General features: G+C 42.4%; 1 protein-coding gene across 2 annotated transcripts; it reads left to right on the top strand.

Annotated features, from left to right (window-relative positions):
* The first annotated feature begins 17316 nt into the window (after positions 1 to 17316).
* LOC117474872 (zinc finger protein 239-like) lies at positions 17317 to 42768 on the top strand. 2 transcript variants are annotated; one of them, XM_034120890.1, is made up of 4 exons: positions 17339 to 17407; positions 31912 to 31937; positions 34254 to 34325; positions 40076 to 42768. In XM_034120890.1, the coding sequence occupies exons 3-4, from the start codon at positions 34308 to 34310 to the stop codon at positions 41183 to 41185; spliced, it is 1128 nt and encodes a 375-aa protein (XP_033976781.1). In that variant the 5' UTR covers positions 17339 to 17407; positions 31912 to 31937; positions 34254 to 34307; the 3' UTR covers positions 41186 to 42768. The 2 variants fall into 2 exon arrangements, with proteins under 2 accessions (XP_033976780.1, XP_033976781.1); XM_034120889.1 differs by lacking the exon at positions 31912 to 31937 and having other exon boundaries at positions 17317 to 17407.
* Positions 42769 to 60188: the final 17420 nt, after the last annotated feature.

The raw sequence follows: 60188 nt of genomic DNA, 5'->3' as shown, positions 1-60188 counted from the left end.
CGTATCTACGTCAATGCAGTCTTATTAGATTATTATATCAGCTATAAGCTTTATCAAAAAGGAAGGTCGTAAGCGTACCAATAAAACGGATAGGCTATCGGCCGCCTGATACACAAACCTGAAGCCGAATTCCACAAAACTGGATCTTGATAAGAGAAGGCTAGAAGGCCAGAGAGAAGGAGTGAGTTTTAAGTGTCGATTTAAAAATCCCTAGGGTCTGGGCCGACCTCACATGGAGGGGCAAAGTATTCCAGAGCCTGGGGCCCGCTGCTGCGAATGCTCGGTGCCCTCGGGTTTTAAGCCTGGTCTTAGGCACTATCAACAGCAGCTGGTCAGCAGACCTTAAGGCTCTGGCTGGGGTGTAGCGATGGAGGAGTATATAGGCCGGAGCCAGCCCATTTAGGGCTTTAAAAACAAATAAAAGGAGTTTAAAATCTATTCTGAACCGAACTGGAAGCCAGTGCAATGAGGCCAGAATTGGGGTGATGTGGTCACGCTTTTTATGGCCAGTGAGAAAACGTGCAGCTGCGTTCTGAACTAGCTGCAGGCGTCTAATTGATGCCTGGTCCATACCCACATACAAAGCATTGCAGTAATCCAGTCTCGAGGTTACAAAGGCGTTAATAACCCTTTCTAGGTCTTTAAAAGATAAAAACGACTTGGTCTTAGCCAACAGTCGTATTTAAAAAAAGCAGGATTTGACTACGGTGCTGACCTGCTTATCAAATTTAAAAGCGCTATTGAAGGTCACTCCAAGGTTCATAACAGAGGAGAGGATGTTTTTATTGAGGGAGCCCAGAATATCAACCGGGGAGACTAGAGGTTGGGGTCCAAAAAAGATTACCTCTGTCTTGCTCTCATTGAGGGTGAGGACATTTTGGCTCAGCCAGGATTTAATCTCTGTTAAGCAGTCCATCAACTGCTGTAGTGAGTTGGCATTTTGATTGAGAGGCAGATAGATCTGTACATCATCAGCGTAACAATGGAAGGGGATATTATGTTTTGTGAGAATTGGACCTAGGGGCAGTATGTACAGTAGAAAAAGGATGGGGCCCAGGATCGAGCCTTGGGGAACCCCACAGGTAAGAGGGGCTTTGGCAGAGGAGAAAGCACCTAGCTGCACTGAGAAGCTACGGTCTGTCAGGTAGGACCTGAACCATGCAAGGGCAGAGCCTGTGATGCCTGCGGACAATTCAAGCCGTGACAACAGGATGCTATGGTCCACAGTGTCAAAGGCAGCAGTCAGGCCTAACAGCATCAGGACAGCTGGGCTACCTGAGTCGGCGGCTAGGAGCAGATAATTAAAAACTCTTAAAAGGGCTGTTTCAGTGCTGTGCAAACTTTTCGTGGATTCCATGCGTGGTTAAGAACGACTGCAGCTGGGCGTAGACTACTCGCTCCAGGGCTTTAGATAAAAAAGGTAGCTGTGGGATGGGCCTAAAATTAGCGAGAATGGACTGACTCTGGGGTGTACCTGACCAAACCTGACTTGACAACCAGACAGTGTGAGTGTGAATGTATGCCGGCATGTGATCAGTGTAACTGCATGATTCTAAAACAACAACTAACCAAGCATGTTTTTGGACTAACACATTATTTTGGAGCTCCAAGGGAAACGAGAGGTTTCCTAAAAATTCCACAAAAATGGAAAACTGCACATGTGACCCGTTTCTAATCTACTTGATGATATTTTGCTCCCACAAGAGTTGGCGGTTTGCAAATGTAAAACTCATACTAAAATCTGAAGATTCTGTTTCTTTTAGGACTAAAAGATGGAGTGTAAACACTTCTTTTCACTGGAGTGTTTACTGTGGAAAAATAATAATAATGGATGTAAAATTGTAATTAATGTTCGCTATGTCCCTAACCAACATTTACCTGAAAGTTTTTTTCCCTCCCCATTACAGGGTTGTGTTACACACAGTGGCGAACCGTGTCTATCTCAACTGGACCTTCTGTAGACACACACACCCCCCGCCGCCGCCCCCTGGCGTTATATTGTCCGTCTTTTCACTGAATTGTCGTCTTGAAAAGGGTACTCACAACAATTCCGCAACAACTTAATCTTCACCTGTTGCACTTGCCCTTTCAACGTTAAAAACAATAAAACGGCATGAATTGCTTCGTCGCATTCATCTAGATCCTCTGTCTCGAGCCAGTTAACTACCGGGCCTTCTAGAGGACCCTGGAACCGAGGGAAACTCTGAAAGAATACGCCCATTGGCTACAAATCAATATATGATTGGTTGATCAAACTGTCAGTCCAAATGTACGCTCTCATTCAGTGCAACGGCCAGGGCATTCTATCAAGGATATAGAATACCTTGTTGAAGGATATTCTACCCAGAGACCCAGAACAAGATCTGATTGGTTGCTTTCTTTTCTAACACAAAACCACTGAAATGCGTAGTGCAAGGCCCGAGAAGGACAAACAAATCAACTTAACACTGTAATATTACAGATCAACAACACAGATACGATTCTCATTTATTAATTTTATATATATTTTATTACATTTTATTTATATAATTAAATCGATTTTTTGTTTGTTTTATCTGAGTGTTCCAGGGTATTCTCTGAATACCTTGAAGGCCCTGACGATTCGCCACTGGTTACACATGAGTTAATGTGTAAAAAGGGGGGAGTGTGTATAATGTATAATATCAACATGGCTGTCAAATTCACAACTTACATTTTTCTTTTAGGGATTGAAAGAAACCTTCCGCCCCAACTCGGATGTTCAAACTGAGCATTGAATGATAGTTTTAGAATGAACCTGCTCCATATCTGGGGATAAGATACTGTTTGATGAATGTTGACATGTTTCTAAAATATTGATTGAATTATAACAGGTAACGCAGATGCAGAAGCAGTGGCCAAGGGGCTACTGTGAGAGATGTAATTCCAGAATAGAATACCGAAGAAGTTGACCTGTGATAATGAAACAATTTTGTAATATTTTAACAGATATTAGAGTACCTGAGGTTTGAAATGTAGAAAGAACATATTACAGTTAAGTTATGCTAAAACATAGTAATGTAATGAGACAGAATTTAATTTAGACAACATCTTGTAACTACCCTGGTAAATAATTAGAAGTAAAAGCCATAGACTTTATTGTTTAGGTCATTATGGGGATATAAATGAACACAAGACTATTTTCACAAGGACATTTGATGACAGTATGTTGGAATTCTGTATTCATTTTTTCAGCTTGATAATAGACAGGTAGAAGCAGTATTGCCAGGTGCAATTGATGGGATTTCTGCACACGAGCCAGGCAGAGAATGACGTACCTTACAGGACAGATACACCCAGGAAATCATTCACTCTGACAGTATCATGACTTTAGTTGTTTTTGAATCCATAACATTAGTGTGTGTCTTTACCACAAACAGGAATAGTTCCTTGTTATGTTTAGATTTTAAAAATATTACAAGGATTTTATTTAGGAATAACACAGATGCTCATCAGACATTTCCGAGCTATTGAAATATGTTATTAGTTCACCTAAAATATGTTTTATTTTGTTTGTAACATTGGCACAGGCCAAGTATTAAGATTCAGATATCAGCAGGTTCTGAATTATTATTCCTCTTTTTCACAACCAACAAGAATGTGGATGGGGAGAACTATATCTACTAGAACCAGCAGAGATTCATAAATTACACCAGAGACACATTAAAAAGATGACACGAACAGTTAGATAAAAACAGACCGATAGAATGGCGCTAGACATTAGTTTAAAAAGGGGGTGTATGCAAAAGCTGAAGAGGATAAGATTGTTTAAATAAAGAGTAATATTTAGCCATTTTCAGATAGTTTAATCCTTCTTATATTTTGTGAAAGAACAAGTGCCTTTACACCAGATACAGTATGAAGATGATTTATGATGTGAAAGGAGGGAGTTAGACGTTTTCCATACCAAGCTAAAAATACACTGTATTTAATTTAAATCTGTTTTATTCTAAAAACCGAATGTTCACACAGGACTTCCGGTTTTCCGCTAAGTAAATCTCGTCATTTCCGGTTAGCATTAGCATGTGGTGAATGCTACGTTTTGAAACAGTGAATTGAAGGTGAAATGATATGTGATGTAGTATCCTAAACACACTGTATTTAACACTCATTTATTGACGCTGCAAAACGTTTATTAGGGAATGTTTAAATAACCACAGACATCAGAATGATGTAATTTAGCAGCAGAAAACGGCAGGATTTGCATTGGACACGCCCCCGTCGACGCCGGCCAATAGAAGAAGACTACAGTTGCAGGGTTCTTACACCTTTTCCAAAGTCAAATTCAAGCACTTTTCAAGCATTTTCAAGGTGCATTTTCAAGCTTTTCAAGCGTCTTACAGCTGTTGTAAATTACATATTTATATACACATACTTATACTTAAATGATTATTTCCCTACCTCACATTAAATCAGATGTTCTTTATGCTATAAACAACCAAATGTGTGTTTCATAATAGCATTCTACACGAGGATGATAAATTAAAGAAAAGAAACCTAGTTTAATATTTCAAAATGAGTGACCCATATGTACGTAGACTGGGCATCCCATATAACCTGGCTGAGCCAATATAAAACAATCAGCCAAATAACTTTTCAATACATTATTGATTACTATTTTTGAGGTACTTTTAGGTTGGCAGTAAACATAAGTCAGAGGTAAATGGTGTACTTTTACTCCACTACATGTATTTAATACCTTTAGTTACAGATGTGGATGAATGATGTGAAATATAATCAAGTGTTAATCAGACTTTAGTTCCACCTGGAGTAAATTCACAAGCTACCCTGCAGTATACAAAGTCATTCAAACTAGCTGCACCTTTACCAGCTTTGATAACACTTTAATGATCAATCATTATAAAACATATCATATATAATTATTAGGGATGCTCCGATCGCCAATTTTGGGGCCGATAGCCGGAATCAGTATCGGCCGGTACCGATCGCTGATCCGATCGAGTGGGCGCGGCCTATGGGGATCTTCCATTTAAAGTGATGTTTAAAACTCAGTTAATAGGGCTCATTCACTGGCGCTTCCACAAACAACAACCAACATAATTATTACATTCAAATGAAGTACATTATTCAAGTTTACATTAACTTGGGATAATAACACGGGAGAAATGAGCGGAAGCGCTCTCTTTTCCTCTCTCCCCCCTCTCCCTCTCTCTCTCTCCTGACAGCCCGTCAGTATCTCCTGCAGCTCACTGATCCAGTAATGAGTGACCCGTCAGTGAAGAATAAATATATTTATAACTAGTTTAGCTTGTTCCAGAGGTAGATAAAATAGCTAAGTGTGTTAGGTCTAACTCTTAATGTGTGTTCTGCTCCGCTCACCGGTCCGTCACAGCGGGTGGAGCTGCAGGATTTCTGCTTCACACACGTTGCATACCGCTATTTTATTGTCATTTTCAGACACTTAAAATACTGCCAGACTAGTGAAGCCATTTTGGCGAGCTTGTTTTGCCGCGCACAGAGAAAAGTGTCATGTATTTTACATGCAACGATAGCCTAATCTAAAATGCTCTACCACGGCGTACCTTTCGTGTGGTGTGTGGCTCGTCAGCGCAGACTCTCGCATCGTTATTTTTGCACACTTTGCAGGAGGCTACTCTTGGGCTTCGCTTGACCCTCGTCTTAGCCATGGCTTGTATTTGTCTTCTGCTAGCCAACGCTCGTTGAAACGGCAACCTCCTGGCATACTGTCATCTATCACTCTCATCAGAATGCCCAGGTCACACACGTAACAAAAACACTTGCCGGTCACGTGCATTGCGCGGGAAGCCCGAAGCGGAGCTGTTTTATGTAAAAGTGAAGCAATTAAGCGCGCTCCGACTTCTTTATTTTCTTTTAATCTAAAAAGCGAAGTAAAGCATTTACAATTGCAAGCACTTTATCCCAAATTCAAGCACCATTCCCAAAATTCAAGCACTTTTCAAACCTTGAAAACACCTCGTACAATTTCAAGCATTTTCAAGGATTTCCAGCACCCGTACGAACCCTGCAGTTGATAACCCGTGATGGACAGGAAGAATCAACCTCTTCCTTCACCTCGGCTGACCCAACGCACACGCGACAGGCAACAGCTGAATGGGGAGAGCGCCTCCACTCGCACATTTCATTGTATATCACCGCATCATTTGTTTAATTAAATGCTGTTAACTTTTATAAGCTTCCCTTGACTCTTTTCAGTTTATCCTGCTCTCAGGGCTAAAGAAATCCTAACACTTCACGTGTCCTTTTGTTTGGTTTGCGGTGTCACTGGTGATTTAGTTTTGGACCCTTCCTCCCCTTTTCGTTTACTGTCGCCGTGGTAAGTGTTGGAGCAGAACACCTATTGTGGTGGCTGATAGCCACCCCTTCTGCTACGCGCCGTTCGTTGGATGAGGCTGATCTCTATTTAATAAAGAAAGGAATTGAAAACACCGGAATCAAAAGTTATAACAATTATCTGAGTTTACTCTTGTGGGAAACAAAACACGTATACAAGTTATACAGAGTACTCCGGACTTCAGGCTTGTGATGCGGTTTACAGGTAGACAGACCAGCCTTCAGGAAACGAGAAGTACGGACTTCAGGTTTGGGATGCGGTTTACACGTCTCTAGACCAGCCTTCAACAAACCAGAAGTATTTTTACATACAAAAACAACAGTATTTATATCCATATTTTGGGGCGTCAATCTTATCTCTGCACCGGTATTCACTCCCTTATTTTCCCATGGCGTCTTTCACATAAACTGTTACTCTCAGACAATTAAACATTGTATACAGATATAATGAGCCCAGAAAGAACACACTGATACCCAGAAAGAACCTTGAAAAGAACATGTGTGAGCGCTCTGGTGAAAAGGAGCTGTGTGTGTGTGAAACAGGATCTCTGTGTCAGTGAGTTGTAAGTGAGAAGACATTATATATGGGATTACTTAAAACAGTTCAAACAATACATGTTCACTTCAATACAGTTTAGAATCATATCTTTTTACTTCATAAGTCACAGCCCTGCCCCTTTGTGCCATAGTGTGCCTTTTACCGTTTGTATTACCTTGGTTGTTTTTATAAATTGATATTTTATAAATAAAGTATATAACGTTGTGTAAACACTTAACCTCTTAACCTGTTACGCACCGCCCCCCCGGTACCGGACGGATAAACGCGTCATTTGCAGGAAACAACGTCTAAGGAATCTTAATATTTAATAAACTATGAATGTTTTATATCCATGTAACGGGAAGAAACTCAGCGAACTGATCTTTTTTAAAAAAAAATTAAAAAAAACACAATGCTAACACTCAGCCTCTGAATTAGCCACGAGCGAAAAAATGCTAGCCTATCACTGCACCTAAACTCACTCATAACTCCCTTATTACTTATCCTAGATGCACAGCCAACCCATCGATTAGCATCGCCTGGAGACACAGAATCTGGGGGTGCCCACCTCAACACTCAGTGATAAACATTTGCGACGCTATAAACGAAAACGTACATCAAAACATGTGGCGCTAGGTAGCTACAAACGCTAACATGGCTTACCTTGGTCAAAACTGGTCTTCAATGGCATTAAAACGATAAAAAACGATGCTGCAGTTAATCCATAGTTTAGTCCAATGTGTCTGTGTCCTCTTTGAAATGATTTCTGATAATCCATAAGCAATAAAACTGCTTTTTCGTTTCCAGATGTCAGAGCGAGAGATCGCTTCACTCTGGTGCAAACCTGCATGCGCGAAGCCCCCACCGTTTGTTTTCACAACGAGTGTGTGTGGGGACATCCCCCTTCGATTCTATTGGCTCTAACGGTCAGAAAGAATTTTTGGACGGACACTATAATTTGCAGTTTTTTACTATGTAAAATCTGAATTTTCTTTAAAATAAAAAACATCTATATTGATTCTGACTTTTCTACATCCAACTCACAGGTTTATCATTACTTTGAGAAAAAAGATTATTAATGTAACCCTTTTAGAAGGGAAGATATGGTCATTTGTTCTGGGAATGTCATTTTCGAGCCTGAGACCTGAAAAACAGGCTCAGAGCTTAACAGGTTAAGGATGACGGTCCCCCCAGTGGACCCCCCCCCCCCACCGTTTTTTTTCGAGACTATGTCTCAGGCAGTGGCGGCTGGTGGAAAATATTTTAGGTGGGGCTGTGGAAATGGTGATCAAACAATACTAGGGGGCATTTTTTTGAGAAAAGACCCCCTAAATTATGACTTCTGGTGATGTTAGAGGGGAGGGGGAGGACAATTTGAGGCTTAAAAATATGAGAAGACTGATCAATACCTCCATAACTTCAGTGTAGTTAGCTATGAATCTTCCAAAACTTCCAAACACCTTGTCCTGGACATAGTTTCTACAGCATAAACTGTGCTAACAAGCTGAGATTCCACAGATTCTAGAAATATAAGTATCATCACTGAGCGATCAGAACTCGCGACAGGGGAAGCAAATACAGACATCACACGACATAGCTTTAGGTAGCAAAACACGGAGATATGCTCACCTTTTGCAGAATAACAATTCTGATCAAAAACGAGAAAAACGCAGCTGAAGGTTAATCCAATGTGTCTGTCACTTTGAAAAAATGATCCATGATCCGTCTGGGCGCTCTGCAAAGCGCCCAGACGAGAGAGGGTAATACACGGGCAAGGCCAGGCAGGAAACATGTGACTTATCAGTAACTTTAGACATCGTAACACAATTTTAAACAAGATTTTATTGTAGATTATACATTTTACTGATACCAATTATATAATATTTACCTTGTTTATTAAAAATAAAAATAAAAAATGTATTTTTTAAATATATATTTTTTTATTTTTTTTATTTTTAATGTGGGAAGAGGGGGGGCGGCGCCCCTAGCGCCCCTATGGGCCGGCCGCCACTGGTCTCAGGGCTTCTTAACATTTATGAAACTATTAATGTGTAGCACCAGATTAACGGGAAGAATCTCAGCTAACTGAAGATATGAACTATTTTTACCAAAACAAAACACAAGGGTAATACCAAGCCTCTGAATTAGCACTAAGCGAAAAAATGCTAACGCACTTAGCACAGAACTCAAGATAAAGATACCCTTATTACTTATCGTAACTGCACATACAATATATCCGATTAAAGCTGAGACTCCACAGATTATATAGGTATAGTATCATCACTGAGCGATCCGAACTCGCGACAGGGGAAGCAAACACAGACATCACAACACGTACCTTTACGGAGCTTTTACGGGAGATCGTCTCACCGTAGCTGTCAATCTGATCAAAAGACGTGTTCAATGGCATTAAAACGAGAAAAAACGCGGCTGAATCGGTTGATCCATAGGTTAATAATGTATCTGTCGCTTTGAAAAAATTATTTATAATCCATAATTCCATTTTTATGTAAAAATCGGAGAGAAAAAGTTAGCTGCTAATGGTAGCCAACAGAGTGTATGCAGCTTCCGGTTTTGGCCACGCGTCACTCTCACTCCTTATTTGTCAATGTGTTGGTGTGTGTAGAACTTTTCCTCGATTCCATTGGCTCTAGCGGTTATAAAGAGATTTCATTCATTCAAAATCGACCAAGGGGGGCCAGAGATATGGAAAATCCACCCAAGTGACTCCAGAAGTGTTTTTTTCTTTGCTAAATCTCTCTAAAAAGGTCAAATTTCACTTGTTTTGCATCAATCTTGATACAGAGTACTTATTATATGTTGTACTTTGGATTCCTAAAGCTTTTAGTCTACTAACCCATCATCCAAGGGTAGTTTTCCCTATAAGTAAAAAATAATTTTTGGACGGACACTATAATTTACAGTTTTTTACTATGTTCAATTTGAATTTTCTTTAAAATAAAAAACATCTATATTGATTCTGACTCTTCTACATCCAACTCACAGGTTTATCATTGCTTTGAGAAAAAAGATTATTAATTTACCCCTTTTAGAAGTGAAGATATAGTCATTTGTTCTGGGAATGTCATTTTCGAGCCTGAGGCCTGAAAAACAGGCTCGGGGCTCAACTGGTTAAAGGCAATGTGAGTGTCCATTCCCATTGGATAACGGAGAATTTTACACCCGGAAGTAAGTATTCTCCTTACTGTCGATTTATTTTACAGTGATATCTGCACTACTCATCAACTCAAAAACACCAGATTATACCTGTTTATTACACAACAGTAATTGGTTTAAATTGTATACAATGCTTTTGTGTTTTCCCCTTCGATTCTGAGAAACAAATAGTTTTACCGGAGTTTTGGATGGCCGAAGACACTACACTACCCATAATCCTCAGCTATCGTTTGGGACAACACCAGTCCCTTTGCTTGACAAACCCTGTGATTAGTCCTCAAGCTCTGTGATTGGATGTTGGAGTGGCAGTGTGCCAAGGTTACGCCACGCGTCAAACAGCACTTTGAAATGGAATGAAGCCCAACAACGGCACACTATCCAAAACATGATTCAAACTAGTCCACCCCCACCCCCTAGAACTACACATGCTGGCTATTTGTGTGCTTCGTAACATGTTCTATGGCGCGTCTCTACCGGGAATTGTGGTTTTAAAAGACGTTTTCGTATTTTATCATAATTAGAAGTTGCCAGTATTAAACTGTGTACACCCCTAGAGGTTTAGGGGATGGGAAACACAACTGGCTGGGTCTGCTCCGCTCCAGGTTGCCCTCATTTACCGCCCACCTAAAGCTTCCACTACCTTCCTGTCTGAGCTACTCACCTCTCTCTGCTCGGTGATTTTAACATCCACGTGGACTCCAGTAACTGCATATTCGCTGCTGAATTCCTCTCACTTTTGGACTGCTTCAGCATCAAGCAACATGTCCAGGGCCCCACCCACATCAAAGGCCACACGCTGGATCTGGTGTGCTCTACCGGCTCTCTGCCCCCCGACCTACAGCGCCTCGACCTGGCTGTATCTGACCATCACGCCATCCTCTTCACTGTTCCGGTCTCCCTGCCCAGGCAGCATCCTAAACGCACCATTATGTTTAGGAACATCAAGACTGTGAGTGCGCCGGCCCTATCCGACCTGATAGCTACCCACATGGCCTCGGGTCCCTCCGACTCCACCGTGGACGGCCTGGTAGCCCACTACAACACTGCCCTATCCCTCAGTCTCAACTCTCTCGCCCCCATTAAAACCCGGACTGTTTCTTTCACCCGCCCTGCCCCCTGGTTCACCACCGAACTCCGCCGTTTGAAGTCCTCTGGTCGCCAGCTGGAGAGGCTCTCCAAAAAAACTGGCTCCTGGTATAGTCCCCACCAGCTTCAAAATTGCCTCAGTCACCCCCATACTCAAAAAACCTGGCCTGGACCCCGACGACCTCCAGAACCACCGGCCGATCTCCAACCTTCCCTTCCTAAGCAAAACTCTGGAAAGAGTGGTCGCCGGCCAACTCCATCTGTACATGTCCAACCATGAGCTCTATGAGCCCTTCCAATCCGGCTTCAGACAGCAATACAGCACTGAGACTGCCCTCATCAAGATCACCAACGATCTCCTCATTGCTGCTGACTCTGGCCGCCTCAGCATCCTCATCCTCCTGGACCTCTCTGCAGCGTTTGACACCATCTCTCACAACATCCTCCTCACCCGCCTTTCAGACCTCCTAGGTGTCACTGGCACAGCGCTGTCCTGGTTCACATCCTACCTCCATAATAGGAAACAGTTTGTCTCCATCAGTGGCTCAAACTCACCCCCGGCCCCAGTCCACCACGGTGTACCCCAGGGCTCTGTGCTTGGCCCCCTCCTGTTCACCATTTACATGCTCCCCCTCGGCCAGATCATCCGACATCATGGACTCAATTTCCACTGTTACGCTGATGATACCCAACTGTATCTCAGCACCACTCCATCCTCCCAGCTCCCCCCTCAGTCCCTCATCAACTGCCTGCATGACATCAAAACATGGATGTCTTCCAACTACCTTAAGCTGAACAGCAATAAAACAGAGCTCATGGTTGTGGCACCCAAGGCCCTGCTCCAGAAGGTTGGTGACTTCATCCTCGAGGTCGACGGCTGCTCCATCTCCCCAGCTCCTGAAGCCTGCAAGCTGGGTGTCATCCTTGACTCCACCCTTTCCTTCCATTCCCACGTCAAATCTGTGACCAAATCGGCCTTTTTCCACCTGAGGAACATTGCCAGACTCCGACCGTCACTCTCGGAGTCGGTTGCCGAAACCCTAGTGCATGCATTTGTCACCACCCGCTTGAACTACTGCAATGGTGTCCTGTTCGGGGTTCCCAAAAAAAACCTGGACAGGCTCCAGTATGTCCAAAACTGTGCTGCTAGGGTACTCACACACACAAAGCCGTGGCAGCACATCACTCCCACCCTCATCCACCTACACTGGTTGCCGGTCAAGTCCTCTATATCCTACAAAGTACTCCTCCTTACCTACAAGTCCCTCCATGCCCTTGCCCCCCAGTACCTATCGGACATCCTTCACCCACATGCCCCACCCCGGAACCTGCGGTCCTCAGACTCTGGCCTGCTTACCACCCCCCGCACCAAACTGCGAACCTTCGGGGACAGAGCCTACAGTGTGGCAGTCCCCACCCTCTGGAATGCTCTCCCTGCGGAGATTCGCAACATCCCCACACTCGACGCCTTCAAAAGGGCCCTCAAGTCCCATCTGTTTGCCAAGGCTTTCGGCCCCTAATCGATCTGTTGTTTTGTCTGTCTGACTTTTGTTTTGTTATGTTTGTTTTTGCCCTATTACTTGTAAAGCGACCTTGGGTCCCTTGAAAGGCGCTATATAAATGCAAGCTATTATTATTATTATTATTATTATTATTATTGGTGTTATCATATTTAAAAAATATCATTTATAAATGGGTGAAAATAGCTTGTGTCCATAATGGACAGCATTCATATACACACATGACACACATGACAGCTCAGGTCAGAAGAGTTTTATTAACAGCTGGTCTTATGTCTGTGACCCCTCCTGTTGTTAATTGATAAGCCTTGAAACATGCACTTGTCAAGGTTCAGAGGCAAATTTTGCAAATATGGCAGTAGCCATCGATCATCTTAAGATAAGATAAGATAAGATATACTTTATTGATCCCAATTTGGGAAATGCTTTTGTTACAGCAGCATGTAAAATGTTTATATAACATTAGAAAGACTGATTCTTATTATTACATTATAAGCATATTGTGCTCATTTATGTGGCTGTGACTTTGGAATAAATTGATGTATTTAGCTTGCAATACAGAGTAGCAAGGTCAGGTGCAGGCAGTGAAAGAATACAAAGAGTTATTCATAAACAGGACATCGCTCCGGCCTTGAGTTGGGCCACAGCTAGGAAGCAGTATTATGAAGATTCCACTATATCTGCAGAAAGCTTCAGAAAAAACTAATTACATATGATGGCGCGTAGTAGGGAGGGACTTCCACAGGCCGGCCGAATGCTGATTGGAGGATCGTGTTGCCAAGAGACTTTTTTCTAAGTCTGCGCACCTACCAAAGAGAAGCAAGTCTAAACCATGGTATCTCTTCAGCTAGTCTTGACCAATCATAAATGTACGGGCAACGCCCTGTATAATCAAAATGTATGCACGCACAAGGTTCGAGGCTCTTGTCCGAAAATAGACTGACAGATTACAGCTTGGCTGCCTGTGATTTCTATGACGTGACGGAGTCCTTGGCCAAGTGAATCTTTTGCTCTCTCATAATAAATAGTTAAACTTAGAAGTCGTCTGTCTTTCCTGGAATTTTGAACACAACAAAAACATGCAATTTATTGTTACTTTGTAATTCTACTCCAACACAATTCAGAGGTTAACCTGGTATTTTTACTCCACTACATTTATTTTAGTTACTTTACAGATTTGGAATAATGATGTGAAATGTATACAACCCTTAAAGGTCACCTATCATGCTATTTTTAGGCAATAGCATAGGTCTCAGATATATAAAAAAATATAAAAAACATGTCTATGAAGTGTTTTGGTCAACAAAAAAAAACAGATCACCCATTCTAGCCATGCCTCACATCCCTCTATTTCTCTTCCTGTTCCAAAAGTGCTGATTCTGGGTATAAACAGGTCTCTCTTGAGAATGAGACCCTGTGTCTCAATGAGATTTTCACCTCTATAAATAAAGGCTAAATAAAAAAATAAAGCTTAAAGGTCCACAGCAACGACAACATGAAACACCCTTTAATTTACTGCAACGAGATGTCGGGAAACCCCCTCAAGGGGGCCCCATGCATAGCGCGCGGTAAGAAACTGCTTCTTCATTTCAGTTTCGATGCTCCGCTCCGCTTCGGGGGGGGGACGACGACTTTACTGACATTGATCCGGACCAGTGACCTTAGGCGCGTTCACACCGGAGTACTTTTACCCTTACTTTTCCCGTTTAGTTCCGTTAGTGCCTAGAATTTTGCGTTCACACCAAAAAGAGTACTCTGTTCCGAGAACTTTTACCCCCATCTTTAGTGCCTGCTAGGTGGTACTATCCTGGGGAGAAAAAAGTACCAATTTCGATTGGCTGGGCGAATTGCAAACCACCCCCCGTAAAACTCTGATAAGTTTTGTAAAGCCGCCATTGTATTTGCTGGCATTAGCATTATTAGCATTAGCATTACCCCAGCGCACCAACGGAGAGAGAATAACTTATGGCAACACAAAAAAAGACATGGGTGCGGTGGAGTGATGAGGAGGTGTCGGCGTTCTGGCGATTTACTCCGGGGACTTCCGGCCCGGGACTTCGGGTGGCAGTATACGCCGTGAAGTTGTTTGCGGCCTGCCAGTAAACCCAAAGCAGAAGAAGAAGAAGTGACGTCAGCGGCTTCATTTGCGTAATCTTCCCTCAGGTGTGAACGCGATCTGTACTTAGTTCCATGGGGGTACTAAGTGCTGGGCACTAAGTACGGCAAAGTACTTGGTGTGAAAGCGGCTCTTGTATAAAATTCACAAGTGGACCTTTAATAAAAAAGTTTGAGTTCCCCTGCTATAAAGCATATTCATTACTCGTTATTCTCTAATCGTTCGTTAAAAACTGTATATAATGGCTATTTTGCACATCCCTTTCAAGATTATAAGATTTTCAAAGGTTTATTGACATATCATATACACAACTACGGTGTAGTTATGCAATGAATGAAAAACTTGGGTCACAGGTTCCTCAACAGTGTATTACAAAACATCTATCTTAACCTAAAGTATTATTTAATGTTTTAATAAAGGTTAATTAGTTTGTCTGTTTTGCACATGCTCCTATTAATATCTTTGTACATCCGGCACTAAACTGTTTTGTTCTAGATATCATTTACAGTAACTTCTTGATATTTTCTATTCTATATTTCTATCATTGACCTTCTACTTTCCCCCTATTTTTATGTACTCTTAATATTTAAATGTTTTCATCAAATATAACACATTCAACAAAACATGCAGCAGACCTTAGGCAAGGCAAGTTTATTTATATAGCACCTTTCAACACAAGGCAATTCAAAGTGCTTTACAAAAATGAAAGACATTAAAGGTAGGGTAGGTAATTCACTTCAGAAACACTTTTTGGAGATGGAATGCTCTTAACATCCCGATAGCAATGAATAAATTAAATACTTTCACTGTCATGAAGAATATTGAGGGTGGTGACGAGGATGGTTGGTTCAATGATTAAACAGTCAATGCAGTGGATTTGAAGATGAGCACATCAGGCAGGAGATCCAGATCATTTTTTAAATTGTTATTAGTTGTTTGTTGATTCCTTGTTTGTCTTGATTATAGTATGGTTGATCTGGTAGAAAGGCACAACACATCTTAGTTAATTAAAACATAATATTCATACTTCAAATTGTATTAGAGCAAAGCAGTTATGTGTTTACATAATTATACTTAATGTAGAAATAAAGTAATCACATGCAATTGAAACTGTACAGAAAATAGGGAGATAAACTACTCAAGCTGCTATGAAAAGGGAAGGAAAAAGTACTGATTATTTACTCAAACAAACAATTGGTTCTGAAGAGTTGCATGAGGCCAGCCAGCTTCTCTGTTCATGGGGAGGGATTTGCTGGCTCCGCCCCTCCAGGGTGGCAGGAGGAAGAGGCAGGTAGGGGGAGGTTGGAGTGGGAGAGGGATTTTCCACAGTAAAATATAACATTATTTATGTGGCTCTGATTGACAGCAACAACTTTTGAGTCTTCTTTTAAGGTTTGCATTATTGCCCAGTTAAAAAGATTTGTTAGAAAATATATCACATTTTTAGGGGTTATATTACTTTGATGAGGAAATTATAATAGTTACATAGCGTACTCATAACATTTTGTACAGGGTTATTAGTAATTAGTATTCTATTAATTATCAAAGGGAGGCCTAACCTTCCAAACACTGTAGAAGTAAACTGAAACATGCCTAGCCTACTTTACATTCTAAAGCCGCTTGCTCAAGAGTTTGTGCATTAGCTGTCATTTGGTAACATTCTTTGGGACCAAAAGGAGAACAAAAACAAGCATAAAAACCAACACAGTACTATTGTTGAGTTGTCCATTGTATTTCCTGCTATTGTCAGTAGGTGACAGTATTTAGCTGGATTCCTCTGGGGACCTATGTCAAAGTCAACTTCATTGTTAATTTCTCTGTGTGTGATAAAAACGAGGAGATCAAAATGCCGTTTCTCACTGTCCCAAAGAATAAATATATATACATATACACACCTGAACACCTACTTATATATATATATATATATACTGTATATATATTGACATACTCATACAGATATATAGACACATAAAGTATATACATATTCACACATTAAGAAGTATAAAAAAAAAGGCACAACAGTAAATATATAAAAATATGCTAAATATTTTTATATATTTACTGTTGTGGCATAGACGTAGACGAGGAGTTAAAGGAAACAAGCATGCTGATAAACTAACGAAAGAAGCAGTGCAAAATAAAACATTACCAGTTCCACTTGAACTGTGGCGTTAAAGGAAATGTGGAACATATATTGCATTGCAACATTTATATAAAGGAGAAAACCAGGGCTGATTCAAATAATTATCAATATTTAAATCATGGATGTATACGTCAGGGTTAGCTGATGAAAGAGTTAGCTGTTGAAAAGCCAAGCTTTACTTTGGAGAATCTGCAGGAGATCATCAGACAAAGTACTCAGCCTGTTCAAAATGTTCTTAAGAGCAACCCGATTTATAGAGACAATTTAGTGTTCTTATTTTGAATCGTTTTTTTCTTGCCATTCTTCTGATCCACACTCCAGTCCAGTAGGTGGTGGTAATGCGCCTATTCGTTTGTTGCCAGCCACCAACAAACCTCATACAAGAAGAAGAAGAAGACGACGAAGAAGAAAAATAGAAAAAAGATGAAGATATTTGCGTGGCAGCATTAGCAGAGGAGAGGCTGGAGGAGGAGCAGGTACAGTGGATCTGTGTGTGTGTGTGTGTGTGTGTGTGTGTGTGTGTGTGTGTGTGTGTGTGTGTGTGTGTGTGTGTGTGTGTGTGTGTGTGTGTGTGTGTGTGTGTGTGTGTGTGTGTGTGTGTGTGTGTGTGTGTGTGTGTGTGTGTGTGTGCAGAGGCGCGGGAAGGTATTTTGAGTGGGGGTGCTGAGGTGCTGTCCGATGTGCTAATTACGCACCAACGGGGGAGGGGGGCCACACACACACACACACACACACACACACACACACACACACACACACACACACACACACACACAGTGGCATAACAATGGACTCCAGTGAACACTATTACGGGCACTATAGAGCACGCAAAAAAGCGCAAGCACACACACACACACACACTACAAAGATGTAAAATATTATTTTACCAACAATGCAGAATTTATTGGCTACATATTACCAGTGCTTGAATTGGAATAAATAAGGTGCCAGTACTCTAAATCAGCAACTGTTTCAAGTCAATTTATTTATACAGCCCAAAAACAAGAATTTGGCTCAAAGTCATAGTATATCCTAATGCTGGTGGGTTTGTCTCTTTACTGTATATTTTAGAAAGGCTCACTGTACTTAAACAAAATGACTCAGGGTGCATTTGAGATTAGAGGTGGTGCAGGGGTAAAGTGCTATTTTTATAAGTAGGGAGTGGATCTAACTCAAGATTTTTTTTAAATATTGAAGTTAAAAGCATCAATCTGGTGCACTTTGAGAGCAAAATTAAGAGATCTATGGATACATCTCTCAACATCCATATGAAACAGAACTGTAAACAGATTTACTTTTTCTTTATGGATATTTTACAAATCACTCCCCTTTTAAACTCTATCCTTGTTTTACTGTCATATAGTATTTCATTTTTAGTGAGTTACTCAGATGAGTACCAGGAGACAGCGTTTGGTACTCTGGTACAATTGTGGTGAAGGCATCTGAGTTAGATGTATTTGAACCGAAATGTCTACAGGCATAGCAGAAGATGGCATCTTTTTTACAGGAAATTCCAGCCAATCTCTTTTTTTAAACCATGAGCTGCAAAATGAGCGCCTTACCCCACTGTACAGGCGAAATGGGAACTTGTTTAAATATACCTGGGCAGGCTCTGTTTTGCCGAGGTCCTCTGTCACTTGCGGGCCGCCGAGGGGTGGCGGTGTTTGGGGCGACGAAGACTGCTGCTCCGGGGGCGAGGCGGTCAAAGCGGCGGCGGCACCTCATGACGCATCTACTGAGTACTGAGTACCGCCGTACCGGCACCGTGCCGGAGAAGTAACGGTACCAGATGGGTAAAACTCAGAAGTCCCGGTGAGTCCGGCCCAATTCAAGCACTGCATATTACACAGATTATGCACGGCTGCAGCAGCTATAACCATAAAATAATAATAAAAATACCACAAACATGATATTGATCAGTGGCGGCTGGTGGAAAATATTTTAGGTGGGGCTGTGGAAATGGTGACTAAGGGGGTCCAGGGGGATGTTCCCCTGGTAACATTTTTTGAGAAAAGACCCCTTAAATTATTACTTCTGGTGATGTTAGAGGGGGGGGAAAGGACAAATTGAGGCTTAAAAATATGAGAAGACTGATCAATACCTCCATAATCTTCAGTGTGGTTAGCTATGAATCTTCCAAAACTTCCAAACACCTTGTCCTGGACATAGTTTCTACAGCATAAACTGTGCAACAGTACAGTAGGCCCACACAAACTGCAGAACACTGGACTTTGGGAACACTCAAAATTACTTAAAATGATTTAATTCCCATTTAACCTGTTAAGGGGCTTTTTTCCCCCGTTTTTTTCTCACGAAACTGTGTCTCAGAGCTTCTTAAAATGTAATAAACTATTCATGTGTCCTACTCATTTAACGGGAAGAAACTCAGGTAACTGATGCTATGAACCATGTTTACCGAAACAAAACACAAGTCTCACAAGAAGCCTCTAAATGAGCCCTGAGCGAAAAAATGCTAACGCACTCTAGGTATAAATCAATCGATATACTTATCGGATATGCACAAACAAGTTTAGCTAACAAGCTGAGATTCCACAGATTCTAGAAATATAAGTATCATCACTGAGCGATCAGAACTCGCGACAGGGGAAGCAAATACAGACATCACACGACGTAGCTTTAGGTAGCAAAACATGGAGATATGCTCACCTTTTGCTGTTATTCTGATCAAAAACGAAAAACGCGGTTGAAGGTTAATCCATAGGTTAATCCAATGTGTCTGTCACTTTGAAAAAATTATTGATAATCCATAATTCCATTTTTATGTCAAAAACTGAGTTTTCATAATAGCTGCTAATGATAGCTTCCAGAGTGTATGACAGCTTCCTGTTTTGTCTCCTTGGATACGAGTCCAAACAACTCACAGACTGCACCGGGCGCCGACGTAGGCGCCCCTGTGACCATCAGATTTGACGACGCTGATTGGCTGAAATTATGTTTCGGCGGCATAGTTTAAAGATAGCAACAGTTGGCTTCTGCTGCACTTGCTGCACTCTCGTCTGGGCGCTGTGCATAGCGCCCAGACGAGAGAGGGTAATGACACACGGGCAAGGCCAGGCAGGAAACATGTAACTTATCAGTAACTTTAGACATCGTAACACAATTTTAAACGAGATTTTATTGTAGATTATACATTTTACTGATACCAATTATATAATATTTACCTTGTTTATTAAAAATAAAAATAAAAATAAAAAAAAGATTTTTTAACCTCTTACGCACCGGGAAGAAACTCAGCTAACTGATCTTTTTTATTTATTTTTTCCAAAAAAAAACACAATGCTAACACTCAGCCTCTGAATTAGCCACGAGCGAAAAAATACTAACCTATCACTGTACCTAAACTCACTCATAACTCCCTTATTACTTATCCTAGATGCACATCCAACATATCGATTATGATCGTAAGGAGACACATAATCGATGGGTGCCCACCTCAACACTCCATGACAACAACTTTCGACTCTTTAAACGAAAACGTACATCAAAACATGTGGCGCTAGGTAGCTACAAACGCTAACATGGTTTACCTGTGTCATAGTCTGGTCAAAACTGGTCTTCAATGGCATTAAAACGATAAAAAACGATGCTGCAGTTAATCCATAGGTTAATCCAATGTGTCTGTGTCCTCTTTGAAATGATTTCTGATAATCCATAAGCAATAAAACTGCTTTTTTGTTTCCAGATGTTAGAGCGAGAGATTGCTTCACTCTGATGCAATCCTGCATGCGCGAAGCCCCCTCCTTTTTGTTTCACAATGAATGTGTGTGGGGGACTCCCCCTTCGATTCTATTGGCTCTAACGGTCAGAAAGAGGTGTCAACCATCAAAATCGAACAAGGGGGGCCAGAGATATGGAAAATCCACCCAAATGACCCCAGAAGTGGTTTCTTTTTGCTAAATCTCTCTTAAAAAGGTCAAATGTCACTTGTTTTGTATCAATCTTGATACAGGGTACTTATTATATGTTGTACTTTGGATTCCTAAAGCTTTTAGTCTACCATCCCATCATTCAAGGGTGGTTTTCACTATAAGTAGGCGGAGGTAAGAATTTTTGTTTGTTTGTTTGTTTGTTTGTTTGTTTGTTGCTGTGTGGCTCTGATCAGCAGTCTGTCTCGGGGTCTTGCCGCTGGCTGTGCTGCTTCACCTTCAACGCTGCGCCACATGCTGACGTAGATGTGATGTAGCGTTAGCTACAGTGGCAGTAGCTTCAGGCTCAGTTGCCAGTGCCACTGCTTAACCTGTTAAGCCCTGAACCTGTTTTTCAGGTTTCAGGCTCGAAAATGACATTCCCAGAACAAATGACTATATCTGCACTTCTAAAAGGGGTAAATTAATTATTTATTTTCTCAAAGCAATGATACACCTGTGAGTTGGATGTAGAAAAGTCAGAATCAATATAGATGTTTTTATTTTAAAGTAAATTCAGATTGAACATAGTAAAACAAATTAAATTATAGTTTCCGTCCAAAAGAAAACCCATTACTTATAGTGAAAACCACCCTTGAATGATGGGATAGTAGACAAAAAGCTTTAGGAATCCAAACTATAACATATAATAAGTACCCTGTATCAAGATTGATGCAAAACAAGTGACATTCAACCTTTTTAGAGAGGTTTAGAAAAATAAACCCACCTCTGGGGTCATTTGGGTGTATTTGCCATAACTCTGGCACCCATCGGTCGATTTTGGTGATTGACACCTCTTTTGAACCGTTAGAGCCAATAGAATCGAGGGGAGGTTCCTAAATCCATCTAAACATTACCATTGGTCAATGAGAGTGATGCGCAGCCAGCTTGCCCAAAACCGGAAGCTGGGTTACAGCTCACATACAGATGTAGCACTCTAGAAAGGACTCCAGCCAACAGCTTCCTGCCAAAGACCCAAGGGATCCCAGCGGCTGGGAATGTTAAGCCCTCCCACTATTTTCCAAGAGGGCGTTGCCAGATTTTCAATTTCAGGATTTAACCATGAGATGGCGCTTCATTCACAAATACAGAAAGACAAGTTTCATGGACTTTCAGTACTTCAGTTGTGTTTTGAAGAGCATTTGAACACATCAATATTTTAGATCAAATAAAGTATATCTAATCTTGTAATTCAATAATATATAGTCTTTATATATTAAATAATCATAATAATAATGTAAATGTTTACACTTCTTTATTTTTTCTGCTCATTCTTTTACCTTTACAATCCTTTACTTTAATATGCAGTATATTTTTTGTAAAACATTTTTTGGTGTTTGCTTCCTCCTGCTCCCTTTCGGACACATACTGTATGATTTATTATTATTATTAATATGAAGATATTATTAAGATACGATAAGATGTTACTTTATTGATTGAACATTTTAGTTTAGAGTTCTCTGCTGTCCCACGGTAATTGAGAAGGCTCACATTCCGACCATTATTTAAAACAATAGGCGCTTTCACACCGTCTACAGTTTGATTTGCATAGAGGGAGCTGTGGCTGAATGGCCGGCGATTAGGTGTGGCGCATTTATCATTAGGTGATCAGAGCTGCCTGCCTGCCGTCAGATTTCATTTAAAAAACAGGTCTGATTTTCAGGGCAGTATAGGCAAATGCTAAGGGCGCATCAACCTTGAATAACCGAAAATTGAAAAAAAAAAAAAAAGTTAGTAATTAAAAAAATATTTTTTATTTCATAACAACACAATTTCCTGATTTTGGATCAACAAAGTACATCTTATTATCTTATACTAACATAACTACGCCTATATTGCGTATAGCGCCCATAAACTATGGCGCAACCCCCCCCCAAAATCAAGTTGAACTGCCCCAGCCCCAGTAAAAACCAGAGGTTTATGTGAAATAGTTATTTTTTTGAAATGATGGTTTTAGTGTGCAATTATAGGTTTTCATTTTGTATTTTTGTTAATGAAAAATAAATCAAACTCCCAAAAAACATATACAGCTTTTATTAACATTGGACTTTACTGTGAAAGCGGCCGCGGGGGGGAGAGATTTAGAGAGCTCTCTCCTGAAAGACTGAGAGGCTCTGATAACCTCAGCTCAGTGAGGTAAAGGCACACCTTTATATAATCATTATAGTTATAAAAAAATAAGAGAAAAGATTTTCATCTATTCTCTTATAGCAGGGGTTCCCAACCCCCGGTCCGCGGACCGGTACCGGGCCGCGGAGGTGTTACTGCCGGGCCGCGAAATAGCTGTGAGTTTATCGTAATATTTGCAGAATTATAAATATATAAAAATATTTTATCATAATATTTTTTCAAAAAGTGTTTAATTTTCGCACCTATGCCACCAGTCATATTATTTCATCCAGTAGCTAGTTAATCTTTCACCAGAAAACCGTTGAAAATGGCTTTTATGATGTTCCGAGGGATTCGGCGGCTCAGGTCTCAGCCTCTTGTGCACACGAGCATGTTACCGGTGCGCCAAGTAGGAAGAGGAGCGCACAGGAGACAACCGTTTGATTGCAGACTGTTATGTTTATGTGGGGAAATGGTGGTGCATACATTATTTGAGATATATTTCAAACTCGGACTTCATTTTAAGGACATGTCGGCCAGGGGTGTAGAGCTATTTGTTTAAGCACCGGATTGGCAAAACAGGAGAGTAAACCAGTCTGCCTTGATCTATGAATGAATGTCCGGGACTCTCACGATCTTCTGCCCGCAGCTGTTTTATAGAAGGAAACCCTCCTTCATGAAATGGCTGCAGCATCAGGAGGCAGCGGGACGTATACTCGGTAAAGAGCTGTGCCTTTTTACGCACCGCCTTCGCTGTGTTTAACTTAATCAGAACAGTTTAAGAGTGACTGCAGGCTGCTACGTGTTAACCACACACACATCTACACACATCGAACTGCCCGATTACTCCCCCTTTTATTAGTTTTATGAAGGAGATGTCCAGTCAGTCACCAAGGCGCATGATGTGTGTGTATGTGTGTGTATGTGCTCTGCTCAGCTCAGCTCTGTGTGTTCGGTGTGTTTGTGTCTGTCCGACACCGGCATATATGCGGCTGTTCCCAACATAAATTAGTTTAATCTTAATCTCGATGTAGTGCTAAATGCTGTCGGGAGTGCACCGGAACGAACGACACTATCATAATATCTTCTGAAAACAAATGCCAGTGACACACACACACACACACACACACACACACACACACACACACACACACACACACACACACACACACACATCCGTAAATCATACAAACAAAACGTTGATTTATCTGTTTTCCCGTTTTGGTTTAAAAACTGAATAACGTCGGTTTTTTGGTTTTCCGAAAAACCAAAAAACAACACCGGTTCTTTTTTAAACTTTGTTAATATGTTTTGGATGCATATTGTTATAGTATTTGTTCAGGCTGTTACATACAATTAGCCTCTGTTAATTGTGACTGTTAATCTGTGAGTAAATATTAAAATCAGTTAAAATTGACAACCGGTCCGCGATTTTTTTTTAATGTATCTACCGGTCCTTGGCACAATAAAGGTTGGGAACCCCTGTCTTATAGTATAAAATACTATATGACAGTAAAAAAAAGTTGTTATTAACCTGTTAATAACAACTTTAACCGGGGCACTGCCGCAACATCTGGCAGGAAACAGTGTCTGAGGGCATGTTCATTTAATAAACTATGAATGTTTTATATCCATGTAACAGGAAGAAACTCATCTAACTGATCTTTTTTTTTTTTTTTCAAAAGAAAACCCGCAATGCTAACACTGAGCCTCTGAATTAGCAACGAGCGAAAAATGCTAACAGATTACTGCACCGAAAATCACTCACAAAACCTTATTATTTATCTTTTCTCCACATCCATGACATCGATTCACATCGTGAGGTGACACAGAATCGATGGGTACCCTCATTATCACTGAATTATACGAATTTGCGACGTTATAAACAAAAACAGACATCAAAACAGGTGACGCTAGGTAGCTAAAAATGCTAACATTCTTACCTTGGCTCTGTAGTCTCTCCAAAGTGGTCTTCAATGGCATTAAAACGATAAAAACGCTGCTGAAGTTAATCCATAGGTTAATCCAATGTGTCTGTGTCTCTTTGAAATGATTTCTGATAATCCATGAGCAATAAGACGGATAATCCATGCTATTCCGTTTCTAGATGTCAGAGCTAGAATGTAGCTTCACTCTAATGCAAAATTACATAAGCAAAGCCCCCACCTTTTTGTTTCACAATGAGTGTGTGTGGGGGACTCCCCCTTCGATTCTATTGGCTCTAACGGTCAGAAAGAGGTGTCAACCATCACAATCAACCAATGGGTTCCAGAGATATGAAAAAAAAAACATTTCCACCCAAATCACCTCAGAGGTGGAGTGTTTTTGGCTAAACCTCTCTAAAAAGGTCAAATGTCATTTGTTCTGGGAATGTCATTTTCGAGCCTGAGACCTGAAAAACAGGCTCAGGGCTTAACAGGTTAATAAACAAGAATACAGTTTAAAAGGGGAGTGATTTGTAAAATATCCATAAAGAAAAAGTAAATCTGTTTACAGTTCTGTTTCATATGGGTGTTGAGAGATGTATCCATAGATCTCTTCATGTTGCTCTCAAAGTGCACCAGATTGATGCTTTTAACTTCAATATTAAAAAAGAAAATCTTCCCGGGGGAGCATGCGGTCGTTTTGTCACACTGAGGAGTAACTTCTGCACAGCTGCTGTACAGCATCTGCTTACAAAGTGCAATAAAAGATGGCAATACAGCACCCTGGGTCCACTGATGACATGTTTTCTATTAAATGTTGTTGACCTGGCATGACCAATGAAGAAATTCTGATTTGGTACAATACACCTATTTATCCACATATTGGTGTTTATGAGGAAAATGAATATGCAAATAGAATTACTATCATTCTAGTTTTCTTCCAAAGTTGCTATGATTGAGTCAAATGAGGTTGAAAAAGATACCTGAAACTAATGGGTGAATGATTCCCCATGATTCTGATTAGCTCCAGAAATGTATTTGGGTTTTTCCTTGGCCCTTACTAGACCCTTTCAACAAGTTTCATGAAATAGGATCCAATATATTTTCTGGAAACCTTCTGTCCAACAGCTAAACAAAAAACTAACCAAAACAAAGTTACAACCTAATTGGCGGAGGTGGAAATTAAGCATCTTTCTCTCAAAGTTGCAGTAGATGAATGAAAAAACCCACAGAGCAAGCCTGAAAATCGACGACTTCAGAATCACACTTGAGTGAAGATAATAAAATATAAATAATAAATATGTTTATAAGCATTCAGTCAATAAAACATTTGTAAGAACATATTTTGACAAGTAATTAATCTCATTAAAATATCTAATGTTAGTAACTATTAAAGAAACAATGGGGACAATTTTGTTTTAATGTAGTTTTACCATTGTAACTGCTGTGCAGACATACTGATAAAATAGGGCTTCTATAATTACCTTAAATAAACTCACTAAGAGGAAGTAAAGTCCCCTGGTTTGTGACAAGATGTGAAGTCAACAGAGGGTATTTCTTTTCAAATGCATATAGCCTATGCCACCCATTTACATGTACACCGCTCTTCCCGTGAAGAATTTGAATTTGAATAGACTTAGTTTGGTCACTCATTTTTAATCACACACGTCTCCCCGTCCTGAAAATAATAAAACACTTCACTGAACATAAAAACATAAAAGTCAACTGAGTGTCACTTGCAATGACAGTGTTGTGTTTTTATTTTATGAACCTTTTACCTTAAAAATGGTTGTTGAATATATAAATATTATTATGAATATGGATAAATACTAGGCTATTTATTAGAAACGTTAGTCCTTAACATCTATCACATCACCATTCTAAATAAGTAATTAGATACCTTACCATTACTGCGCTCATAAAGAATGATAAGAATAAGAATAATGCGTATTGAACTGGTTTCATTAATTAGTGAGTTTATTTAAGGTAATTAGAAAATAAGTTATATAATTATAAGTGCTTTCATGTCAATTCGGCGAACATATGATTTTTGTACAGTAGTTGTGGACTAAACAACATTATTTTGTTAAAACAGCCAGGTCGTGACTCACAAAAAAAAAGTGTTACTTTACTAACTGTAAGCTTGTCACTCAGAGTAACCTACAGTTAACTTAGGCTGGTGCCCCACGGGAACGCATACGGCAAAACGCATAGGATTAACGCAAACGCAATCGCCAAAAAGCTTCCGTCCACACGCAATATACACCGGATAGTGTCTGTTCACAAGAGACAGCTCCGTTTAGATCCAACCGCTGGAAAAGCTGCAGTACATATGCCGAGCCTGTACGTGGCGCTGTTCCTCCACAAAAGCAGCAACTTCCTCCACAAAAGCAGCAAAGAAGCATGGTTGTCATGGCTGCACTTCTGTTTATTCTCCGCGGTGGGGGCCGAGGGAACCGGGCAGAGTTTTTCGTCGGTCAACGTGTGTTAAAGTTTAAATCTTCCGGACAAAATTATGAAAGTGCCGGTCAAAGGTCTTCTTTGTTATTTATTGAGCTTTAAAACAAATGAATAACGACTCTATATAATAATAATAAAATACACGGAGCCTCTCTTTTTCCTCCCTCTCTTCTGACAGGGTCAGTGTCTGTCTCATGCAGCAGCTGATCCAGTAATGAGTGACCCGACAGTACAAATAAACATATTTATAACTAGTTTATAGGGATGCTCCGATCGCCAATTTTGGGGGCGATCGCCGGAATCAATATCGGTCCGATCCGATCGAGTGGGCGGGGCCTAAATGGAAGATTTAAACATCACTTTAAATCTTCCATTTAAAGTGATGTTTAAAACTCAGTTAATGGGGCTCATTCACTGGAGCTTCCACAAACAACAATCAACTTAATTATTACATTCAAATTATGTATATTATTCAAGTTTACATTCACTTTGGATAATACCACGGGAGAAATGAGCGGAAGCGCTCTCTTTTACTCTCTCTCCCTCTCTCTCTCCCCCTCTCTCTCCCTCTCCCTCTCCTGACAGCCCGTCAGTATCGTCTCATGCAGCTCGCTGATCCAGTAATGTGTGAGGCCGACAGTGAAGAATAAACATATTTATAATTATAACTAGTTTAGCTTGTTCCAGAGGTAGATAAAATAGCTAAGTGTGTTAGGTCTAACTCTTGTGTGTTTCGCTCCGCTCACCGGTCCGTCACAGCGGGTGGAGCTGCAGGATTTCTGCTTCACACACACGTTGCATACCGCTATTTTACTGTCTTTTTCGGACACCTTAAAATAATGCCAGACCGGTGAAGCCATTTTGGCGAGCTTGTTTTGCCGTGTACAGAGAAAAGTGTCATGTATTTTACGTCATGCGATCGGCCCTCGCGATCGGCATGTTTAGAGAGCACCGATCGATCGGTAGAGAGTGAGTATCGGCAGATCTCGATCGGTGACCGATCGATCGGAGCATCCCTACTAGTTTAGGTAGTTTGAGAGGTCATTAAAATAGCTAAGGGTGATGATCTGACTTGAAGTGTGTGTTTTGCTCCCGCTGCATCACAGCGGAGGAGCTGCGTGTCTCCGTCCTGTCAGATTAGACTTCACTCACGTTTATGTCCATATTGAGATAAAGGTAAATAATCTGAATTCAGTGTGCAGTTTACTTTGACGCGGGGGTGAGCAGCAGAGGTGGGGGGAGGCAGGGCTATTGTGTCATCATTATCACAAAATGATCGTATAGAGGCGATCACACGGAGCCGTTGGACCCCCCAGAGCGCTCCGTTCCCAGATCTATCCACCTTTGGACCCGTTGTCGTTTGCGGGGTCCATTTCTATCGTTTCGTTACGGCCTTGTGTGGCAAAAAGGGCTATACGCAAGAGAAATATGCGGATACCAGTGGCGTCGCCTGGCCTGGGCATCCGGGGCTTTAGCCCCGAATGTTTTTTCTGTAGCCCTGGACAATTCTCCCTCAATAATATAATACATTAACCGTGCTTTACGTGAACCTCATCATGACACGAGAGGACAGCAGCACTGTAATTTCCCGTGTTCAGTGAATGCAACAGAGGCATGACACCAGACCAATCAGAGAGTTGCATAGAAATAAACGTGTGCTTGTGTCATTCAAGCTCGGCTCTGTGTGGCAATAGCGCATTTAGTGTGATAGAGAGAGAGGGAGAGAGGGGGAGGGAGGGACCGGTGCCAGCATGGACCGGTGCCAGCATGGACCGGTGCTGTTAGCATCTGGTTAGCTAGCTGCACTAACGGACATAAGGAGCTGTTTGTTCCACAACAAGCTGGAGGAGAGTCCTCTCCTCTCAGACTGAGAGACTCAGGTGAGCTAAAGGACTCTCTGAGGGTTTAGATAGTTCACTTTAGTCTAAGTTATCTCAGTGGGTCTCAAACGGTTTGGTCACAAATTATTCAAAAGATTATTTCCGCGGCACACCTTCATATGATCATTATAGTTATACAAAAAATAAGAGAATAAATGAAAAACAGTTATGAAATACTATATGGCAGTAAAACAAGAATAGAGTTTAAAAGGGGAGTGATTAGTAAAATATCCATAAAGAAAAAGTACATCTGTTTACAGTTCTGCTTCATATGGGTGTTGAGAGAGGTATCCATAGATCTCTCCATGTTGCTCTCAAAGTGCACCAGATTGATGCATTTAACTTCAATATTTAAAAAAAAATCTTCCCGGGGGAACATCCCCCCGGACCCCCCTAGAGGAGGTGAGGTCCGCCCCCCACTCATAAAAAATATCACTTTACCCCTGCCTATATGCCGTGAGCTGATTATCGAGCCTTCATTGTAACAGTCGCGGGTGTACTGTGTGTGTGCGTGTGGGGAGTGCTGCAGTAAAAAATGCCACTGTAGTGCCGCCGCCACTGTGGGCTAAGCCCTGAATGTTTTCAGGTCCAGGCGACGCCCCTGGCGGATACAACCCGTTTTCGTTCCCGTGGGGCTTGGGCCTTAGCTGCTGGAGAAGAAAGATCAGGGGGGGGGAGAGAGCTGTGGCTGATGGGCCATTAGGTGTGTAAACACACAGCTGAGAGCTGCCGTTTCATTCAGACTGTTTAAAAAACGGTAACAACGGACTATTTTTCTTAGCGGATGCATGTCAATTTAAATCAATACATACAACTATTTTTTAAATCAATAAAAACATTTTCTAAATCCATAAAAGCATTTCAATTAATATTGGGAGTCATGTCGTTACTTTGTTGAGAATGTGGCCATGTAATAAGCGGGATAATGTGCAGCGACTTGGTCATTATGGGGAAAATAACACCCTTCATCTGCCTGACGAGGCTCCATTAAAATATAAATATTTTTTGTGAATTACTGAGTTTAGGCACGTTAATAACGTTTTAATGAAGTTGAATACAGTATATTCATATTTGTCAGTGCTTTCATGTCAATTCGGCGAACATAAACATAAATGATCGTGGTGAAGATGATGATTAAATTAGGATTACAAATCGAGAGCCGGGCTGCATTTCCTCCCGTTCGTTTCCTGATGTTTTTTGTACAGTAGTTGTGGACTAAACAACATTATTTTGTTAAATAAAAACATGGTGATGTTTTGTAAATGATTACATGTCTCTTATTTAGCACAGAGTATGATCCTATCCGTGACATATAGATCTTAACAAAGATCCGCTATACAATAGTACCAGACATACATCTACCGTACTGTATCAGACTTTATTTCACATGAGCTCCAGTGTGGAACCCCACTGCACCCCCTGGTGGATCAATGATCATTTGCAGCTGGCTTCATTATAATTACATTTATTTATCAAGGGGGCGGGCAATATTCACATTAATTTGTAACACACACGTAAGGGTAAAAGACAAACATGTTTAACAAATGTAATGCAAATGTAATGCAATTAATAAGCTTAAAGGTGGGGTAGGTCATTTTGGAGAAACCAGCTCGAGTGCGCTAGAATTTGAAAATACACAGCCGGAACAAATCTGCCACTTCCTTACAGAGCCCCTCCTCCAACACACACAAACGGGCACATGACCAATGAGGGCACGAGATAAGTTTGTGTACAGATGGAAAGCTGACAGGCAGGTAGGCCATCCAGTTATTTTAGCCGGGCCGGCTAAAATGATTGATCGTGCTTTTTACAGTACTACGGCTTCCACAGATGACATTTTTTTATGAATTTTTTGTCAAAGCACTTAAGATATTCATTGCTATCGGGATAGGCTCTGACGTCACTGTCGAGACGGCAGTGTCCGACTCCGCCTACTATGGGCTTCTCAGCAACTCTGCAGAAACCTATGGGTGGTGTCACGGACACTATGTCCATTTATATATACAGTCTATGATGGAGACTAATGCAATAAACATGTAATGGAAGCACTCGCTGCAGAATCTCCATCCATCCTTCGTTCTAAGCCCTAAACGTGGCATTATCAGTAAGTCAAGTTATTAATAACTATCTTAGCTACAGGTGTTTTATATGATTTGTGGTAATATAATTTTGTAGTTAGGATAATTATTATTTTTGTAAGAACTTGACCACTTGTTATTGTGTTATAGTTTGTTGCTTAATGCTGTGTAATTGTGCATTGCATATTTACCTGCAATAACCTGCTCTTGTAATAAGTACATTTATTTTGTAAATGTTAAGAACATATCATTGTTTTATGTGTACTTATGGAGAACTTTATTCTGTTTCACACTTCTTATCATTAAAATTCCTGCCAAATACAACAAATGCCTGTTCCTTGGAGGAAGGATGCTGAGGAGAGTTTAGGTGGCTGTTAAGTTCAATATCCATACGTTGAAACGAGAACAGTACAACAGTATTTATCCCCAATTTGCTCCCGTAGGCAAATACATAACATTTAATGTAAAGAACTAGTAGCAACTGAGTAAATGTATATAATGTTGCGGTCAGCAATGCATGATGGAACTCTGCGGAGGTTCCTTCACTTATTTATTGTTTCTGTATTATTCCTGCTCTGACCAGTCTGTTCTATCTCACACAGGCTCCGCCCTCTACTGGACTCTATGGGTACTACTCTCTTCAATGATACGCAAGTGTTCACACACTGAAGTTGTATAAACATAGCCGGCCAATCAGGGCGAGCCTACCTGAATGCGCGCGCAGGCCCACAGTATATAAGGCGGCTACGCCTCCTGACTGTCATCCTTTTCCTTTTCTCTTCAGCGAGCAGGACAACATCTGACAGAGAGAAGTAAACGTGAAAGAAGAAGAAAGTATTGTACCGTCATGGATTCGCCACTCCTAGAGACCCGGGCCTGTCCTTCGTGCCCTGGCTTAATAGCGGTGCCGATCCCCACCACCTCTGCTTCGAGTGTTTGGGGCCTGACCACGCCGTGGACGGCGTGAAGCCTCTCCGTCCTGCACTGCCTGCCGGGTGCTCCCACGGCTCAGACGCCAGCACCAATGGGAACATTTCCAGGCACACTACATCTCACCGCAGGTTGATGAGACGGATGACCAGGTGGAGCTTGATGTGGTAGAGATGGTGGACCAGGATGTGGCCGGGGAGGTGCCGTTCACGTTCGCCATTCCAGCGCGGATGGCTCCGTTTGTCGAGGAGGTGGATGACGAGGACCTACAGCACTTCAAACCCTTACTACAGGGCAAACATGTGCTGGTGCGGAGCCACAACCCCACCACAGTGGCGTACATCAACAGGCAGGGCGGAGTCCGCTCCGCCGCCTTGTTGAGCACAGCAGAGAACCTGTGGTTGTGGGCCTCAGAGAATGTGTTGTCTCTGAAGGCCCTCCACATCCCGGGGGTGGCGAAGCAGATCTGGGCCCAGTTCGGGAAAGCGGAGGTGGACCTGTTCGCCAACCAGCGCAACAGCCACTGTACCCTATGGTTTTCCCTGGCTCGGCAGGACAATCCACCCTTGGCGGTGGACGCGTTTGCACACGAGCCAGGCCAAGAAAGCTGCTCTACGCCTTTCTACCGCTGCGTCTCATGCTCCTCCTCCTGGAGAGGTTGAGACAAGAGCGATTGTCAGTCATCCTGGTAGCCCCAGATCGCCGCTCGGCGCCGTGGCACGCGGAGGTGACACAGATGATGGTGGGCCAGCCCTGGACGGTTCCTCAGGTCTGGGGGGCGTTGTCTCAGGAAGCAGGTGCAATAGGGGCATTACCCACTCTGGGCCAACCTCTCCAGGCTTGGCTCCTGAGAGGGACAGGCTGAGACGAGGTGGACTGTCCAAGGTTATTCAGACTATCCAGGCAGCAAGAGCAGGATCCACCACAGCCTGTTACAGGACGAAGTGGTTGGGATTCCAGCGGTGTGAAGAAAGGAGTCTAGAGCCTCTATCCTGTACGTTGGGCTCTATTCTGTCCTATTTACAGATACTGGTGGACAGGGGGCTTGCTCATTCCACAATTAAAGTGTATGCAGCAGCCATCTCGTCCTGCCATGAGGGTTTTGGCAGCAGGTCAGCCGCTTATGGCGCGTGCTCGAGGCTTTGGTCACAGAACTATTTGAGCCTCTGGAGCTCTCCTCCCTAAAGGTGCTATCATTGAAAACAGCTTTGCTGCTTGCCTTGACTTCGGCCAAAAGAGTGTGCAAGCTGACCGCTCTGTCGGTGCACCTGAGTTGCCTTTTGATTCGGGGTGACCGTAGCGGGGCGACACTCAGACCAAACCCCTCCTTTATTCCCAAGAACCTAAGGAGTTTGTTCAGGTCGAGGGCTATACAGTTAGACGGCTTTAGTCTTCCACCCCATACTGGGGACAGGGAGGCTAAATTGCACCTCCTCTGCCCAGTTTGTGCGCTGGCATGTTATGTAGGGCACACGGCTTCCATTAGGCGCACTGAACAGCTGTTTGTGTGCTTTGTGGGGATGGTGTGGCCGGTAAAGCTCTGTCCAAGGAACGCCTGACAGGATGGCTCTGCGAGTGCATTTCACATGCCTATGGGCAGGCGGGGAGAGCCTTCCCCACTGGGGTCCGTGCACACTCTACACGTGGTATGGCTGTGTCAACAGCCTTGTTCAACGGCGTGAGTGTGGAGGACGCATGGTGGCGTCTTGGTCTACGCCTGGCCCCTTCATAAGGTTTTGTTTATTGGACATGTCTGGCTCCTTTTCATCGTATGTGCTTGCTGGGGCAACACAGGACTGGTGAAGGGGGGGGGGGGCAGGCTGTGGGTCAGTAGGCTGTATCTGTGCGCGCATTCAGGTAGGCTCGCCCTGATTGGCCGGCTACGTTTATACAACTTCAGTGTGTGAACGCTCGCGTATCATTGATGAGAGTAGTACCCATAGAGTCGGCTCCGCCTGTGCTTATAGAACTAGGGTTACAATACGTAACCCCCCGTTTTGTTTCATGATTTCAGAACTGAAACGTGCTGCGGGAAGAAGACGATCGTTTGTACCGACAAAGCATTGAAATGAGTTCTTCAGAAGAGGTGAAAAGGGAATTCTTTTTTTTTTCGCATACAAAGTGCATTCTCTCCAAATCAGGTGCTTAGTCCTGTCATTCACTTGACTGCGTGGGATGGTGCATGTAGCATAAAACGTCAGAAATAAGACTACTACTGATCCGACCCACGGTTTGTGTTACCATTTTTAAATAACTTGCTTTCTCTGTTGGTGCTCCTGTGCTGTGCCACAACTGGGGCTGTCAGGAAGTAATAGATGATGACGGGGGTCAAAATAAAGTTTGAATTGTGCTATTTCTGTTCTTATTAATATTTGTAGAGTATTCTAAAATCTTCATTATAATTTTACAAATGTTATTGCAAGAAAAAATAAACGACAAAGCATTTACAGATAAACCCAAACAGTAGCCACCTCAGTGCTGCGTATTAAATCAAGCGCTCTCTAAACGTAAGGCCACAGTGCTAGAGATGATTGACTTCACTTTGATGGAGCGTCATCCGGGTGGCGCTCTGCTCCAACTGACTCTGGCCTTTCAATCCTCAGTTACCGGCGGCCAGGTGCCATCAATCAGTGCTAATACAGAGAAAGGGAGAATCATTAAAGGGAAATACACATAACAAGGACAACAGGGACGCAGGGGTCGTCACCCCCCCCCCCCCCCCCCCCCCCCCTTAAAGTCGGTGTCCCTAGGACCACCGGCATACCAATCAAAAACAAACAGAGTAATAAAAAACAAAAATATATATACTGTAACACATACATATGCCACCTTTTCTCAAGGAGAACCACACTTTTAACATACCACCTTAACCCTCTGGAGTCTAAGGGTATTTTCTCGATTTTTAGATGTTTCCTTAAATCACCTTTTAAATGTACTTGTTGGCACCCCATGTGTTGCATATCAAAATGTTCAGGGCAATCTCTGGTCTTGCTATAAATGCAAATTACTCACCTTAGAGCACTGTGCGATGAGATAAGTAGCTCTAAAGCTTAACATTTGACATCCGATTTTCGGAAAATCTTCAAAACTCTTGTGAAAACACAAATGTACTAATTTCATCCAATTCTTTGGGTGTTTTAGCTTTGGTTACCAAAGTCTAAGGATCACAAAAGTAGTGAAATATTTGAATTACACTGTATATAAATGTGTAATTCATGTCTAAAATTAAACAAATTAAATTCGAATTTTGAGTAAAATAGGTGTTTATCACTCTACTTTCACCACAGCAGGGACTGAGATACATTAGGACTGAATAATGACTTCATATTACATACAGGTTCATGTGATGTGTACAAATACAAATTGAGCATTCAAACTTTTTTTTTCAACCAACAATTTATTATAAATGTGTTTTTTTCAACCAACTATTTATATAAATATAAGAAACTGGAAAATCTCACTATTTACATAATTGAACATCGGAACTTTCAACCAACTATTCATTATAAATGTCAAGACAGTGTCAAGGTCTTTGTCTGTCTTCTAAAACAGTGGGTCTGGCTGCTGTGTATAGGTGGGGGTGATGGTGCATGGGCTGCTGTGTAGGTGGGGGGTACAAGTGCTATACGAGTCCTCCACGAGACCTCCTTGCTGGCTGGGTTGATGGTGATGGCTCTGGTGGAGCCTTTGTGCTGAGGTGTATCTTGACCTTGAAGGCTCTGGTGAAGGCCCTTGAGCCACGGTAGATCTTGACCTGGGGGCAGGCACAGATGGATGTTCTGGCTGCTGGATAAACGCCATCTGTGGGCCAACTAGGCCCAGGCAGCTGTGAAACATCTCTGTAAAACAAATTGAAATGTAGGACAATAATTACTACTAATTTCATTGAAATAAAGTTCAAGTAAAATGTTGCTCAAGCACAGATAACAATGCACACATAAAAAGAAAGTTTGGGAGGTGGGGCAGGAGTCTCTCTCTCTCTCTCTCTCTCTCTCTCTCTCTCTCTCTCATCTGTACAGAACAGTATAATAAAATAATCACAGGCACACATAAATACATCTATGACAGTTTCATCTGTACAGAACAGTATGATAAAATAATCGATGGCAAAAACATGTCTATAGCCACTGTAAATGTCTCCGTTGTGGGACGAATACATGATTATTTGAATCATCTACACATGTAATCTCACTTTTACACACCAAAATAACGTTTACACATAAAACATGTTAACACAGAGTAAACGTTTGCTAATGGAGAGTCTATTTTGTCCAAAGAAAAAGTTCATGACTATCGATAAAAAAATATATATCAATAAACCTATTGTTCATTTTCGCTGTATTCCCCACACATTGCAAGTACATTATTTCTGTAATATTTACACTTACCCATGTCCAAATGGATCCTTGTTGTTGTCTTTGTATTCTTCATCTTCAGAAGAGTCGAAGACTTCAGGTTCTGAGGCTCTATCTTCACTGCTGCTAGCGAAACAAATCTCTAGCGAAGTCGGCAACTGTAAAGTTTTTTTTAGCCATTTTCTCTGTCTCTCTCTCTTCCTCACAGACGTAAACTGATGGGAGACACGTGGTTTATGTTTTTTTTTCTTGGTGGGGAGGTCCTTAGTGATTTCTCGATGTCCATTGGTCATTTCAGACCAACATGGCTGCCGGCCGAGATTTCCTTGGCGGACACACGAATCCACCAATCCCACACAGTGTAACGCGGAGTCAAGCTGCTTTGAGCGGCCATATTAGCTGCTGTGCCCTGGTTACAGTCTTACAGCAGGTACCGCTGGAGAGCTAAACTTCAAGCGATTCCGCGGATATCTGAATCATATTTCTCCTTATAATCGAAAATATATGATTAATTACGTAAATTATGCACACCTGGACGCACCGGCGTGTCCACCGACTCCAGAGGGTTAATACTCTAGCTACCAACCACATCTTCAGCAACACAAGTACCTAAGAAGCAAATTTAAGAAGATGGGCAGAGCGAGACAGGTGAATACCTACAGCATAAACGACAATATATCAAATGTGAACTCACACTATAGTTCCAGTCCAGTCTGCCCCCACAAAACAAATGTCAAAGATACGCCACATCAGCTCTGCCATTTTGCCACACCCTGACCTTGGCAGGCGAGGAAACAAACCGTCCAAATCACACACAGCCAGAACTCAGCAACAGGCAAAACATGTTCAAAACCCCTGTGCGAAGAATAGTCACAACGTTGATCCTGGAAAACCCCACTCCGAGACAGAGACAGGGAAGGCTCGGACAGAGCCATCGTCCAGAGACAACTCAGGATCTGATTCGGCCACAACACATGCGCTCTTGCAGGACGAAGTGACATCATAGGATCCGGTGTCCCTCAAGATTTTAATTGGGACTTTCACATCACTATTGACCAATGAAACAAAACCATCAGGGGCATAAGATGCCAAAACATTGGGGCTACAGAAGTGAGATTTAGGCACCTCAGAACCAAAACAGCCTTTTACAGGGGCAGTGAATGCAGTAAGCCTAACACCACTTATCACTCTCCTGTTTCTAGCTCTTAGAACAGGAAAGTTTGCCTTCCAATGTCCTTCCTCATGACAATAGTTACAGTCATTCACATTTCCAAACTGGGAGTAGAACCATTACCTCTCTCGCCACTGGGAAACACAGAGCGCTCTCTGAAATTGCTCTTATGGAGCAACACAAACTCATCGGCTGCCACAGCCAGCCTTAGCAGCAGAAGTGACCTTTTGTTCTGTTACTGTATGTATGTGGCAATGCGATCTGTAAGAACATTTTTTAACTGTTCTATAATTAGTTCACACAAATCATCAAAAGAAGTGATGTCAAGAGCAGTTAACCAACGCTTAAAATGAATAGACAAATCCCTCGCCATCTCCACATACGTTTGACCTTGTTTTTGTTCAATGACCTAAAACGCTGTCGATAGGCCTCTGGCACCAGGTCATATGCTCTAAGCACAGCAGATTGTATTCTACCATAGTTCGAACTATCCTCCAGACTTAAAGAGGAATATGCAGACTGTGCTCTTCCTGTGAGAACACACTGAAGCATCAGAGCGCAGTCTGCATCAGGCCAATCTCTAGCCTTGGCTACACGTTCAAATAATACGAAAAACGTGTCAGGATCACTTTCATTTTTTTTTTCTCATACATAATTCTGTCATGATCCAGCTGCAACATTAATATTTCTTTCTGCTGCTCAAAAGAAAGTGCACTAGAATGAAAAGGAGGCTTTGAAAAAACCTCCCCTTTCTCTGCAGGAAAAACTCTCATCTCAATCAATCTCGATATTATAGTCTTTGATGTTTTCTTTCACCCTTTTGTCACCCAAAATAGACACAGAAAAATGCTCAGTAATCAAGAGCAACTGATCTTTTGTGAAAGTGCCAAGAGACTCCTGAGATGGAGCTTCAATCAATGCCTCTATCTCAGCCATGTTATTTTAAGATGACAACTCACAAGAGCACAGCACCCGACCTTTAAACTGAAAAAGGACCGGAGAGACACCACAGCGTTTATTATGCGCACAAAGTGGAATAATACACAATTTTGATTGGAGTTTCCCCGCTAACTACTCACCCTCCCACTGACTAATCTCCGCCCTAGTCTTCATGCGGTTACTTGTGGTGGTATTTACGCACTGGAGACCGCTGACAGAGCAAAGCGACTAGCAGGCTAGCAACCCTGCTGAAACCACGGCCATGCTCCCAAGCCGAAGCTTCACCCACTTTCGCCGCAACACTACACACCCAGCTCAACGATCCCAAGGGGAACGCCGCTAAAACCTACAAGGGAAAACTGCACCGCTCCACACACAACGAACCAACAAACAAACAAACAAACAGCTAAGAACAACTGGCAAACTCTCTCCTCAAATGTAATGCAAAACAAACCAAAGCCTCGCAAAGTAATTTAATTAACCCAAACAACGATATAAAATATAGTGTCCTTACCACAAGCGGCGTAATGAGCAGAAACAAAAGAGCCGGCCGCACTGCTTGCGCCCGCAACAAACTTTTACGCACACCAACTTCCTAACACGACTCACACATACGGCAGGCTACAATCACCGTTCTTAAACTAACAAAAAACATGCGGCTTAGCTGTTTAAATCAACACCAACCACAAATAAACAAATGACTAAATCGCCCGACTAGGTACTCAAACAAAAGAAAAGCCGCATCAAAACATAACAAATCCGGCAGGGGTCGTCACAACACAAGACAAGACGTAAGAACACAAGACTGTGTATCATCTTATCTAGCCTCTTAATGTTGCTCTCGAAGTAAACCTTTGAAATGCTAAATTTAGGTTGAATATATATTATTAATCAAAATGTATATTATTTATATGTTTATGATGGTGCAGCGCTTATTTTTATTTTAGCAGGGTTTTAGCACAGCATGGAAGTGAAAGCAGTGCTCTACTTATTTAAAAGTGAAAGAGCAATAAATGCTTTGTCACTTACACCAATGAATATTCGTCATAATCCTGATGCCGTATTGATCAAAAATAATTTGGATTATCATTTTGGTCATAATTGTGATGCGTGTCTCTGGCTATAGGGAAGTAGTGACACCTACAAGCTTAGGTATTTATTAAGCTATTATTTATCTGTTATGTATTACATAGCAAAATGGAAATAAGAACATGAGGACCATCTGCTTATTTGTTTATGAATTGTGTCATAAATGTTATATTTGTGTTTCAATTGTAATCACTCCAAGTAAATTGGGGAAATGTATGTCTTTTTATCAAGTCAGCCACTCAGACCTTAATTTCTCTTCCTCTCTTTTTTCACTTGAATCAGGCAGAAACTGACAGGAGCAGAAGTCATCAGTGTCAGAAGTGTGGGAAATCTTTCAGTCGGATCTGCAGTCTCAGAAGACATGAACTCACTCACCCTGCAGAGGAACCGTACCAGTGTGAACACTGTGGCAGCACTTTCAGCCAACTAAAGACCTTCAAGCTACACCTGCACACCCACCTTGAGGAAACATCCTCCAGCTGCGACCAGTGTGGGAGGCACTTCAGCAACCAGAGTTCCTACAGGAAACACCTGCGGGACCACACCGGACCATACCAGTGTGACCAATGCCAAAAGACTTTCAGTTACTTTAGTATTTACAAGATACATATGCGTGTACACACTAAAGAAAAGCCTTACTGCTGTGACCAGTGTCCAAAGAGTTTTAGTTTTTTAAGTTCATACAAGCGGCACAAGCTCAGCCACAGTGGAGAGAGGCCGTATCAGTGTGACTTTTGTGGAAAAAGTTTCACTCAGTCAGGGCATTTCAGTCTGCATTTGCGTAACCATACTGGCGAGAAACCATATGAGTGTGACCAATGTGAAAAGACTTTCAGTGACTTAAGTAGTTACAAGATACACCTGCGTGTCCACTCAGGAGAGAAACCATACTGCTGTAACCAGTGTGGGAGGAGTTTCTCTCAGTTAGGTAATTACAAATCACATCAGCGTATCCACACCGGAGAAAAGCCTTTCCGCTGTGAACTTTGTGAGAAAAGCTTCTCTATCTCAAATACTTACAAACAACATGTGCGTACCCACAGTGGAGAGAAACCGTTTCAGTGTAAAGAATGTGGGAAAGGTTTTGGTCGACTAAGTAACTACATGCGTCACCTTCGTATTCACTCCGGAGAACAGCCATACAGCTGCGACCAATGTGGGAAATGTTTTAACAGCTCATATAGTTACAGCCGGCACCTGCGTGTGCACACCGGAGAGAAACCGTACTGGTGTTCACAGTGTAAGAGGCTGTTTACACGCTCTCAGTCCTTAAAGAAACATCGCTGTGTCGCAGTAGAGGACGAGAGTTCCACTGTGTGTAAACAAGAAGCACAACCGAGCTGCTCACCAGCAGATCCAACAAACAACAACCACCAGCAGCCTGTACAGTAAACGACAGCGTGCATGTTCATGGTACTGAAGGAGATCGTCACCCAGTTCAGCAGGCTTACTTGTTTGTTATTGTTTCTCGTCAAAAGTGGAGCTCTATCTAAGGAATAAGATACAGTATATAAAGCTTTGGACCCCACGCACAAAAAGTAAAGTACATGATCCGTTGGTTCTGGTCTTCATGATGTCTGTTGACATCAAAGATGCAATATTCAGCATTTTCCTAAAAAATCATGGGATGGACTGTTTTTCTTTTCCATCTGCCTAAGTCTTGAGCTTCCCCTTATCAATAGCTACAATCCCAATTTATCAGTGATCAATTTTCTTTGCAACAACTTATAACAACAGGGTATCTGCACATTTTAACATATTTGACTTTTAGGACCCTTTTTAATAAGAAAAGGTTAAAATATCTTTGCTGCATCAACTGGACAACACGAGTAGGGATGCATCGATTTTGGAATTCATTGTTTTTATTGATACCCATTCTGTGCGAGTGAAGAGAAGACATCGTCATGAAAAACGGAACCTTAAAATCTAGATTTGGGTTGTAGACCCTACTGCTAAAATTAGCATCTCTGTGGCAGGCAGCCACATCTCATCCCAGATGTGAGGCACTTTTGAAGGAAACATGTCTTACTAACTGCATGGCTCTGATCTTTCTCTGAGACAGTTTCAAACTGCCATGGGGCGGATGTTTTTAATTTTAATTTATCAACAAACAATTTGCTTTTACGTCATTCCAGAGTCTTGTCCACTTCTTCTCCGGATCAGCATCTTGGTATGCCTGTTGAGTCCAACTGCAAAATAAATGTTTCCGGTGTACAATTGTATGAGACTCTGAGCCACGGTCTGCCGGTATGTGTGATTTGATAAACCTTATGCTCCGTTTATGTGTAGATGTAGAAAATATTAATGAAAAAATGATCAGAGTTGCAGCTGGACTGGTGTCCATCATAACACTGTTGGGTCCTTTCACATTTGTAAGTATTGTTGAAGAAAGGAAGCAAATGGAACAATGTATTTTATTATATAAAGCTTAAATATGCTAAAAACTGTGTTAAAACTCTGAATGCCATAGTCATGTATCGTATAGTTTAATGCTTTAGCAATATAAACAGGATGTATAACAAAAATCCTTAAAAACCTATAGTACGCACTTCCTCTTTCGAGGAGATGAACTTTCTATGCACTGCCCCTTTCGAGGAGAACATCTGTTATGTATTTCCTCGCTGGAAGTGAACAGTTAACCACAGCAACGAAGAAGGACACCTCTAAACGCACCAGCTTGCACGCAAAGCATGTGACAAACTACGTGTCAGACCATGTGACAAGCCGCGGGAAAGAGGAGGATAAAAGAAGACTGAAGAACATCGGAGAGCAGTTCCTCTTTGAACCCAGTTCGAACTTGAACTCTCCTGCTTTAGCAAGCTACGGAAGACGATCGTATTACTTACTCGTATTGAGGCAAAGATCTCAGATATAATATGTTTCTGGGTAAAACGCATTTCAATTTTTTATTGATGCGTGGTGTTATAACTTGTGAAACTTTAATAAAACTACCTGTTCACATTTGTGAGAGGAAACTAAAGTCCATGTAGCCCTTCTGATTATTGTTGGATAGGTGACAATTCAGATGGCAATGTAACCTGTTCCCACGTAGCTTGAGTCCTGAGTCCAGTTTGATTCCAGTGTCCTGTTCCTTGGCTGAGGATCAATCCCTTGCAGAGACACCAGAGAGAACAATAGGTAAGTTCCCCCCTAAGATAGCTCTGTTGCTGGATTCTATGTCATATTGGAGGTCGCGTTCATTAAGGTCTGTGTTTAAAGTCTAAAGGGAAAAACTAACAGGTTAAAAGTTGATATATGTGTAAAACTGATGAATGGAGGTAGTATAGAAAGAAGGGAATTTGTCTGTACCTCGTGGTGGTGTGTGGGTCACACCTTTTATGCCCGGTCTGAGTAAAAACTGTAACCTTTTAACAGTAGTCAATTACCTGAAATGTAAATATATTAAAGCTCCCATGTCATGCTTTTCCGGTTATTACCTGTCCCCTTGTGTGTTATGAAGGTTTTTATGCATGTAAACGGTATGCAGAGTCAAAACCCTCAAAGTACACCCTGTAGCGAGTAAAACTCTAACACAGAAAATACCTCCCCAAAACGCCTCGTTGGAGATACGTCACTGCCCATTTGAGTCTTCCATTTAGTTCCGGGTACGGCATGATGTCATGCGGTACCCGGAACGAAATGGACCAATCCTGAAGAGCTATGGCCACACCCAGTGGCGCTGGCCGCACCCTCTGCCAGCCTAACATTTACTGTTGGAAGCTCTGGTTCAGTTCACAATCAATCCAGTCATGCCAATGCCAAGGACCTGTTTCCTGAAATGTGAGGAGAAATCTGAGCTGTTTGTCCTACCGACGGAAGAACCACGACGAAGTCAGTGGTTGAAATTTCTTTTTAACACTGTTCCTTCAGAGGTTCGAAGAACCGGCATTTCACAGACGAAAGCTTCCAAAACATTGCCCAGTTTGAGGCCGGATATGCACAGCATTTGAAACTGAAGGACGATGCTATTCCTAGTTTGTTTGGACCGTTTGGAGCAGGGGAAGATTCGGGTACACAACCTGTAAGTTTGCATTGTTATTTGTGTATTTATCAAACAAGGTATCTACCACGACTGTTTAAATGTGTAAACATGTTTCGGACTGCTAAGCCAGTGCTAACTGTGCTAACTAAGTTGCTAGCGTTTCCATATCAACTCTAATATCAGCAGATGGCCTTACATACATGTATCTCATAGCAGGAGAATGTCTGCATTCACACATGAAATACTCATAGACAGTATACTCCGGGTGATTTGCCGTACGGTCAGTCGCGAAACGTAATTACATTATAGCTGGCGTAGCGTGTATGCTACCGAGCTAAACAACAAGGCTACTAAGAGCTAGACATGAGTTTGCTCGGAAACATTTTTTTTTATGCCAGCTACAATGAATGTAGCAGACTACCCATATAAGATTGCAATTGTAAACATGTGCTTGATAGCCTAATATGAACCACTATCTGTTGTTCATAGTATAGTATAGCATATTGAACAACTGAACAACTAGCAAACGTAGATTAGCATTGTAATCCAGCTGGCAAGCTGACGAACATCAAACAACTAAGTTTATTTCACACTTCCAGCAGAGACAACAGGGAAATCCCCTCTCTTTGCCCGCTCACAGACCCCCAAAGGACTGTACATTACAGTTAGCTTTCCTCCGACGCTGATAGCATGTATAGCTAACGAGGCTAGCTATACATGCTAGCGGGAAACATTGTATGACCGAACATATCGTGTTTGCTATCAAGGTAAACAAGAAAGCTAGGTTAGCATATTAGCTGGCAAGCTTACTGTGTTGATTATATAGAAACATTGTATGACCGAACGTAGCAGACTACCCGTATAAGATTGCAATTATAAACACGTTATTGCTAGCCTAATATGAACCACTAGCTTTTGTTCATAGTAGTTTTATTACTCTACATTATAGTTGCCGTTCCTCCGAGCTAGCGTTCATATTCTGTTAGCTACCAAAGTAAACAAAGCTAGGTTAGCATATTAGCTGGCAAGCTTACTCCACACTCCTACCACAACTACTACTAACGAATCTAAAACAACTAAGTTTCTCTAATATTTTGTGATTTGCATTTGATTTCGTCCAGCCAGATCCTGCCGGACAATACATGACGGGACTACCACACTGATGCATCGTCCTAAAAAGCCCCGGCTGCGATAGGCAAGATGCCGACAACGGGGAGGAATTGATGATATACCGTGTATATATGTATATTTATGTTCATTTTGTACATTTCTAAAAATAAAGTTTAATGGAAATACTTAGTAGGCCTATCCTTTCTTCCCTGAATTATTTGCTCCTATAACTTATCATTCATATATAGCAAACCATGATTTGATTTCTCATCAAACAGTAGTAGTTTATTACAGGTAAAAATAACGTACTCTTTGTTATGACCGGCTCGTAGGCCACACCGGAAAGACAACGAGACATACACGAGTTTACAAAACCACGGCACATTTATTGTGGTAAATGCAGAGATAGGTGGTCGAGGGGAGAGGATCGCCGAGTTCGTCCTTCTGCAGCCGCTTTGGAGAGAGACAGGGGCCGCCGTGTGACTCCGGGCAGCTGGGCTTAATAGCACCTCGGCTCCGGCCAGGTGTCCGTGATCGCGCTGATTAGCCTCTTCAGCTCCACCCCATCGTAAGACCTGCAACACACCTGCACAAAGGCCCTGGGGCCTTCACACTCTTCTATAACAACAGTTGTAGGTACAGTTCAGTTAGTTAGCGTATAAAATATACGGCTGTACCGACGCCATTATAAGACTGATGTTCTGAGAGCGAGCCGAAAAAAGCACTGTTAGACATGGGCGGAGCCTCTCTGGTGGTTGACTAATCAGAACAGAGTGGCCGAGCTGACCAATCGGAGCACACTAGGCTCACAGGGAGGGGGGGGGGCAAGAGCTCCAACGAGTCGTTTAGTGGAGAGAGTGAATACTGCTGAATACACATACTTTACAGAGATGCTGTATGCGAAACCAATGTGAGTTTGGAAAATTGCACAGTATAAATCTATTTTAGTATACCTCAACAATGTAATTATGATCAGTGGAAATGGCCATGGCATGGGCCCTTTAACAAACGGCACACTATTACGATAAGTACTGTACCGTTTATTATGTAAAGTGTAATGTCTGTCTGTGGACCATGGAAGATTGAAGTCACTAATTAATTGGCTACTAATGGAATATTGAAAACCTAATTAAATGTGTCTTTTTATGAGGTGTTTAAATGACCGAATACATACATGAACATCACAATGTTATAGATCAGTCCAGGCCCTGACCTATTTGCTGCCCTTGGAAATATTTAAATCATTTTAAAGTTAAATGTTTTCAATCTGGTGCACTTTGAGGGCAAAATTAAGAAACTACATCTAGGGGGAACAACTCTCAAAACCCATATGAAAAATATCTTTATACATTTCAATAATCACAAATTATTAGAATATGGCCATAACATACCTATAAAACATAAATGTAACTTATTTATTTTATTTTTGTTGTTCATTTATAGTGGTGAGCGTGCAGGTCCTCATCTGTCTCAGAGCCTCTCCCATATTCATGCTTATTTTAACAATCACTAATCGCTGTTATTTACACAATGTGTGGGCGCTGTATGCAATGTACAGCGCCCATACACTGTGGGCCTAGTTTTGATGTTATCTAATATTTATATAAATAAATACTAAAAGTTAAACAATTTATTTTCTTCCCTATTTGCGGCGCCCCCATAGATGGATGCGTCCTTCGCCCTGGATCAGCCTAAGAGGACAGGTTGGTCAGTCTGTGGCTCTTCAATGCGCTTTAAATGAATTTGTTATTCAGATTATTTGGTCAAGGTTGAAAACAGTTCAGTTCCTGCAAGCCTGAGGTTATAGAATATATATATAATTGGAGGGATGAAACCCTCTTTAATGGTCACACATGCAGAGCACACAGCACACACAGTAACATTTAACCCATGCAATAGCTGCCCACTACTAGGAGCAGTGGGCAGCTATTGCACTGCGCCCGGTGAGCAATGGGGGGAGTGTCCGGTTCATTGCTCAAGGGCACCACGGCAGGGCCCAGGAGGCCAACTGGGACCTCTCCAAGTAGCAGTCCACACTCCATATTTAGGTCGGTTCGGGGACGACCCTTTTTTTTTATCTTTTATTATCAAAAATAGACATTTAACAGTTCATCACAATTACATAAAGTACTTTCTGCATATAATGTATGAAACGCATACAAAAAATGACATATACTGTCATTATTTCACTGAAAAGTAGTGTGTCTTATGTCACTTTTCAAAGTTGAAGCACAAAGCTCCCTCCTCATCCATCTCAATTAATTTGCTGCCATTTACAAAATCCTCACAAAAGATGTCCTTTTTCACGTGTATGAGAACAAGGTTTATGTCCCTTTTTGTTGTCCTCTTCATTATGTGCCACACGTCAGACATTTTACCCTCGAAATGGGCAATGTTCCTCCTTATCTGGACTGCACGCCTGGCGTGGCTCAGAACATAGTTTAATAGATTCACATTGCATTCATCCTTCTTCTCAATCACACCAAACAGCCACAGCTCCTTCCAATCCATTTCTCTCACATACCATTCATTCCAACATCTACCAATTAACTCTTTCATCCTTCCAAAAAAAACACCAAGCTCTCTACATTCAACAAACTCATGCAAACATGTTTCAACCTGGTCTCTACAAACATCACACTCTCTCTCAACAGTTTCCTCAAAATGACTAATTATCAGATTGTTACACACCCTATTATGTCTCAACAAAAAATCTAAATTTTCACATTCAATACTGTTCCATTTAATTTTCACATTCTCCCACATTCTTCTACCAGTCAGACCTTTCACAACACTCGTCCATACTCTCTCTGATGCAGGTCTCCTAATAACATCCCTTTTTAACCATTTATACATATTTTTTGTTTTAACATCTTCTATTTTAACATTGACATCCTCTTTCCCCACATATAAATCAACCACACTCTCCTTTCCTATAACGATCTCACTCTCAATCATTGTTAACCATTCACTCGGCATTCCATCTTTGATTTCTTCCATCATTCGTTCAGCTGTCCCTGGATACATCACTTCATCTATTTCCCTAACCTCATCCACTATCACCTGTGCCTTCATAAAGCCTGGTACATACTCTAAAACTAAATCCTTAACCCTCCTCATCCCCGCTCTCCACATCGGCAGATTGAATATGGAACACTTCTCATGAGTGATCCTTGGGTTAAGGAAGATCGGCTGCTCCTACACCTGCTGCACATTCACACACTCATACCTAACGTACTTCAAAAACTCACCCCATGCACTCATTACTTCCCTTTGATAAGCACTCAAACCTTTCAACATCCCCTTTCTTAGCACCATAAAAACAGCACGATCACCACATCCTCCACATTTATTTATTTGTTCCTTTAAGAATATTTTCCATAACTGATTTTCCTTATTTCCCAAATAGCGAACCATCATTTTAATCCTAATTGCTTTAATTTTCCTTCTTAAATTTATCAGCTGTAAACCTCCATCCCTACACTCATTTTCTAACACTTCTCTAGCTATCCTTACCCCCCTCCCATCCCATATGAACTCACTAACTATCTTATCTATTTCATTCACTACACTATCCGGCACATCTAAAACCGTCATTATATAAAGTGCCCTACTCATGATTAACCCATTCACTACAGCTATCTTCCCCCTCAACTTAAGCCCCCTCATCTTCCAAAACCTCAACGTCTTCACTATTCCATTAATTAACTCTACATACTGTCTGTCCCTACCCTCCACATCTTTAATCCCCAAATTGATCCCCAACACCCTAAAATAATCCTTATTTTCCTTCAACCCTATATCACAAATCCTATCCCTCACCTGTCCTATGTACATAATCTCTGATTTATCTAAATTCACCCTAGCTCCTGATGCCCTACCATACAAACTGACTGTCTTCAACACTTCCCTAACACTTTCCCTATCTTTAACTGTAATGGTGGTGTCTTCTGCATACTGATAAACTAAACTAACCCCCCCTCCTGGCACCTCCACTCCTTTGATAAACCTGTTTTGCCGCAGCAGAGTCGCGAGGGGCTCGGCTGACAGCGCGTACAGCATTGCTGAGAGAGGGCATCCTTGCCGGACTGACCTCCCTAACTTAAACACATTGGTTACCACCCCATTAATTTTAACGCAACTGACTGCACTACTATAAATCCTCCTTACCCACCCTATTAATCTTTTCCCAAATCCTGCCTTCTCTAACACTCTATACAAAAATCCATGACTAACCCTATCAAAAGCTTTATTTAAATCTAAACTAACTACTATCCCACCTATACCCTCCTTCATGTGACTAATTGTGTCCCTAATACTACTAATAGTGTCACAAATATCTCTCCCTGGAATACTATACGCCTGTGTGTTTCCCACTACTGATTTTATAACCCTCTTAATTCTATTCGCTAACACCCGTGCTAGCACTTTATAATCCGTGTTTAACATACTAAGTGGTCTATAGTTTTCTAATTTATTCCTATTTCCTTTTTTAAACAATATACTAATAATCCCTGTAGATATACCGGCCGGCAATTCCTCCCTCTCCTCCAGGCTCCTGTACAGTTTAAGGAGTATTGGCGCCAGCCCCTCCCTAAACTCTATATAGAACTCAGACGTCAGACCATCTATCCCTGGAGTCTTATTCCTACCTAACCCTGCTATAGCTAACTCTATCTCCCCTAGTCCTATCTCCCCCTCACACATTTCCCTACCTTCATCACTCAACCTAGCTTCCATACTATCTATCACCTGTTCTAAGCTCTCCCTATCAATCTCTTCAGCCTCAAATAACTCCCTATAAAATTCCTCAACTCTCTCGGCAATCCCTACAAAATCTGATATTATTTCTCCTCCTTTTCCTTCAACCTGCTCTATATTATTCTTTCTCTGCTTTACTTTCTCTAAAGCCAAAAAGAACCCTGTACTTTTCTCTCCTTCAACCGCATACCTAGCCCTACTTCTAACTATAGCACCTCTACATGTTCTCTTCTCTATCTCCCCCAGCTCATCCTTCAAACGACTATACTCATCCAGATCTCTCCCTATTTCTATATCTACCCTTTGAGCCTCTAAATGTAACTCTTCCCTAACCTTTTTCTCTTTCTCTCTTTCTATTTTATTCCTATTTTTACAAAATCCTATACTTATCCCTTTTATTTCATTTTTAAATCCCTCCCAACACACCCCCACATCCTCACCATTCAAACCTCCCCTTTTTTCCATACATTCTCTCACTTTAACTTTATATCCATCATCATTCAGCAGACAGGCATTTAGGCACCACACTCCTCCTCTTCCTCTCATCACTGTTCCAATGCAGAAACTCAAGATGTTATGATCACTCATGGCAGTATTCCTATACTCAATTCTGCCCATTTTCTCCCCTAAATTACTCCACACTAAATCTATTCTACTCTGTTTTAATATCCCTCCCACCACTTGATTCCTAGAAAAACCCCGCTCCCTGTTCCTTTCCCTCCACACATCCTGCAGCCCATTTGTCCCCATTATTGTTTTGAGAGCACCACGTGATGGATCACTATTAAAACCCATATTAACAGACACATCCAGTTTCGAACACCACACATTAAAGTCACCAACAATCATACATTTTCCCCCACATGTACCCTCCAACCCTTCAAAAAACTCCCTCCTCCTCCTTACCTCATTCGGTGCATATACATTAACTAATCTAAAAGTTTCCCCCATACACTCGAACATTATCCCAACCATTCTCCCAACACCATCATCCTCAACTTTCCTTATATTCGTTACCACCCCTGCTTTAATTAATATTGCCACCCCTCTAGCACCCACACTCCCATTATTTACATACATTTCTCCCATCCACTCTTTCCTTACATCCTCCACACACCTCTCATCCCAATGTGTCTCCTGCAAGCATATAATGTCGGAGTCACATATTATTAAGGCCTGCTCTCTCCGGTCCTTGGACCTCAGCCCATTTCCATTGAAGGAGGAAATTGTCACCATTACCAGTGTTATGAAAGTTGTATTCATTCTATTCATTTTCCAGACACTTTGTAGCTCCTCCTGACGTTTTCACCCGTCTTTTCTCCACCTCCTTATCCTTCTCTACTTTCCTCTTTGCATTTAGCCTGCTGGATTCTCTCCTTATTCCTCTGCTCTTTATCACAGAATTAGTCTCACCGAAGATCTTCCCCCCCAGAGGTCCCGTCATCTCCACCTCCTCTCCATCAGACTCGTTCTCCTCGTAGTCTCTCCCTCCTCCATGTCAGACAGGACCGAACTGACCTCCATTTCCTCAGCATTCTGTCCCCCGTCTCCACCATCACCTCCTCCATCTTCTGCTCCCTCTCCTCCTCTCGTCCCACCGACAACTCCTCCTCCAGCATCAGGTTTAGCTTCCACATCCGCATCAGCATCCGCATCAGCATCCGCACCCGGATCAACATCCACATCAGCATCCGCCTCAGTATCCGCCAAACCCTCACCACTCCTCGCAGTCTGTCCAGCATCCATAGCAGCAGGAACATCAGCAGCTGGAACAGCAGCAGCATTGGCTCCACTACTACACGCACCTCCGTCGTCTGCTTTCCCCTTCTTCCTCCCTCCGTCTCCTCCACCGTCAGCGGCAGCCGTATCAGCGGCTCTCTTTGCAGCAGCAGCAACAAATATAGCCGCAACAGCAGCCACAGCTTCTTTGTTTATACTGCTCCCAGCCTCATCACTTCTGCCCTCTTCTTCACTCTCTTCCTGACTTCCACCCTCCTCTTCCTCAATTTCATTCTCAGCTGTTTTTTCCACCTGGGCACTTCCTCTCCCCCTGGATCCGCTCGCCCCCTCTTCCCGAGCCACACAGTCCCCGGCATAGTGTCCCTGCTTGGCACATTTATAGCATCTGAACTCAGGGCATTCTTTATATAAATGCCCTGGCCTTATGCACAACCTGCAGACCGGTACTTGTTTATCGTGGATCACCCTGAAGTACTCCGGACCCTCGAGAGTATCAAATCTTGTTGAGTACGGGAGTGACGTTACTTCCTTGTTGAACTTCACCCGCAGGAACCTCGTCCCATCTGCAACCTCTGTGCCTGGCCACACTCTTCTCTTTATTGCCGAGACAGGCAGAACCCCCCACATTGCCAATCTGCCTTTAATTGTGGTATCCAAAATGTAAGCCGGTATGTTAAGGAATGATACTGTAAGTTCTTTTATCATACAGTCTCTGCCCCGCACCATGGCTCCGTTTATCCTTATCCCATCCATTATTTTATTTTTCCCTTTTTCATCAGCCATTGTCACTTCATATAGGCCATCTCCTTTCACCCTGCACCCCATCACCACTCCACATTCTTTTTTAACTCCTTTTAGCAGATCCATTACAGATACCACTGCTTTTCCGCTTTCCACCGCCACCACCACAGTAAGCTCTTTTTTATATTTCTCCTCTTCCACCACCCTCTCCAGCTCCTCTCTCACCTCTTTTTGTTCCCCTACTCCTGTTTTTCCATTTTGTCCACTCGTATTCTCGTTGTCATTGTCCTTTCCTTGTTCATTCACAGTTTTTCCATCCCTCTCCACACTCTGCTTTAATGTGTCAATGTCCGTGATCCGTGACGCAGTCGATAAAGCCATTCCAGTTTTCGTTGCCAGTATATCCATCAAAACGAAAAACACACAGGTCGGGGGAAACCTCCAGACAGCAAGGCTGTTTGGGGGGGGAACTACGAACAAAAAACAAACTATACGTTGGACGAAACAAACGAGATTCACACACAAACAAACAATTCACTTCTCTCCTTCCGGGACAAAACACGCACGTAGGCTCTCAGTCCAAGCCCCTACTGACTGAGCCACTGCCGATATTAGGTTGGTGTTCTCATTTCCAAAAGGTTGGTCAATTATTAAACTATTTATTTTTACTCTTGGATTTTGTTGCCGCGACTATGTGTATTTTTTAGGGCTGTCAAGTTAACGCGTTAATAACGCGTTAACGCAAAAAAAAATGAACGCCACTAATTATTTTAACGCGATTAACGCATGTGTATTTTTTGTCCTCGGCCGCCCCGTAGTTTCAGAGCGCATCGAGTTTAAAATACCATCTACAAGCTGATGCTGACAGCCCCGCTCCTGCCGCCCGCTTGTGGCAGACCACACTTCCACGCTCACCGGCAGGCCCGGACTGGCCATCGGGAGGACCGGGAGGGTGTGTGTATGTGTGGCGCAACTCGCGAGCGAGGCACACCTTACGTGTTGTTGTTGTTGTTGTTAGCATCTGGTGCTAGCTAGCTGCGCTAACGGATATAAGGAGCTGTTTCAATGAAAACAGAGGAGCGACATTTCGCCGACAACTGCGCCGAGCACTTGACTTTATGCAGGTAGCCAGACAGTGGGACATTGTACGAAAAGTCAGCACACTCAGCACGGATAGTGCGCGCAACATGATTGCAGCGTCCAGGCAGCTCCCGTTAGAGTATATATGCCTTGAGCTGCACATAGCTCCAACGATCCATCACAGTGTCTCTCCACACACACACACACACACACACACACACACACACACACACACACACACACACACACACACACACACACACACACACACACACACACACACACACACACACACACACACACACACACACACACACACACTTTGAATTGTATTATTGTATGAGAGAGGTTCCAGGTTGAATTGAGGCGAATATTTGTAATGTTCAGAGGTTGTTGTGTTTAATATTCATGAGAATATTTGTCATTGTTCAAATGATATTAAACAAACATATAAAGCATATTTGTCCACTCATATGTTGATAAGAGTATTAAAAACTTGAAAAATATCCCTCTAAGGTACATTTAGAACAGATAAAAAATGTGCGATTAATCGCGATTAACTATGGACAATCATGCGATTAATCGCGATTAAATATTTTAATCGACTGACAGCCCTAGTATTTTTACATTGGTCAGCACCTCTCAAACCCTGCTGTGTCCCTCTTCTCACCATCAGGAAAACAAACACGTAACCAAAGAAGCAGTGATGATGGGGAGCAGGGGTGTTGGTGGAACTGCTACTATTTTCATTTTACTGTACAACCCTTTTGCTCCAGATTTAAAGTGGACCTATCATGCTATTTTTAGGTAATAGCATAGGTCTCAGATATATAAATATATATAAAAAACATGTCTATGAAGTGTTTTGCTCCAAAATACCAATACTTGTCCTTGGAGATCTCTACCTCGATCTTACGAACCAGTCCATCCCTTCCTGGGAATGTCTTTGTGATGGTGGCCATAGGCCATTCGTTTCTCTCGTACTGGACGCTTTTCACAATGCACACCTTGGCCTTTGTCAGCTCCTCCTCGGTTGGATGGCAGATGTGCCACCTATGACATTTGTCATTAACAGAACGGGAGAAAGAGCGAGTTACATGGATCAAGCGTGCTACTGCTGTGACAAGAGTGATGTACTTTGAAAAGCGTTCGAATCGTTGAGGGTGTACCACATCTCTGGTAAAACATGTGAGACTCGTTGTCACTTCGGGACGAACCTCAGAGTCAAGAATAGGGTTGATGAGGTTGATGAAGTCTCTTTCAACTCAGGAGGATGCATGCATGCATCCTTGAGAAAGGCTGGTCCTGCGAGCCACGTTGTACTGTTTAGGAGAGCTGGCGACACAGATCTGGACCCGACGTCTGCTGGATTGAGGTCTGTACGCACGCATTTCCACTGGCCAATACATGGTGACTGATTAATGCGTTGGACCCTGTTGTGCACGAAGACATAACATTTCCTCGACTGGTTGTGGATGTAGCCAAGCACAACTTTGCTGTCTGTGTAGTATGTGATGTTGTCGATGCTACATCCATTTCTGCAACTATCAACTCGGCGATCTCTACTGCGAGCACAGCCGCACACAGTTCATGTCTTGGAATAGTGTGTCCAGACTGGGGAGCCAACTTTGTCTTCCCAAAGATGAAGCCTACCCCAGTTTGACCTTCATCGCTGGTCAGCTTGATATAGGCCACTGCTGCGATTGCTGTCACTGAAGCGTCTCCGAAGACACCGAGTTCTCTTGTTTTAGCCCCTGCAGTAGAAAAGGGTGCATAAGGGCGTGGTATCTGGAGTTCTTGTAAGTCTTGTAGAGACTCCTTCCATGTAGTCCAGTCGAGCTCCATGTCTTTGGAGAGTGGCGCATCCCAGTCGTCTGCTTGCACGGTGAGCTTTCGGAGTATTAGTTTCCCGCGTACTGTCACCGGTGCGAGGAACCCAAGGGGGTCCTACAGACTGTTAACTGCAGACGGCACTCCTCTGCGAGTAAACGGCTTCTGGTCGTTTGCAATCTGAAACGTGAAGGCATCTGTGCACATGTTCCAGGACAGAGTGAGGCTTCGTTGTGTAGGGAGCTCATCGGTAAAGAGGTCTAGTTTTCCAACATCCTTGGAACAATCCTCAGGTGGGAATGCCTCGATGACTCTTGGGCGATTTGATGTGACTTTGTGCAACCTGAGATTAGAAGCTGCAAGCATTTTCTGCGTTCGGCCGAGTACACTGATGGCTTCTTCTTCGGTGTTGAAGGACTTCAGGACGTCATCAACGTAAAACTCACGGTCAACAAGGCTTCTTGCATCACTGCCATAGTTGGTCTCTGCTTATTAGCTGCTCTCCGTAGACCATAAATGGCCACAGCTGGGGAGGGACTCTTCCCAAAGAGGTGGACCCGCATCCTGTACTCCACTATATCGCTGGTGGGGTCGTTGTTTCTGTACCAGAGGAAGCGCAGAAAGTCTCTGTGGTCCTCTCGTACAACAAAGCAGTGGAACATGTGTTCTATGTCAGCAATGATAGCCACCTGTTCCTTCCTGAACCTCATTAGCAGCCCTACCAAGCCGTTATTCAGGTCAGGGCCTGTGAGCAGAACCTCGTTGAGTGACACTCCTTCAAATTGTGCACTGGAGTCAAAGACCACACGGATCTTATCTGGCTTTTTGGGATGGTACACACCAAACAGCGGCAGATACCAGCACTCTTGTCCTGGTTTCAGGGGCGGTGCAGTCTCTGCGTGTCTTTTGCCGAACATGTTTGCCATGAACTCTAGAAAGTGGGCTTTCATCTGTGGCCGTTTTTCCAGTGTGCGTTCCAATGAGGCAAGACGATCTTGTGCTTGTTTCCTATTGTTAGGCAGCCTCTGTCTTGGTAACCGGAAAGGTAGTGGTCCCACCCAGCTCTTCGAGCTGTCTTGATGAAACTCTGTTTCCGTTGTAGCCCCGTTTTTAGAGATTTGGGTACGGAGGAAAAAAGAGAGGGTTTTATTTTCTGACGCTGCGTGAGTTCCCTGACACACCGGGGATGTATGTATAAAAGACATCAAAAAGTGCATTTTGCATAATAGGTCCCCTTTAATGCTTCAATATCTGATGGTACTGTTGGTGCTTATAGTGCAAATCAGACACAACATTTTGTTGAAACGGTTTGTGTGAGATGAATGTTGGTGAACTTGTTGTATTTGGACTGTGTAGTTAGATGTAATTACTGTGCTTAGTGTTTTAAGATCTTGAGCATCGCACTCCACAGTGGCCACTTTAGTGCCATTCATTATCTAGATGTCTCTACTGTCAGTCATAGGACTTTAACATTAATGTGTACAGAATGCAGCTTTATTAAACATTATAGGGGGTTGAGTGGAGCCTGACCAGTTAAATCAGCATCAGCTATTCGTCTGATTGTTATCTTAAACAGATCTGCCGACATATAAGTGGTCCATATATGTCTATTTTCATCTCTTGTCAAGAATGTCCCCTTCATAATGGATTGGCCTAAGATGTCCTAGTTTCCTTAAAAAGCCTACCAATAGTGTCTGCTGTGGTCAGATTAACCCATATACTCCTGCCTCGGGCTGCTTTAACCCCTCTCCTTGTCTGTGTTGCCTTCAAGTACCCCAGGACTGTGAACATAGAATACATGTGAAAGGCTGATTAGATTGTGCCTGGAGCTGCAGACACCAACCAGTACTGGGTATTTTTTCCTTGTACGATGTGAGGGTCTAAGGACAGAGGGTGTCGTTTTTCTCATACTGATATTCTGAACAAACTGTGCTGTTGTATTTGCTGTAAAGTGTCTTTACTGTAGGGTATTTTTATTATATGTACAGCACTTTGGCTCGACCAAAAATCGTTTAAAAATGTGCTATATAAATAAAACTTGATTTGATTTGATATAGTGTAGTAGTGAGCTGTCCTCATAGAAGTGCTCTGTATTAGAAAAATAAAATAATATAATCAATTTCAGTAGCAATAAGTATAATGTTAAGGTGCGTTCACTGTCAGCAAGGGGCCACAGCAGGTGTGTGTGTGTGTGTGTGTGTGTGTGTGTGTGTGTGTGTGTGTGTGTGTGTGTGTGTGTGTGTGTGTGTGTGTGTGTGTGTGTGTGTGTGTGTGTGTGGTGTGTGTGTGTGTGTGCGTGCGTGCGTGCGTGCGTGCGTGCGTGCGTGCGTGCGTGCGTGCGTGCGTGCGTGCGTGCGTGCGTGCGTGCGTGCGTGCGTGCGTGTGTGTGTGCTGTACAAACTGGTTCACACTTAGCTCAGCAAGCACATGTGTGTGTGCAGAAGGGGCTGCAGTGTGCAGACCTGATTCTCACTCCAATCTGGCTCCATTTGTGGCTACACATGAGTCACACATGACAACACATGAAGTGACAGGCGTTCTGCCCATGTTTACTTTATGAAAAGGAGAAGCCTGACCTTTTACACTTTAAAAAGTCAGCTCTGGGTTTCATTATTTATTTTAAGAATGAGCCTCTATGCACCAGCTGATGGATGAGTGCGGTTCTCTGTGTGAACCTGATGAGCCTCCAGCTGCACCTCAGCTGTAGGCTGCATCTTGGTTTGTTGTCATCTATTAAATAGGTTCATATTATTATCAATGAAAGGTCCTATAACAGACTTTTGACACAGGACAGTCCCTCAATATCAAGTCATGATGCTCTAATGCTATTAGAATTAAGATAAGATAAACCTTTATTTATAAAGTGAACATTTGCCCAAATGTCATATCTGACTGTAATACTGTTCTAGGGTTTACTGTTTTGACAGAAAACCAAATAAATATAATCATAACCAATTGTTCTAACAAAGCTCAGTCTTTAATTGAGCAGTCACTTTTTATGTTAAACAAATAATTCAAACTATGTTCGATTTTGGTATTTTATCATGACCTTGTAAATGAAAATAATTGTATTCTGTTTTCTGATTTTTTAAGGCTTTGAGTTGCTTTAACACACATTTGTAAATCAATTGTTTAACACAGTGGTTCCCAACCTTTTTCAGTGAGGAAAATATTGAAAATATTTTCGAGCCCCCCCTAACCAGGCCCGGACTGGCCATCGTTGAGGACCGGGAGGTTTCCCGATGGCCTGGCCTGTTAAGTGGCCTGCTGGCCTGAGGATTTTTTGTTGTTGTTGTATGTATTGTGAACGCAACGCTGCGCAAATGTGGGTCTGACTCTGCCTCACAGAGGTTGACTGGCTGTCTACATGATGTGGCCTGCCGACATGGCCACTTTCATACAGATCATACACTAAAGCCCTCGATTGGTCTCTGTGTGTCATTCAAGCCTGCGAGCTAGTTCAGGCAGTCAACTCGAGCACTTACGCTGCATTCATACATAACGCCCCTTGCCACTCTACAACCAACCAAACAGAGTCTCCTTAATATGCCGCTCTATTTAACCTTCCAGATCTCTCTCCATGCATTGCTTGCTGCTGCTGCTGCAGCTGCTGCTGCTGCTGCTGCTGCTGCGTTCATGCCCTGCTATTGCGTTCGCATTGCTACTGCTGTGTTCATGCTGCTGCTGCTTGCCTGCTGCTTGCCTGCCGGTGCTGTCCTTGCAAATGTCTATTGCAATCTCCGACTCTGGAACCGAATCATCATACGCAAGAAGCCGTAAGAAATGCCTCATTCCCGAAATACAGGCCAGCTCAGAGCATGGTTCAGACGCCGCTGGAAAAAGCCACAGCTCCCGCACGAGACACATCCGGGTGTCCCTTCCGTCCTCATCTGGAGTAGCTTTTAATATCCTTTGGGCCAGAGGAAGTCCCGAGTTCTACGCCAGCACCGGTAACAACCCCTCTCTTGTGTGTCAGCTATGAGTCGCACTGTCTCTCGGTCGGCGGGTATTTAAACACCATTAAAGGCAGGAGCAAGCGGACTCCGGCATTCCCAAGTACCTGCCATCCTGTCCTACCTTCTCGAAGTTAATCAGCGCTTGAAACCTTTAATTCCACGATATATTCCCTTGAACAAACTCGATTCCTCTGCCTGCATGTAAACAAATGTTTCTACTTCCGCGTTCAACCACGTTGTGCCGCTGACGTCACACCCCCGAGGATTCTGGGAATTGGAGTCCCAGATCCAGCCAGGAGTTCTAGCTTCTTGCCCCTGCAGCAATTCCTTAGGAATTGCATCTTAGCAGGTATATAATACAATTCTGCATAAGCTATGTTTTATTATGGGAATATTTAGCCTGCAGTAAGTCATATTTGAGGCAATTATACAGAAGTTGTAAGTTTATAAGTATGTATACTACTATAAATCAATTAAATTAAATTAAATGGAAATAAATTAATCAATTTCCGTTACGTGATTATGAAGGGAAGCTCGATACATTTTTGACCATCATTTTAGACTTCGATCTCTCCTACAGTGGCTCTTCTATGAATACCATGAATCCTTCTCTGCCAAGCGGCCATGTACATTTAATCACCTACCAAAGAAGAGTTTTTCCCCACAGGAATTTAGCGCTATCTGCAATATTCTGCCCCCTCGCTGGATGTGCCTCAGGAGGCTTCATGCTGCAAATCATTTCCAAAGCGCTTTCTAAATCACAGATGTTTGTCAAATGACCTTATCACAGGCTTAAATCAAGGTTTCTCAGCAGGTTATGCTGGCTCCCAGGGACCCGTGTCTGTTAAAACCTGCACTCAAGACTGAAGGTGCACTGAAGGAGCCAGGAGTATTACACGTGCTGCTATTTAAACGTTTTAAAACATGACAGGCCCCTAGCCTAGTGCTAGGAGGAATTATTCTAGCAACGTTTCTTTATTGAGCCGTTAGTTCCTCACGATTCTTCTGTCAAGAGTATTAATAACTACTAAAGATTTTTCTCGTTTCTATGCTCTGTAGATGACATGGCAGGGAAAGCAGACATCACATATGCCTTCTGTGGCATATATATTTTAAGTTTTACACTCAAATGGGCATTTGGTTGCCGTAGTAGCCCACGTTTCTTTGACACCTCGTCAGAAGCATTATGCTGGAT

The sequence above is a fragment of the Trematomus bernacchii genome, unplaced genomic scaffold, assembly GCF_902827165.1.
Source record: "Trematomus bernacchii unplaced genomic scaffold, fTreBer1.1, whole genome shotgun sequence".
NCBI lineage: Eukaryota > Metazoa > Chordata > Actinopteri > Perciformes > Nototheniidae > Trematomus > Trematomus bernacchii.
The sequence above is the reverse complement of the archived record's forward strand: the minus strand, read 5'-3'. Positions and strand labels throughout refer to the sequence as shown.